The sequence below is a fragment of the Schistocerca serialis genome, chromosome 10 (assembly GCF_023864345.2).
Source record: "Schistocerca serialis cubense isolate TAMUIC-IGC-003099 chromosome 10, iqSchSeri2.2, whole genome shotgun sequence".
In the NCBI taxonomy this organism is placed as follows: Eukaryota; Metazoa; Arthropoda; class Insecta; order Orthoptera; family Acrididae; genus Schistocerca; species Schistocerca serialis.
In genome coordinates this window covers 113,457,178-113,529,266 of record NC_064647.1, presented here as the reverse complement: position 1 = coordinate 113,529,266, position 72,089 = coordinate 113,457,178, and the positions used below count along the sequence as shown (strand labels likewise).

Here is a 72,089-nt window from a genome sequence, read left to right as displayed (position 1 = left end):
ACAAACACCTTATATACAAACATGTGAAATTTACAGCCCGTGCTGCCAAACACAGACTGGGTGCTTCAAATACAAGGCCATCGTGAACAAATAAAAAAAAAAGAATTATTCATATCGATATTTTCCACTGTAAATAACGATAATCATGAAAATCCCATAAAAAAAGCTTTTTCAGCCAGAATTTTCCAATTTTGTACGGAGCTTTTCAAATCTCTTACTTCATACAAACATTGTCAAAAAAAAAAAAAAAAAAAAAAAAAAAAAAAAAAAAAAAAAAAAAAAAAAAAAACGGAATGAGTTAAGCCATTTCCGAGTTTCAACGAGACTAACGCACAGCAGCTCATTTTTATACACTGTGATGTTACGTATAAAATATAATGAATGCTAACATCATTAGACAATGACCAGTTGCACACATTCAAACATTTCTGAGGCACAAAATGTCATTAGAAATTAAAGGTGATGTTTAATTAGGTACTGTAGAAACATTAATATTTCCCTATCAAATTCTTAAACAAAAGTTATACATCATCATTTATTTCTACTGTATAATAACAACTGCATCCTGTATCAAAAGCATCCAGAAACATTGGCTTTTTGAATTAAAGTTTCCCCAAGGGTAATTTATTGGTTTAATGAGCTCAAAATATAGAGATTAGTTTCAAAAGTGTGTTTTGGCATCCAGATACTTCCCTTGAAAGTTGTCTGTGGGTGAATTATTGTGCTAGAGCAGATGACAGTCAATGTTTGATCATTATGGATTGTCCAGCATTTACATTGTACATTACGTACAAAAGCTGATAGTTTTTTAAGTATCAGTGTGTCAAACAAAACTCAGATGCATGCAGAGACCTTATGATTCACAAGAACTAATTGCATATGCAAGAAAACAGAATAAGCAATATCAGTGTACATTATGTCTGTCAAGCTATTCATCTCCCGATCCAAAGCTATGGAATAAGTATCCAGATATTTGTAATGTCAATGATCACACTCAGACTGAAAGACAGTCACAACCTCTCTGGCTCCAGAAATACTCAGCACAGGGTGAGGTCGGCCGAGCGAAGAGCTCACGCACACACGTAGTCGGTGGAGATTGCTATTAGTGCAGGTAAATGGATTAGGTAATCTCAAGGGCGTGCTCAACATGGCCAGCCATACATGCAGCTATAGCAGCCAAAGGGCTAACCATCATACAGCTCCATAAAAAATATTTCTACATACCATTGTAAAGGGACATCCTCCTTTAAATTACCTTTATTCAACAAAAGTTATCCACACCAAAAATACTTTCTACCATTTAAACAGGTTAATATTATCTCAGCCGTTTAACTAAAGGAATTTCATATGATTTTGCATATGATGTGTTCTATTTCAGGCTGAAATGTATAAAAAGAATTTATGTTATTACATTATTACAATCGACATATATTAATTCTGTATGTACAGTTGAAATTACTCTTCTGTTAGAAATATTTGAAATTATGAAATATCTGGCACACATAAAATTAATATTATTAATTGCACAATCTAACACTATTTATTTAATTTATTTCTGGACTGATTTATAAAATAATGACATAAATTGGTGAATATTCATTTGTCAAGAAAACTTTTAAACTCTTTTGGTTTTTTAAAGTCTTTGGAAGATTGTTAGTATCGTACAACGAGTTAGTAGTGGGCATGCCTCTGTTATGATCTGACAAGTTATTATGTTTGGCAATAACAATGTAATTTCTGATAATGAAGAGAATTTGTTAAGATGAAAATCAAAGAATAGAGAATCCAGAATAGAATGTAACAATATTATGAAAATGAGTCAGGATCTCCACTATATGATGAGTAGCAACTTTCCTTTTCATAAAAAAACAACCCCCAGTGCTATACTGAAAAAATAAAATTCAAAAGCAAAACCGGGAAATCTTTAAACACTATTATGTCATTTGGAAATTACAAAGTCAAAAAAATTCAGTCTCAAGAATGAACACCTAGACATGATGAAATGGAGCCAACAACAAGAAATAAATATAAGTAAAAAAGTTTATTTGTAAATCTTAGTCCTCTTGAAGCTTATTAAAAGATTTTATTTTGAAACAGACTACTAACAGGTGACATGACGGAGGGCAAGATTGCTGAGGGCATCATCCACAATCAGTTGACTGATAATGAGTTTTGTCTGCTGCAAAAGAAGAAGGGACAGCAATCTGTGTCAATTGCAGTTTATATAAAAATCCGATCACTTGAAGAAAGGAGACCGAGAGCTGCTCAACAAAGTCGTATCAACAGTGACGAGATACTACCAACAATGACGGACCAGATCAACTGAAAGAGGACTTTAGAACGATCACAAGGGGCATCAAAAAGGAAAGATAAGTACAAACTACTTGTGAAATTAATTTGTTTGTGGACTAGTGCGATTGTTAAAAAAATGAATACAGATGACGGTATTAGTGACACAGAAGTGAAAGGTGTAGGACCCAGTCAGGACATGTTTGAACCAAATGAAAGTGTGGTCAGCAAACAAACAATAAAAACTGACAGTTTATAGTTACTTTTGTCAAAACTAGAGGAAATGAAGACAGATAACAATAGTAAATTTAGTGCAGTTAATGATCAGTTAACTGAAAAATTTACTTCACTACAAGGATAATTAAATGACCTGAAAAATGAAAACAATAGTAAAATGGATAGGATACAATACCAAGTAGACCAACATGGTAATCAGGTTTCAACCTAAAAATGGGTAGTCACAAAAAAGTTGATGTCTTAGAAAATAAATTTATTGTTTTGGAAAATGAGTTAGATGGCGAATCTGTAAGACTGGTGAAGAATGTTAATGATGTCAGAGTTGAACAGAAGCCATAGTGGAAAAAAATGGAACAGAACTTTAGTAGTTTAGATCAAAAAACTTTAAATGTTGAAAACAATATGCAAACTAATGTGAATCTTCTTAGATCAAAAAATTTCAGCAGTTCAGGAAAATTGCATTCACAGCAATCTGTATTCAAACAATGGTATTGCATGGTCCAACATTCCAGTCAAAAGTTTTCCATCAGATGATTTACATCCAGTGGATTTTCTGCACCACTGTAAAGATAGTTTTGTGTCAGCAGGAGTGACAATCAAAAACTCAAATTTGTTAAAAGATGTCTTGAAGGCGAAACTCTGTCTTGGGTAAATCTAAATTTAAGTCAGTGGCAAAAACATCAAAGTTTCGAGAAAAGTTTTTTAAAGGAATTTTGGTCAGATGCTGTACGGGGGATAATTAAAAGTGAATTTTTGAATGGGCCTAATTATAGGAATAGGGACAGTACACTGAAAGAGTTTTGTAAGAATCAATTTAAGAAATTAACACACCTTGACAAACCATTTGACAAAATGACATCGACTCGAGCACTCAAAAGGAAATTACCAGAAAGGTTGCAGTGGGATTAGTACACGGTCCTGACAACTGTCTAGCACAATTTTTTTCAAAATGTTGACAGGCTGGATAGGACAGCAGAAAGAAGCTTGCACCATAATAATCGAAATGATAAGAGATCACAATGGCAATAACTACAGAAACAGAGACAATGGTAATTTCTATCAAGGTCAAAATGTTAATAGAGACAGAAATTTTGAAAATCAGCAGAATAGGAATAATGGTGATAACCATGGGCAATAGAAGAAATAATCATAAAGGTAACTACTCTCGAAACGGCAGTCCGCCTCATGAAGGTCCATAGTTTTGGGACGAGGAAACAAAACAAGCACAGGACCCCCAATCTACACTTGCAATTAGACAATAATAACAGTGTTAATAATGTGGCACAGATATCTGAAGTTGAACAGAAAAAGAGATGTAGGTGCTAATCACAAGCCTGAAAGCGAGAGTAATGAGAATTTTTATGTGTGTACCAATGATTTCTTCTCTTGGTCAGAAAACAGTTTTATTGATGTATGATGTGATGACTGTATTGGATCTGAGCTAGGTGGTATTTTTGATGTAGATATGAATGAGAGCTCTGAAATAACTGAGGTTAGTCAGCCTGAGACTGGTATCTTATTGCAAAAGAGTGGAGGTGTTAATGGAGCTGAGACTTGTGTTGTTAATGATATTGTTGATGAAGCAATTTTGGAAGAATGTGAAGATGAGTATAAGGTATTTGTGGAGTTTAAGAATAATGAAGTTTCAGAGTATTTTGTGAATACAGATAAGTGATGTAAATGAGAGACATGCAACACCAGTCCAGTCATAGTAGTTTTTCATTAATGTCATGCAGAATAATGATCCAAACAGTAAAGGTGAGTATCGGTAAGACTAGAGAGTAAAAACTTTTTGCAGTTTGTTTGGGACCAGGTTGATAATAACATAGATGAGTGTCCATTCTGGAATAAGTCAGCTGTGGTTACTCAAAATTTGTATTCAAATTGGTGGAATGAAGTGAAAGAAGATCTAAGTACGAAGTGTAATTTTGACAGTAATATACTTTGCATTCCTTCTGTAATAAGTGATGTTAGTTGTGTTCAATCTTTACCTGACGACATAAGTAACCAAAGGAATGCTATGATACCAGTAAAACTGATAAAACCCTGCAAAAACAGTGTGGATGTAGCATTTGATGAAATTAAAAGTGATGTTTTGTGAGAAGTGTCTAAGATGGGATTCAGATTTTGGGTGTCCATACATCAAGATTAAGATTGATCTGTGGGAAGGGAACTGTCTAATTGATTCAGGTAGCTCAGTTTGTGGGATATCTGTAGAATTTAGAGACAAGAGTAAGTATAGTAAGAATTTTGTGGAAATAACCATTCCACATGTAAAGATAAGAGGAGCTACTGGTTAGCAAAGCAAGTACGTAAAATGTCAAGTAACCTTTGAATATGGATGCATACTGACACCTAGTCTAGAGGAAAATAAACACTATGTTTGTAGATTTATAAGACTCTATAACTGTGTTTTGTTTGTTATGAATTTAGTCTGTAAAATGATGTTATTTTTTCAAGTTCTGTCTTATCTTTTGACTGAGTTAAAATCTGTGATACACTATATAATTAAGTTTTGTAATAGATTTGCGCTTTAGAATTTGATACATATATGCCGTGAGGCTAAATGAGTACAATGATCTAATTTGTACTGCAAAAATTAGGGAGTAGTGTCTTAGTATATCTGTGTACATCACCTTTTTAGTTCATTTTTTCACTGCATTTAACTCTGTTTATCAAAGTTTCATATGTGGACATTTTTTAATCTCACCTGACATAAATCCCGCATAATTGCTTTTGGAAAATGAATAGGAAGAGCATATGCCAAGAAGGTACTGAACAGCATGTTTAGTACACAAAACAATGTTTCAGGATTTGATGCGAATGCTAGACAGGAAATAACCTATCTGTTGGATAGTGTGATGATAACTCTAGGAACGAAACTGAAAGATGTGGGCCGATCTACTCCCCAAACTGCCGTATGGCTGTACCCAGCTGGACCAGTCGACTTACAAGAGATTATAGCTGCTGGGTATGTACTCAAGCATTTGTTAACTATATCAGTGTTGTGACTGAGATTTGTAAATTGTTAGCCAAGACTACCAAAGACAGTTTTAATGTATGCTTTTTCAAGTAGGGGGATTAACTTCCCAGTACATTATGTAACTGGAAACCAGTTTTATTATTATTTTTTTTATTGACTGTAAATGATTCTTCTAGGTCTTTATGCATTTAGGTTACTGTGTATGGACATTAGTAAACAGTGTGTAAGATTTTTACTAGTACAGACAATATAACAAGGTTTGCTTTCATACACTGATTGTGGTTCTCCAGCTACTGGATTATGTCATAATTCAAAGCTAATAATGACTGTTTGCCTTTATTTATCCTGAGTACTGCAATATTGTATTTGCTTGGAACTTGAGTTGTGGGTAAACTCATGCTTAACTCTTGTTTTGGGTACCCCTGGTCATCGCCTGAGTGTACTCCAAAGGAGAGTGTACAACTATTGATCGAGGGTAGATGCTTCTCACAATTACTCTTTGCATGTGATTGAACTTACTAATATGATTTTGAACTTTATTCATTATGTTGTGTCGAAACATTTTTTGCTTGTTTGTGCTCAGTGTGGAGTGGATTTATGGGTTGGCCCCCACATTTAAGCTTACGCCCTACCATTTTTTCATTATTTTGTCCTTTCATGATTCAACATATCCTTAAGTACTCTGGTTTATGTGGCCGATTGATTTTGTGCTATATTCCTACTCATGGTTGAGTATATTCTACTGGTCTCTACCCGTCATTTTGAGTTTTTTGAGCCCGCTCACTCATCATGCACTTACACTTTGAATTTTTTCTCTTGTCTTTTGAAGATTTTGAAGGTGTGGTTTTATGTATGTAAACTTACAATTTGTAATTCTAGTACTTTAACTTGTCTCTGTATTTATTTCTATAGTTTAGTGTTGCAATGTTGTAGTTTTGACTTCGTATTGATTGTCTCGTGACAGAATGTTCCACGCATCCGAAAATCTGAATGCCATATCCCAATGTATAGATTATGACTTCTACAGTAGATATTTTTCTTACGTTTTCTGTAATATGTTACGTATCAGTTACTTCTATACATTTGGATTCCATCTTATGGCATCATTTTGTACATTGATTGGCAAACTTTATAGTCTGTTACAATATATCGTCACACTGTTTCCAAATTTTGTGATGGGGATATTGTAAAGGGACACCCTCCTCTACTATTAACTTTATTCAATAGAAGTTATCGATACCAAAATTACCTTCTAGCTTTTAAACAGGTTACTATTATCTCAGCTGTTTAACTAAAACAATTTCATATGATTTTGTATACGATGTATTATATTTCATGCTAAAATGTATACATAGAAATTATTTTATTACTTTATTACAACTGATATATATTAACTCTGTAGGTACAGCTGAAATTAATCTTCTTTTGGAAATATTTGAAATTATGAAATATCTGGCACACTTAAAAGTAATATTATTAATTCCACAATGTAACACTATTTATAAAATTAATTTCTGGATTGATTTATAAAATGTCGTTGTTGTTGTACTGGTCTTCAGTCCTGAGACTGGTTTGCTGCAACTCTCCATGCTACCCTATCCTGTGCAAGCTTCTTCATTTCCCAGTACCTACTGCAACCTACATCCTTCTGAATCTGCTTAGTGTATTCATCTCTTGGTCTCCATCTACGATTTTTACCCTCCATGCTGCCCTCCAATGCTAAATTTGTGATCCCTTGATGCCTCAGAACATGTCCTACAAACCGGTCCTTTCTTTTTGTCTAAGATGTGCCACAAATTTCTCTTCTCCACAATTCTATTCAATAATTCATCATTAGTTATGTGATCTACCCATCTAATCTTCAGCATTCTTCTGTAGCACCACATTTCTAAAGCTTCTATTCTCTTCTTGTCCTAACTATTTATCGTCCATGTTTCACTTCCATACATGGCTACACTCCATACAAATACTTTCAGAAACAACTTCCTGACACTTTAGTCTATACTCAATGTTAACAAATTTTTCTTCTTCAGAAACGCTTTCCTTGCCATTGCCAGTCTACATTTTATATCCTCTCTACTTCGACCATCATCAGTTATCTTGCTCCCCAAATAGCAAAACACCTTTACTACTTTAAGTGTCTCATTTCCTAATCTAATTCCATCAGCATCACCCGACTTAATTCAACTACATTCCATTATACTCGTTTTGCTTTTGTTGATGTTCATCTTATATCCTCTTTTCAACACACTGTGCATTCCATTCAACTGCTCTTCCAAGTCCTTTGCTGTCTCTGACAGAATTACAATGTCATCGGCGAACCTCAAAGTTATTATTTCTTCTCCATGGATTTAATACCTACTCCCAATTTTTCTTTTGTTTACTTTACTGCTTGCTCAATATACAGATTGAATAACATTGGGGAGAGGCTACAACCCTGTCTTACTCCCTTCCCAACCACTGCTTCTCTTTCATGCCCCTCGACTCTTATAACTGCCATCTGGTTTCCATACAAATTGTAAATAGCCTTTTGCTCTCTTTATTTTAGCCTTGCCACCTTTAGAATTTGATAGAGAGTATTCCAGCCAACATTGTCAAAAGCTTTCTCTAAGTCTACAAGTGCTAGAAACATAGGTTTGCCTTTCCTTAATCTTTCTTCTAAGATAAGTCGTAAGATCAGTATTGCCTCACGTGTTACAATATTTCTACGGAATCCAAACTGATCTTCCCCAAGGTCGACTTCTACCAGTTTTTCCATTCATCTGTAAAGAATTCGTGTTAGTATTTTGCAGCTGTAACTTATTAAACTGATAGTTCGGTAATTTTCACATCTGTCAACACCTGCTTTCTTTGGGATTGGAATTATTATATTCTTCTTGAAGTCTGAGGGTATTTCGCCTGTCTCATACATCTTGCTCACCAGATGGTAGAGTTCTGTCAGGACTGGCTCTCCCAAGGCCGTCAGTAGTTCTAATGGAATGTTGTCTACTCCCGGGGCCTTGTTTCGACTCAGGTCTTTCAGTGCTCTGTCAAACTCTTCACGCAGTATCGTATCTCCCATTTCATCTTCCTCTACATCCTCTTCCATTTCCATAATATTGTCCTCAAGTACATCGCCCTTGTATAGACCCTCTATATACTCCTTCCACCTTTCTGCTTTCCCTTCTTTGCTTAGAACTGGGTTTCCATCTGAGCTCTTGATATTCATACAAGGGGTTCTCTTTTCTCCAAAGGTCTGTTTAATTTTCCTGTAGGCAGTTTCTATCTTACCCCTAGTCAGATAAGCCTCTAAATCCTTACATTTGTTTTCTAGCCATCCCTGCTTAGCCGTTTTACACTTCCTGTCGATCTCATTTTTGAGATGTTTGTATTCTTTTTTGCCTGCCTCATTTACTGCATTTAATTTTCTCCTTTCACCAATTAAGTTCAATATTTCTTCTGTTACCCAAGGATTTCTACTAGCCCTCGTCTTTTTACCTACTTGATCGTCTGCTGTCTTCACTACTTCATCCCTCAGGGCTACCCATTCTTCTTCTACTGTTCTTCTTTCCCCCATTCCTGTCAATTGTTCCCTTATGCTGTCCCTGAAACTCTGTACAACCTCTGGTTTAGTCAGTTTATCCATGTCCCATCTCCTTAAATTCCCACCTTTTTGCAGTTTCTTCAGTTTTACTCTACAGTTCATAACCAATAGATTATGGTCACGGTCCACATCTGCCCCTGGAAATGTCTTACAATTTAAAACCTGGTTGCTAAATCTCTGTCTTACCATTATATAATATAGCTGATACCTTCTAGTATCTCCAGGATTCTTCCGTGTATATAACCTTCTTTCATGATTTTTTAACCAAGTGTTAGCTATGATTAAGTTATGCTCTGTGCAAAACTCTAACAGGGGGCTTCCTCTTTCATTTATTAGCCCCAATCCATATTCACCTACTATGTTTCCTTCTCTCCCTTTTCCTACACTCAAATTCCAGTCACCCATGACTATTAAATTTTCGTCTCCCTTCACTACCTGAATAATTTCTTTTACCTCATCGTACATTTCATCAATTTCTTCATCATCTGCAAGCTAGTTGACATATAAACTTGTACTACTGTAGTAGGCATGGGCTTCGTGTCTATTTTGGCCAAAATAAGGCATGCACTATGCTGTTTGTAGTAGCTTACCTGCACTCCTATTTTTTTTACCAAACTTCACTAATTCCCACTATATCTAACTTTTCCCATTTTAAATTTTCTAACCTACCTGCCTGATTAAGGGATCTGACATTCCACACTCCCATCCGTAGAATGCCAGTTTTCTTTTTCCTTATAATGATGTCCTCTTGAGTAGTCCCTGCCCAGAGATCCAAATGGGGGACTACTTTACCTCTGGAATATTTTACCCAAGAAGACGCCATCATCATTTAACCATACAGTAAGGCTGCATGCCCTCGGGAAAAATTACGGCTGTAGTTTCCTCTTGCTTTCAGCCGTTCGCAGTACCAGCACAGCAAGACCGTTTTGGTTAGTGTTACAAGGCCAATCAGTCAATCATCCAGACTGTTGCCCCTGCAACTACTGAAAAGGCTGCTGCCCCTCTTCAGGAACCACACGTTTGTCTGGCCTCTCAACAGATACCCCTCCGTTGTGGTTGCACCTACGGTACGGCCATGTGTATCGCTGAGGCACGCAAGCCTCCCCACCAATGGCAAGGTCCATGGTTCATGGGGAGGGGGATTTGTAAAATAATGACATGAATTGGTGTATCTTCATTTGTCAAGGAAGTTTGTAAACTCTTTTTGTTTTTTGAACTCTTTTGGAATATTGTTAGTGCCGCAGAATGAGTTAGTAGTGGAATGCCTCTGTTGTGATTGGCTATGTTATTATGAAAGTGTGATATTGAAAAAATTCAAGAGAAAGACAGGCAAATCTTTAAACATTATCATGTCGTTTGGAGACTACAAAGTCAAAAATTTCAGCGTCAAGAATCAAACCGTAGATGTGACAACTGGAGCCAACACTGAGAAAACAAGACAAGTAAAAAATAATTATTTGTAAATCTTACTCCTCTCAAAGCTTATGAAATGAGTCAATTATTTGGAAGAGTGAAAATCAACTGGTTTTGTGAGGGAGGTAAGATTATACCATGTAGGTAAAAGAAATTTACAACATCTGAATCTAAATAATGCTTTAATTATGTTGGACAAGAATTATGAACTAGATAAGGGGACTGGGCAGTACATTTTAACAAGAGGCTAAGAGGCACCTATGAACAGTTTCAGTTTCTAACTACAGGTACCTCTGTTTAATTTACCAACAGGTAAATGATTAGATTCCATGACAGGAAAATAGCTGACTATGTCTTCCTCTCCATTATTATCATAGCATGACATCCAGTTAATGAGTATTTTCTGCACCTAACATAATGTAAACCACTTGAAACACCTTTCCTAAATTAAGTAACAGTGGCTGCACTTGAAGCAGATGTCAACATATCTTTGATTGAATAATTGATTTTGGCAACAACACACTAATTTATGGAACAACAGGTGCAAAGCACAATGTTTTCTTGTAGGCTTTGGTAATGTGGGGTAACCTTGAAAAATTATTTTATTAAACTAAACACATCAGGGAAATATTGAAAATGTCATGAAGGCAGTGAGAGATAGGTTGTACTATTTCAAATTTACTGTTTTGCTTTATTTGTCAGGTTAAAAAATAATGATGTGGGGATATTAAGCTCAATGACGGTAATCACGAAATTATCCCTAAAAGCATACAACTCAACAAGTTTTCATTGTAGATGAACAATTTAAGCTTTACAATTATACTATGAGACTCAACAACATGAATTATGGACTGACTTCCAAACAACTCTGTCATCTTGCGTAACAGCATCCAAAATAACTGGGCTCAAGAAAATAACGCAATTGAGATGTAATAAAAACAGCTGGAATACACAAGGACATGGGTTTTTCAGCCTTTATCAACAGCACACTAGCTTACATGCAGCAACAGGTTTTAATAATGAAAATGTCTCAGAACTTTTTTCACTATTATGGATGAGCTATTCATTCACATAATTTTACAAAAGACTGAATACACAACATGGATGTCATAGTCGGATTCTTTGCCTGTTGGAGTGTGAACAAAGCACAAACACTGAATGAAGCACTGAATGTCCAGCTGTAATCTTATACCAACAACAGAAAAAGCGGAAGGGCTGTAAGCAAACAGAAGTGAAGGGCACTTAAAGTTGTCCGGGCACTTAAAGTTGTCCAACATACAACAATAGCTAATAATGTTAAACATAACAAAAGTTATGGTTGATATGGAAAAAATCACAACCTGAAATTTGTTGAAATGTGCCCCCTCTCCCCTAGATGAATCATTTCTGAACCCTAGACAAAAAGGGGAAGTCTACTTCAGAATTACATCTCTGTCTTGTTTTGTGACTGTGTGAATCACAGTTTGACTGAAACAAGTTTTTCCTGTCAGAAACAAAAACCATTAAGAGTAAACATATTTGGGGATGAGTGTAAGAATTCCAAGATCTTTAAAAAGATTTCTTTATGGGGCATACTTATCTAATTTTCACAATGTCCTTACTACTCCCTCCTGCTGTATACACTCTCGATGTGCCCTAAATGTATAACACACTGAAAAAAACTGAGTTTTGTGTTTAGTTTATCTTTGTGGTGACCCATTTGAAGTTGTTATTCATCTGGACTCCAGGTACTTTTATACGCTATGTTTCAGTTAGTGGTGAACATTGACATCTATATATGGTACGAACAGGTCATTATTGATGGTCTGAAATGGCATAACACAAGTTTTTGTAAGATTAGGACTTAAACTGTTAACTGTGAACCATTTGTACACTTGATCAGCTACCATCTGAGCCATGTCTGCTAGGGTTGAGTTTGGACCCTTGTTTGTACGCTTGTGTCGTCAGCAGACGTTACAATTCTGTCCAATCCTCATTATTTAACATGAGTACATGTCTTCATATACAACTCAAGTTTACCTGTATCATTGTAATATGGCCTTTGGACAAATATATTACTCACGCTAAACAATAACAATGCTTACAATTATATTTCACAGTCACAGAGTTCTCTGTAAGAGCACACTATATAAAAGTTACTTTCCATTTTCTACTGAAATGCTTATGATAGAGAAACTTCTTCCACGGTGACTTTTCACACTGCAGTTGAGTGTGTGCCGGTCTGAAACTTTCTGACAGATTAAAACCAGTATTCCGACAACAAGTTTGGAAGGTAGGAGACGAGGCACTGACAGAAGTAACACTGTGAGGGCAGATCAAGAGTCATGTTAAATAGCACAATTGACAGAGCACTTATCCATAAAAGGCAAAGACACCATGTTTGAGTCTAGTCTGGCATAGTTTTAATGTGCCAGAAAGTTTTAGAGAAAATTTTCATACTAACATGCTAAATGATATAAGAGGAGTTGAACAAAGGCTTGTACAATAGGAGCACTTACCTCTCATTTTATTGTGCCACCAGCTCACTGATACACTGTACAGCTTCCGGATGTGAGGCTATTATGTCACGCCAACCTTGAGTGGACATGACTTTACAAAGATTCTGTTTAATGTAAAGGACTGCATGGCCCCACAGGATGTCACAAGATAAAACTTGAGCATTAGCAGCAGTTTCTGCAGCATTGTCCACATTCAAACAGCTGGCAATGTGATTTTCACACTGTCCCTTGAGCTGGTGGAGCTGGTACTTATCAGCAGCAATTAAAAGCTCCCACGGCATGTCCTCAAGATCCGGTGCCACGCCCTTGTACATGTATAGCAGAACCTGCTTCAGCACTTCCGGACTCACGTCCTTGACCTCCACGTGGCCCTCCTTTGCTTCCTTCGTGTGTGGTTGCAGCATGGCCGCAAAGTAAGGGCTCTGTACAGACAGTAGAGCTCTGTGTGCCTTTAGAACTGTGCCTCTTGCATGCACTTCAAAGTCTGTGAGTTCTTCTCTGTCAAACATCCTCTCCAAGCCTTTTACTATATGTATGTATGGCTCAACTTTCCCTGCCACAGGCAACTTGTCCTGCGTAATGCAATGGATGTGGATTTCACACTGCAATATTACTTCATCTTCATTTTTTGATGTACCCAACCTCCTCACAAGATTCTGTTGTGTTTTTCCTCCTTGTGACAAAGAGTACCATTTGCTTGGGAAGACTTCTCGTTTTCCACCACAAGGAATAATCTCATCAGCTTTCAGCATTGCTCTTAAACACTCTCCATTTTTGCACTTTTTCAGCAAAAAGCTCAGGTAAAGTCCATCTGACTGGTTTGCAAGCACCATGCACCATTCACTGGAATTCTGGTGGGCGAACGGGATTGACTCGATGGCGGTACTATCTGACGGCAAGATTGACAGCCCCTTCACAGTCCAAGTGCTCAAAGATGAGAAATTCTCAAACCTTGTACTAAATGACTGCTTCAAAATTTTTGGAGTCCCTGCTGCTACTTTTGCAATACTACTTGGTGTCTTGTATCCATTACGTGAAGCAGTTGCTGCAACAATTAAAGATTGTAAAATATCACTAAACAAGATACTGCAACTATCCACCACACTATCTAGTGCAATACCTGTATTTGATATTCAGTTGATGCTATTTTACCACAAACATTTTTGGAAAGAAAAACTGATGAATTACTAACCCAGAACATAAAATCACGTGAAATTCATCCGCACAGTTAAATCAAATGATGAAAAGTAGTTTAACTGCAGCATGTTCACTTTTATTAAAGAGAACAAAACCAGCCAAGTCACAAAATTACAAATATGGGTTCAAATTATCAATTTAAAGTAGAAGTACATCACTATCAGTTGTAAGACTTCAAAACTGGCTATGTGTCCTTGTTACAGAGCACTGATTTCGTAACCAACCACGTTAAGGAACAAGCAACATGTCACAGCACTTTTTGTCTGGAAACTTGTGTTGTTAGATTATGCAACAATGTGACTGTATCAGTAGGAAAAATCACAGGCTGCTGATGTATTGATGCCTCCTTTTCAATAGCATTTTCTCTTAGCTAAAACCAAAAGAATTATTATGGATAAAAAAGAAGGCAAAAAATTCTGTCCATATAAAAGGTGTGGTATCTTAACAATTACGATGTTCAGAAGCACCAAAGTGTGTGTAAACGAGGAAAATTGCTGGCTCAAATAAAGCACTGATTGAAGACATTACTCTTTCTTATATGTAAACTGAAGGTGGAGGGGGGAGAAAGAAAGGGAAATGGAAGGGATTACTGATGTCAGCTGCATCGGGACATTACAGTGGCAGTGAGTGAAAATGTGTACCGCACCACGATTTAAACCCCGGTTCTGCTGATAACTGGGCAACTGCGTTAACCACTGCGCCATCCAGGACGCAGTATTATTGCATCTGTGCAGACATCTTGGCACGCCTCATGGCCAAACCCCATTCACGTCGAGCATCACCGATCTGCAGTCTGTGTCTGTGTCCTCCATGCTCACTACTCTGAGATTCCCGCAGGAGGTCGGACATATTTCTGCATCTACACTGCAGAAATGGATCCGTGCCCATCTAGAACCAATGATATCAATGTATGGTGTCTGTTATTTCAGATGTGTCCAAAAGAACAGACACCATTCATTCATATAATTACTCTACCTGTCTCTAAAACAAGACATCTAAAATGTGATGCAGAAAAAACAATTTTATAAAACAATAATATGAGCTAGTGAAACAGCTAGCAGTTATCTGATATTCTTCTTGATACGTTATCATCCAGTTCATGTTTAAATGATTTATTTTATTGCAATAAAGAAAACTAATTACACATAAATTTATTTTAACTGCTTCCTGCTGGTAATTTAAAAACGTACAATTTTATATAAAAAAAAGTAAAATTATAAATTTATTGCAATAAAGAAAAGTAATTATACAGCATTTTATTTTCATTTATCTGCTTCCTGCAGAATATCTAATAATGTAAAAGGGGTACACTTTTATATAAAAAAGTGATATTAAAAAAAATCACTATTTTTTTCCTGAATAAAGGTTAATTATGAATCAGATTTTACAAAGCAATAGAACTTATTTATTAAACAATTAAGGATGTAATTATGAAAAGAAAGACAAACGTTTGTGTCGATCATTACTTTGTCTCATCATATCCGTATTGAAAAAAATGCCTTCAGTGACCTTGGCTGGTTTTAATAATTGGTCACTCAAATTTTACTTGTTGTATACATAAAGTGTGGCAGGAAAAATACATTATTGTATTTATTAGATAAAAACTCTACCTACCAAGTGGCGCAGAACACACACATGAAAGAAGGTTACAATTAGGCAAGCTCTCGGAGCTAGTGGCTCCTCCTTCAGGCAGAAGGGTTGCAGGGGAAGGAAGAGAGGTGAAGCAAAAGGACTGGAGAGGTAAAAGGAAAAGGGGTAGATTTTGAGAAAGTCACTCACAACCATGGGTAAGGGAGACTTACTGCATAGGATGAAAAGGAAAGACTGATTGTTGGGGACCGCATTGGATGAGATTTGAAAACCTGAGAGCTTAAATGGGGAAGAGAGGGTAATATGCAAGAAAGAGATTACTGTTTAAACATCGTGCACGAGTTAATAAGTGTGAAAAGTTAAATGCATTGTATATAATAGAGGTGCGAGGGGGATGGTGAAAAACTGACAGATAAGACAATGAAAAATATAGAAAACTAAAATGGAGTGAAGAAAAGAGTAGTTAGTGTAAATAAATGCCGAGACACAAGAAATTAATGTAAATTAAGGCAAGGTGGGTGGCAAGAGCCTAGGACATGATGTAGTTCCCACCTGCAGACTTCTGAGAAACTGGTGGTTCGGGGAAGAATCCAGATGGCACTTGTGGTGAAACAAGACACTGAGGTCACAATTGTCACCTTGCAAAGCATGCTCTGCAACAGGATACTGCATATTGCCTGTATGCCTATGCCCATTCATCCTAATTGATAATTTGGTGATAGTCATGTTGATGTAAAAGAGCGAACAGTGCTTACATAACAGTTGGTATATGATGTGTCATTTCACGGGTGGTTCTCTCTTTGATAGTATAAGTTTTGCCTGTTACAGGGCTGGTACAGGTGGTGGTAGGAGAATGCATATACCAGCTGTTATGTAAACACTGCTCAGCTTTTTACATTGGCATGACTATCACCAAATTATCAATTACAGTGAATGAGCTTAGGCAGAGGGTGAAACCTGGCAACACACAATATCCTGTTGCAGAGCATGCTCTACAGCATGGCAATTGTGACCACAATGCCTGTTTCGTCATATGCACCATTTGGATTCTTCCCCAGACACGAGTTTCTCAGAACTCCGCACCTGGGAACTAGCGCTAAAACACGTCCTTGTTTCTCGCCACCCACCTGGTCTTAATTTACTTTAATTTCTTCCACATCAGAATTTCTTTACAGTAACTACTCTTTTTTTCACTCTGTTTTATTTCTTTCTTTTTTTCTACACCTTTTATTGTCTTACCCATCTATTTTTCACTGCCCACCTCTGTTACATACAATGCTCTTAGATTTTCACTCTTAGTAACTAATGCATGTTGTTTAAACAGTAGTCTCTGTCTTGCATATTACCCTGTCTTCCACCTTTAAGCTCTCAGGTTTTCAAATCTTGTCGGATGCAGTCTCTAACAACCAGTCTTTCCTTCTCATCCCGTGCGGTAATTTTACCCTGTCCCGCAGTTCTGGGTGACTTTACCAAAGTCTGCCCCTTTTCCTAGACCTCTCCAGTCCTTTTGCTTTACCCCTCTTCCTTCCCCTTCACCACTTCAGCCTGAAGAAGGAGCCACTGGCTCCGAAAGCTTGCCTAATTATAACCTTCTTTTGTGTGTGTGTATTCTGCTGGCACCTGGTGAGTTGTTTTGTCATATATGATTGTTTTGTTATTTTATTATATTTATGGGTTGTTTAGGGGTGCACATGATGCAAAATTCAGCACATAAAAGATCCCACACCAGGGGGCAACAACAGCTCTAACCCAGCTGAGCTTGGGCGACAGATACAGGCACACCATTTCGTGCTGCTTCTTCACTCATAGTAGTTGGTGAGTGGTGGCTTGCCAATCTCTTGGATATGGCTGAGAGCCTGGAGAATGTGCTGGACAGGGCAATAGTCAAGACAGCAAGCAGAGCATGCAGTCTCATGTTACATTCTGTAATGTGTTGAACGGTATCATCATGGAAACTCTGAGATGGGGTACAGCCACCGGCATTAGCACATAATAAATGTGACAGCTGCTGTCCTGTGCAAACCAGACGTGATTGTGCTGTGTACATGGCACTCCACACCATCACCAAAGCTACTGGGCCCATATTATGATGACTAGTGCCATTTGGTAATGTCTGTTCTCCTCAGTGCCTCTACAGATAGATCTGTCCATCATGATGCTGTATGCAGAACCGAAATTTGTTGGAATAGATGTCTTGTCTGCTACTTGTTTGGTGTTGCTGCAGGGCACCCCAATGTCAGTGTGCCCGGATACCTAATGCAAACGAGCCCAATTCTTGACACAAGGTACATGAAATTGCTGTAGGATCCTGCGTGGCCAAGTGAACAGTGTGTCTGTCCTCTTGGGCAGTATTCATGTGAAATCCTGTATGGTTATTGTGTGATCCTTATGAACCCATCAATTACATATACACAAGACAATTGTGGTATCCCAGCCACCACTAACAGCAATATTTCAGAAACATAAATACAGTCTTACGTGGCACAACAGTGTCCACAACCATGTGGGTTTGCTCAGTTTTAAGCACACTGGACTTGCATTTGGGAGGATGATGGTTCAAACCTGTGTTCAGTCATCCTGATTTAGGTTTCCTGAGATTTTCCTAAATTGCTTGAGGCAAATGCCGTGATGGTTCCTTTGAAAGGGCACGGCTACTTTCCTTCTCCATCCTTCCCTAATCAGAGTTTGTGCTTCCTCTCTAATGACCTCACTGTTGACAGGATGTTGAACACTGATCTCCTCTTCCTCCTCCTCCACCACAATTGTCAAATTCTGACACGTGCTGACAGACATTCTGTTTCTCACACGAGGCATAACATGATCTTACAAAAAAAATTCAAAGACTGTTTCTAAATTAAGTATGAGGAGCATTCAAAACACATTTTTTCTGGTGTTATTCAGGATTCAAATACACATTATTACTCCCCATTCTTTTCGTTACAAAACCTTGTTTCTCAACATAATCTCCGTTCAATGCGAAGGCCATATGCCATCTTACTGCTACATCATATCACTCCAGCTGGTTGATGTTGAAGCCAACTTCTTGCTGCATCAATAACCTCCCAATTGTCCTTGTACTGCTTCCCGTGGAGTGCAACCTTCATTGGGCCAACAGATGGAAATTGGAATTTGTGAGATCCGGGCTATAGGCTGGATCAGGAAGAACAGTCCAATCAAGTTATATAAGCTCCTCTCATGTACACAGACTTGTGTGACACCTTGCACTGTCATGGAGAAGAATTTCATTTGCATTTTTGTGGTAGTGAATTTCTCCATTTCACTGAGCCTGGCACGTTTCACTTCAGAGTTAATTGTTCGAGGGAGGACGTGTCACAGAATATGTGGTGTCACCGCCAGACACCACACTTGCTAGGTGGTAGCTTAAATCGGCCGCGGTCCATTTAGTACATGTTGGACCCGCGTGTCGCCACTGTGTGATCGCAGATCGAGCGCCACCACAAGGCAGGTCTCGAGATACGGAATAGCACTCGCCCCAGTTGTACGACGACTTTGCTAGCGACTACACTTACGAAGCCTTTCTCTCATTTGCCGAGAGACAGTTAGAATAGCCTTCAGCTAAGTCCATGGCTACGACCTAGCAAGGCGCCATTAACCGTATCTGAAGATAGTCTTATTTGTATTATCAAGAGCGATGTACCAAAGGACTATATAAAAGTTAAGTATTCGAGGAGCTGCATACATTTCTTATTACCATTCACTACTTATCCTGTTCCAGAATTCACGCCCGTCTGCAGTAAATAGCGTGCATTTAGGCCTCCTCTATCTACAAGGTGTTGGCACATTTACCAACACATCAGAATAACCCCTCCAAACCCCACGAGACCATCGCCATGACTTTACTGGCTGAGTGTGCGGCTGTGAACTTTTACTTCGGAGGAGAGTTGGTGTGGTACCACTCCATATTTTTTTTTTCTTGTTTGAAGTGATGGAGCCATGTTTCCTCATCTGTGATGGCATTAAAAAAAATTGGCACAATCAGTTTCATAAGTAGCTACCAGTTCCATACAGATGATTCTTCATTGCTCTTTATGGTCTACTGTTAGGCAGCGAGGAATCCAACGGGTACCCCACTGTTAGATGAATGTTTCAGCACTTAAAACGGACTACCGGCTGAGCAGCGAAGTGTTTGATTGTGATCCCTTCGATCACCTCAAATGAAAGTGTCCGCACGTTCCAACACTGCAGCTGTGTGCGGCCGACCAGCACTTGGGAAATAGAACAGGTTTGTGTGACCTCATTGCGATGATGGCAGACACATCACCCAATGACTCATCTTGCTTTTGTTCACTGCAAGGTCTCCATAGACTTTCTGCACATGCCTATGAATATCTGCAATGCTCTGATTTTCCACCAAAAAAAACACAATGACAGCTCTCTATCTGGAACACATCTCCATTATAGACACCATTTTGAAGGCTATGTATAGTGCCACCACCTAATGAAGCTTCTTGAAACTATAGGGGCTCAAGTGGGAATATTCCATGATGTCCCATAACAAAATCTGCATTTTTTTAAACTGAACTGGCCCACAAAAAAGTGTTGTATTACTTATTGCACATCCCACATATATAATAAAAATGGTACTTCCACTTACTTTGTGAAGTTATGCTGTAATGCTAATGCTTTTTATACCCAAGCATGTATGCTTGATTAATTGTGGTATTTGCTGCCTGCCATCTCCACAATGTTGCAGTTTTAATGCTCGTCACTGTATTTAAAACATAACAGTCAATGGAAGGTGTCCTATTCTCCTCTAGAGTAGCGAGATGCACTGAAGTGACACACTTTACAATAACATCTCTTTATTAGAGCCTCATTAATTATGCCTATGAAACTTGAGAACAGCAATGTATTGAGTAGAAGAAAAGATTAACAATGACACAGTCCTCCAAGGCTGTAGGCAGTCTCCCAAACAGCAGCAGGTGCTGTGACAGCATGATCCTTTGAGGGTGAGAGCTCTTAAGACTGCTTAAAGGTAATAACACGGTCCCAAGAGGCAATGAGCATGTTGGCACTCATAACAAATACTGTGAAATGGTGCCCTCGGAGCAATTGTTGGAAGCACAGCATCAAGTGTTGCTCAGGGCAAAAGCAGCACGGCACCTTGGTGGGTAATGAAGTAGCAGCAATTGGTGGTATCCATAACGGAGAGTCAAGGTGGCTACCAGTTGCTCGGAGTTCGGGACATAACTGGCTATCGGTGGGCAAAGTGCTGACGTAAGTACGTGCCTGCGGAAGAATATGTGCACAGTATCACATCAGCATGTGACTATATAGATGTAAATTAGTGCCTGTGATGCAGCACTGCGTGCTGTGATTTGCGGGCCACGTAGTGGCGAGACTGGTGGCCCCCGTATGCTGTGGCAAGCACCTTATCTCTTCTACATCTACATCCATACTCCGCAAGCCACCTGACGGTGTGTGGCGGAGGGTACCTTGAATACCTCTATCGGTTCTCCCTTCTATTCCAGTCTCGTATTGTTCGTGGAAAGAAGGATTGTCGGTATGCCTCTGTGTGGGCTCTAATCTCTTTGATTTTATCCTCATGGTCTCTTCGCGAGATATACATAGGAGGGAGCAATATACTGCTTGACTCTTCGGAGAAGGTATGTTCTCGAAACTTTGACAAAAGCCCGTACCGAGCTACTGAGCGTCCCTCCTGCAGAGTCTTACACTGGAGTTTATCTATCATCTCCGTGGCGCTTTCGCGATTACTAAATGATCCTGTAACGAAGCGCGCTGCTCTCCGTTGGATCTTCTCTATATCTTCTATCAACCCTATCTGGTACGGATCCCACATTGCTGAGCAGTATTCAAGCAGTGGGCGAACAAGTGTACTATAACCTACTTCCTTTGTTTTCGGATTGCATTTCCTTAGGATTCTTCCAATGAATCTCAGTCTGGCATCTGCTTTACCGACGATCAACATTATATGATCATTCCATTTTAAATCACTCCTAATGCGTACTCCCAGATAATTTATGGTATTAACTGCTTCCAGTTGCTGACCTGCTATTTTGTAGCTAAATGATAAAGGATCTATCTTTCTGTGTATTCGCAGCACATTACACTTGTCTACATTGAGATTCAATTGCCATTCCCTGCACCATGCGTCAATTCGCTGCAGATCCTCCTGCATTTCAGTACAATTTTCCATTGTTACAACCTCTCGATACACCACAGCATCATCTGCAAAAAGCCTCAGTGAACTTCCGATGTCATCCACAAGGTCATTTATGTATATTGTGAATAGCAATGGTCCTATGACACTCCCCTGTTTACAAATAACCTCCTGAGGGGCCATAACTGTGAACCCTACACATAAAAGTGGTGGCTAAAATATGCAGGGGGCAGGCCTATGTACTCAACAAAATGGAAACCGAGTTAGCATCTTACCACAGTACACACAGAAAAGCACACTGCAACACATAAACTTCTTTTTGTGAACAATTTTTACATGGACATGGTATCAATAAAAAGATTAATAACTGTTGTTAAACTTTTTAGCAACTATAAATCACACATGAAGAATGTATGTTTGGCATATGAGAACCATAATTACTTACATTTACAGCAGTTTGGACAGTAGCTCATGATGTCTGCTAGGAAGGCAGTACTTATTTGTAGAAAGTGATCCTCTCTCCTGCAAACAAAATTCATACTCTCTTTTCAGCAATTCAGAGGTAAAAAATGAAATGAACATATGGCATCGTTGGCCGGGAGGGCCCTATTCGGGAAAGTTCAGCTTCCAAGTTCAAGTCTTATTTCATTCGATGCCACATTGGGCGACATGTGCACCGGTGATGAGGGTGAACTAATGATGAGAACAACACAACACCCAGTCCATGAGTGGAAAAAAAATCTCCAATCCAGCTGTGAATTGAACTTGCGTGGGAGGCGAGCACGTTACCCCCAGCCAAGCAGGCGGACTTCAGAGAGGTATTTCTATTACATAAGCAGGCTTCTTGTACATCTTCCCATACATTTACAAATCGTTATCAGTGTGAGAGGTAGCCCAGTTTTCAATGCCGAATAGAAGCTCTAAATTACTTAACACTTTGCAACTGGTGAATTATCCACATCAGACAGTGGCAATGCCTAGATAAATGCTGGCAGTGCCTAAACAAATGCAGCATGGAAGTTCAATGCCGATAATTCTACAATTTGTTTTTTAAAAAAGGTCTGAGATGGTAACTAATAATGTTCCATTTGATGTCTATACAAACTTCTCTGTATATTACAGGGTTCCCCTACCTGCATTCATGCTGCTCTTCTAATTTTTCGATTTTTCCCTTAAGTCACTGTGTCAAGTGTTTCTTGTCATTTGGAATTTAGAATAGAACTTCCTTGGCCTACCAATCATCCTGTGCACGACTACATGTTCAGGCCACCTTCATTTAATTTTCATTACATGTAGGGCCTACTTCAACCTCTTCAATTCGTTTTCTGATCCATTAACCTATCTCTCCCAGTACGCCCCAACAAATATCTATCAAATAATCGATGAACAATCCTTTCCTTTTGAATAGTGTTTGCTTTAAAATCCCTTGTCACGCTGCTAGAAACAATAGCTGGTAATACACACTGACTATAAAATTTCTTTTTCAGACACATCATAAACTTAAGTTACCAAAACTTTATCAAGCACTCAAGTCTTCAAAACTTTATTGAGCTCTCGAAATCCTATTGCTTATTCTGCTTGCATCTTCTGGTGTCCAATTCAGCTACAGATTTTGACAGCCTTAAATGGAATAACCTAACAACTATTTCAGTGAGTGCATGGTACATTTATACAGTTTTCTTTCCAATGTGTTGTCAGCTGGGAGACCTTGAGGGGTATTTCAGTTGCCTAAGCAGAAAGAATTATGCAAGAGAGCTATCTTAAGTGTATCATCTGAATGTAGCTGACACCAAAGCATATATAGTAAGTAGTGCATGGTGTTATATTTGCGTTGAATGATGATGAGTCAAGCAAAAGGTTGAAACCTGGTCTGGCACATAGTGTATTCCTTTTGAACGGCACCAAAAGGACTGTCAGGCTTAATGAATCCATCCAACAGAGAGCTCATCCTTGACAGGTCCTTTCATAAGATTCTGCAGAGGCGTTGGAATTTTATCTATGATAATGATGCGAATTCTGGTGGTTAACAACCTTATGCCATCTATTGTTGCCTCCTACATCCTGCAATGAAGATTTTTTCTACCCCCAGATTATGAACCACATGAGTGTGCATTGCGGATAACAACAATATAGGTAGGTTCTTGATTACACATTACTGTAGCATTACTACATCTGACTTTCATGACTAATTTGACACTCAATCAGACCTAATTTCAAATTTGCTCAACGAAGTTTCTTCATTAATTTCTGAAGATTTTCTGTAATTGAAACATCAGCAAAAAGATGGTGGTTCTGATAATTCCATTCATGTACAGGATGTTTGTTTTAAGTTGAGATAACCAAATATCTTAAAAATGAGGCATTGCATGAAAATAATGTTCTACATGAAAAGTACACACCTGCCTGTGCTTCAACAGGCCAGCTCCTAATCAGCCCTCCTGTGTGTATGGCGTCAGCTGTGTATTTTCTTCATTAATTTCTGAAGATTTTCTGTAATTGAAACATCAGCAAAAAGGTGGTGGTTCTGATAATTCCATTCATGTACAGGATGTTTGTTTTAAGTTGAGATAACCAAATATCTTAAAAATGAGGCATTGCATGAAAATAATGTTCTACATGAAAAGTACACACCTGCCTGTGCTTCAACAGGCCAGCCCCTAATCAGCCCTCCTGTGTGTATGGCGTCAGCTGTGTATTTTCTTCATTAATTTCTGAAGATTTTCTGTAATTGAAACATCAGCAAAAAGGTGGTGGTTCTGATAGTTCCATTCATGTACAGGATGTTTGTTTTAAGTTGAGATAACCAAATATCTTAAAAATGAGGCATTGCATGAAAATAATGTTCTACATGAAAAGTACACACCTGCCTGTGTTTCAACAGGCCAGCTCCTAATCAGCCCTCCTGTGTGTATGGCGTCAGCTGTGTATTTTCAATCCATCCAATTTTTACTGCATATTTGGATGCTACATTAAAAAATTGTTGTCCATTTGTGGTAGATGATACTGTACTTGACAAATATGAGGTGTACCTGTTTTTGTCGTTAAGAACTGATGCATTTGATTCTAATTTTCATTTACAGTGTAAATGTAGACCTTTGTGTTCTAACATATGGTATTTATGTTCAAAATGTGCTTCAGTGTTGCAAGTTTGATTGTACAGTACAATGTGGTTAGCCATTTCAGTGTCTTCTCAGGAACTACACTTAGCGTGACTCAGGTACAACAAGTGGCTGTAATAGTTGTGGGATGATTCATTTCAGTGAGTCCCCTTGCCACTTACAATTGCAGTGCTCGATTTTGGTGAGTGTTTACAGTTACGTGTGCATCCATGGCAGGTGCGCCTGTCATTAAAACTTCACAGATGTTTTATCTTATTACAGTGGTTGTGGTTTATATTCTGCTGGTAGCTACATAGAGGCCAGTGTGAGAATTATGGTGGTTTGATGGAAACACACACCAAAATCAGTCACCAGGGTGGAGGGCTTCAAGGATGGCCATTGCAATCAAGCATTTTGATGGTTTACAAACTCACCACAACCAACCCTGAAGGGAACAGAAAACTAAGTCATCATACAAGTAGCTTCTTTGCCAAAAATTTCGAAATCTAAACATATTGTTTGTACTGCACAATCACATTTGCAATACTAAAGTAAATTAGAAACAGGCAAAAACAGGCTCATTTTGAGTCAGTTATAATGTATGGTATTACTTTTTGTAGTAACACAAGCAAAATGATTAGAGTATTAAAATTAAAAAATCAATTATTAGAAATATTTGCAATGCAGAACCAAAAGAATCCTGCCACCCACTGTTCAGAAATTTAAAAATATTAAGTGAACCCTGTTTGTACATTTATGAACTGATTATTTTTGTACACAATAACCCTAATTTAATTATAGACAATAATTTTCAACATCAATACTGCACTAGGAACAAGAAGAATTTCATGCTTCCCCACTCATAGTTGAAAGAGATACGCACAAATCCCAGAACACATGGGCATGAAAATTTACAATATTCTAGAAAAGAAACGAATCCACTGCAAGGAGCTAGAGTGCTGAAACAAGAGCTATGAAAGTTGTTAGTAGGAAAATGCTATTATTCCTTACAAGGCTTTTGAACCATCAAGGGAAAATCTGAGCAACTAAGCAAATGGCTACTAATTAAGCTTAGTTTTATGTGAAATAAAAGACTGTAATAGCTACATTTTTTACATTAATGCTATTGGTATGTATTGTTTCTGTAATACATTTGAATTGTAATTGTGTGTTGACAGATCCGTTGTACATGAAATCTATGATTTAACTTTGTACATTATGGGATAATAAAAATTATGATTCTAATCAAGACTAATTGAGTGACTTCAATACTTTAAAGCCGGCCGGAATGGCCGAGCTGTTCTAGGCGCTACAGTCTGGAACCGCGTGACTGCTACGGTCGCAGGTTCGAATCCTGCCTCGGGCATGGATGTGTGTGATGTCCTTAGGTTAGTTAGGTTTAAGTAGTTCTAAGTTCTAGGGGACCGATGACCTCAGATGTTAAGTCCCATAGTGCTCAGAGCCAGGATTCGAACCTGCGACTATAGCAGTTGCACGGTTCCGGACTGTAGCGCGTAGAACCGCTCGGCCACCACGGCTGGCCTTCGTATTTTCATTCACTATCATTTTCTGGGCAAAACATCATTCAAGAAGAAAACAGTTCCTGCACAAAAGTGTAAAATGAGGATAATATGTCATGTCCAGTTGAGAACCTCTTACAGACATCTCTTTAAAAACTTGCACATATTGTAAACAGCTGAGCCTTGGTGTGGCACAGAAAGAAGTGAGGTAGGCTATTCAGCCATAAAAATCTTTGACCATCTACCCAGTGAAGTAAATACTTCTATTAAAATTAACGACAAATAAAAGCTGGTATCATATCTGCTAGCACGTGTGTGTGTGTGTGTGTGTGTGTGTGTGTGTGTGTGTGTGTGTGTGTGTGCATGAGAGGGGACAAACTGATAAAAATTGTTATAAATTAGATTTTAAAAACTTGAAAAATCATGTAAAAGGTCAGCATGTTGCCATAAAACACTGCCAGAGGTGAATTTAAGGTGAACTACTACAACCAACTGCAGAGCCGTCTCAAAGTATTTTAAGTTTTAATCAGACATAATACTACTTCCCAGCCATATTTTGCAGCCATTCGGTAGAGACAGAGTAATGTATCAACAGTGAAAGTGGTGAATGGAAGGGCACAGAAGATAATATTGGTTGATTAACTTACAAATTAATAATTTCATCTAATTCTCTTTAAGTTGCAACAGTCATGCATGTAAACAAGGGGAATAGTACTGTAGAACGAAAACAGTATCCATGTAGTTTTATAATTTTGTGGCTGGTGATCTTTTGTATAAATTAAAATCATTAGTCCTTTAAGTTCACCAAAACCAGTAAATTCCACATAACCAAATTTCAAAGCATTTTGTAGCTTTGAAAATAACAGTTTGATCTTACGCCCTTTTATAAGTAGCTGAATGTCACACAGAACAGACAACCCGTGATCTGAAAGTAACCAAGTAACATATTTATTAGACAAATGATCATTTGTGGAAAAATGTAAATTAATGCAGATGAATAGGAAAAACAAATCTATAATATTTTAATACAGAATTAGTGATATGCTGCTTCACAAAGTCATGTTGATTAAGTTTCTAGACATAACAATGCAAATGTATATATGAAATGAAACAAGCACACGTCACTTGTAGGGAAGGTGTTTTAAAGATACAAATTTAAGTAAGTGCAACTCATCTACAAAGGAGACAATGTACAGAACACTTATGAGATTCATTCTTGAGTGTTGCTCCAGTGTTTGTGACCCCCACTAGATCAGATTGAAAAACATACTGAAGCAATTTAGAGGGATATCTCTGGGTCTGCTATCAATCGGTTCAATTGGTGTGTATTACAGGAATGTTATGCAAACCCTAATGGGAACCCCGTGAGGGCGGAAGACAGTTTTTTTCCATGAAAGACTATTCAGAAAGTTTAGAGATCTCACATTTTCAAAGATTCCAGAACAGTCCTACAGCCAGTAACATACATCCTGCATAAGGACAGCAAGCACAAGATAAGAGAAATCAGGGCTCATACCAAAGCTTATAGCTAGCTGTTTTCCCCTCAGTCCGTCAGCAAGTGGAAAAGGAAAGGGAGAGAATAATATAGTGCCTCGTAGACTGTCTCTGTCGAGGTAGATACCACAGCTGACACGATAACAAAAACAATCAAAATTGCTCATGGATCATTCGATGGGTCCCATGTTCGAGTGTCAATCTGGCACACAGTTTGAATTTGCCAGTTAGTTTCACACCAGTAGTCACTCCCTGCAGAATGAAAATCTCATTCTGGAAACATCCCCCTGGCTGCAGCTAAACCTGTCTTTTCAACATCTTTTGTTCAAGGAGTGCTAATCTTGCACTTTTTGCAGGAGGTGTCCTGTGAAGTTTCGAAGGTAGGAGATGAGGTACTGACAGAAGTCAAGCTGAGTCATACTTGTGAGGCACAGTCAGTAGAGCAGTTGCCAATGGAAGGCAAAGGTCCAGCACCAGTCTTAATCTGCCAGGAAGTTTCATATTGGCATACACTCTGCTGCAGAGTGAAAATTTCATTCTGGCTTATAGATCTGAATTCAATGTATTGCACAACTTTTTGAACATAACAGAGGAGAGGCTGCTATCTGCTTGGGTTACAAAAATGCTCAAACTCATTCTACAAGCCAACTAAATAAGAGGTAGCAGCAGAAACATTTCAGCTGCTTCAGATCCATCTAGATGACTTCGTAAGCCTCCTAATAACCACGGATGAGTGCCAGGTGTATCACTACTATCCTGAGCCACAGGAGAAAAGCAAGCAGTAGAAAGCTGCAATCACCACTGAAGGAAATGGTGAAGACTCAACCATCACCAGGCAACGTAATGCTGAGCATTTTTAGGAACCGTCACAGTGAGGTGCCAACAGATTATGCTCATACGGGGCAAACCATCACAGGACCACACTACTAAACTCTCCTGGTGAGGCTATGCTAGACCATCAGGACAAAGTGTCTGAGGGCACACTCTTCCTCAACATTAACATCCTAACTCATTCTGCAGAGGACAGATGTCCACGGTCCTTCTTTGGGCTATTGAAATTCATGGCCTCCCACCACTTACACTTGCTGACAGTGACTTCTTCCTTTTTCCCCAGTTGAAAAACTATTGCACGGCAGAATTTTCAGAATGATAATGAGGTGATTTTCAAAATGATGCAGATCCTGAACAGCCAGAATGCAGACTTATACAACCAAGGCCTCCATCAAGTCATACATAATTGAAAAAGCTGTGTTGCCTTGAATGGGGAATGTGTGGAGAAGGAATAGTAGGTATGTTCTTCAGCTATCATGAAGAATAAGTTATTGGAATATTAAGATTAATAAGAGCTCCATGTAGCAAAATTGTGTTTCTGCGTCTTCTACTAGAGCTTGTTGAGAGGTCTGTTAGATTATAATGCTTACTGAACATGAGTTTAGTTGATCAACAGTCCACAGATATACTGCCAGTTCAACATGCACAATATTTCAGCAGTCAGGTACATTGCCATCATCAGCTGTATTGGCGAACTGAGCTATTGGGGGTGCATGGCTGACTTACATTACATTCCCCCATGAGCCATTCCCTCCACAGTCTGTGTCCTAGGGAGTGCATCAGTGGCCATGGAGGCAACTGCATTAGCATCTGTGGCAGTGCAGTTGAAGTAGCTCTGTCAGCCCTGGCTGTCAGATTGTTGCATTTGCTGAGTGTCTCCGTGATTATACCCAGTGCCGGTTCCCGAGCCTTGTTCATAATTTAGCCACACTCCTGGTTAATAAAATTATTCCTGGCACAAATTTCAGTGGCTTCTCTGACAACACTGTCACAGTATTTTGAAGTCTGCGCTAAAATCCTGGGACTTTCGTATTCCCTCACATGATTCTCTGACAGCCAGTTAATGGAGAATACTAGGAACAAACAGACAAAGTTGGAATGGGCAGCCCATTCTTGCAAGTGTGTGCGAATTTTTAAATGAAGCACGTTGAGGAAGAAGCCCTCAGATCATCCAAATGGAAATCCACCTGCTTTCCCTATTATGGAGATGACATACTCATCATCTGGACCCATAGGAGGGGCAAACTGCTTAACTTCCTTGCACACCTGAACTCCATACACCCCAACAACAAACTCACTATGGTGATCAAAAGGAGGAAACTACCATTGCTGGACGTCAGGGTCACAGAGGAGCTGATGGAACCATGGGCCACTTAGTGCACAGAAAGAAAATGCATACTGCCTCCTATTTGCATGTGCACAGCTGCCCTCACCTGGCAAACCACTGTGAAATACATGGTACATGGTACTTCTCACTATACCATCATCCATGTCCGGAGTGCAGTAAAAATCATTATTTACATGCTTCAGTGTGCAATGTAATTAGTTTGATCATGATTTCATGTTATTTGTGGAAGTGGTATGTATGGGGCTGTAGTATACTCCCGGATTCCTCTCTTAACACTGGTTCTTGAAACTTTGTAAGTAGGTTTTGAGTGCTGAGATAGTCAGCATGTAACTTAAACTGTCAGTCACTCTAGGTTGCGAAGCAACTGCGTGACACTCTCATGTAACGCCGACAGATATGTAACCACTCATGCCCCCACTCTTTGTATACACTCTATATCTGGTGTGACTTCCACAAACATGAACAATATCCTATGAAGCGTCACACAAGTGTTTTGTGAGCAATCTCCTTTGCAGATTATCTGCACCTTTCTAGTAGCGTACCAACAAACAAAAATCTGCCACCTGTTTTACCTATGGTTGGGATTATGTAGCAGCCCATTTCATATCCCCACAAAATGTTAAAGTCTTGAGTCACTTAATTCCAGTTGTGTCTCATTCTACAGTTTGTGAAGTGCAGAATATCACATTTCTCAGCATTTAAATACAATCTTTATACTAGTTCGAAATCTTACAAAAATCTTAAAAGAATATTTCAACAGCTTTCTCCAAGTGGTACTTCATTACAGACAACAGGTTCACCTGCCAATAGTTGAGGTCACTGTTAATATTGTTTAGCATGTCATTAATCTGAACAACATGAACATCAAATGTCTTACATCTACACAGGTACTTCACGTCACTGCACCGTGTGTGGCAGAGAGTACTGCTGCATATTTCCTTTCTTGTTCCACTCGCTAATAGAGTGGACCAAAAAGACTATCTATATGCTTCCACACAAGCCCTAATTTATCTTATTTCATCTTTAAGCTCCTTATACAAAATGTATGTTGGCAGCAACAGAATCGTTCTGCAATCGGCTCGAATGCCAGTTCTCTAAATTTTCTCAACAGCATTCCTTGAAAAGAACATCACCTTCCCTCTAGGGATTTACATTTGAGTTCCTGGAAGCATCTCTGTAATAGTTATGTGTTTTTTTTAATCTAATGGTAACAAAATTTAGCTGCATCACTCTAAATTGCACCAATGCCTTCCCTCAATCCTACCTGGAGCAGATCCCAAACACTTGAGCAGCCCTCAAGAATGTATTGCACTATCATCCTACATGCAGTCTCCTTTAGAGATGAGCAACACTTTCTTAAGATTTCCCCAATGAAATAAACTTGACCACTTGCCTTCCCTACTACAATCCTCATGCACGCATTCCATTTCATATTGCTTTGAGGTGTTACACCTAGATATTTAATCAATGTGTCTTTGTCAAGCAGCACATCACTAATGCTATATATATTTGAACATTATGGGTTTGTTTTTCCTACTTGTGCACATCAACTTACATTTTTCCAAATTTAGAGCTAGCTGCCATTCACCACACCAATCAGAAATTTTGTCTACAGCCTGTTTAAAATTACTTGGTAGTTGAAATTTTTCACTTGCCATTACAGTGGTGTCACACAGCTGCTGGCTACAACTCGGTCACAGGCAACACACAAACATAGTAATCACTTCCACAAATGTTGCTAATGTCAAACGTGGAACAATGTTGCAAGCAGCTGCTGCGAGGAGTCATGGAAATGGGAAATGTTCAGTCGACAGCAGATTTTAGGTAATCAACGACTTAACTGTGAGACAACGGATTTTTTAGCCTTGAATTTAAACTCATGTCCTAACCTAACCACAACCTCATGATGTGCAATGTATTTGAGAAAATGGAGATCAGTAATTTGCATCCAAATTAAAATCATGATCATTTTGTTCACAGCATTTAAAGCTAACTTTTAAGAACAAACTCAAGACAGAAGAATTTCTTAATATGTTTGCTTCCATAGTCATCTCCTGTAGCAAAATTTCAGTTTTAGCGATAAAAGCAAACTAATTTCTTGCTATCATTGATTACTTGAAACTACCCTCACACTGGCTGCATGGGATGCCACATTACCAATCGAAGAGTAGCTCTGGTTGGCACTTGGTTGCAAAATATAGTTGACACAAACACATTCCAACAAAAAATGAATTATAGGAAGAAAAATAAGAGCAATTAAAAAAAGTCAATATGATTACAAAAATATGATTACATTTAAACCGATTAATCAAATAAAAATAATAATGAAATTCCTTTGATTAGGTTTAGAAAAATAAAAAATTTCCTTGTATTTGAATCTTCAGCCTTCTACATGTCAACGTCATATGCTAACAACACTGCTATGACATTACTTGGCAACTGGCTGTCGTACTTATGACTCTGGTTGCCTGCTTACGATAATCAACTGACAGCCTTCAAAAATGCAGTTTCATGCAATGTTGTGTGAAGCTTATCTAATGTAAGCTGATCTGTGTGATTATAATAACTGTATAAATGACACTGAATGAAATATGAAATAAAAGGTTCAGACTCAGCATTTGGGATCCAAACACGTCAAGCAAAAAAGCTTGGCAAGGAATTGGAAGTGAACCAAATGTTATGGCAATTTGGCAATGGCAAATGATTCAGGAATTATGATGAGTGCTCTGATTGAAAGAATGATTTCTTTCAATGAAGTGTCATCCATCCAGTAATTTTAAACAGACTATACGTCATCAAATATCCTCTTAAAATCACTTGATGACTGCACCTTCCCATACACCACAGCATTATCAGCAAACACACTGTCCATGAAATCATTTATGTATATAGGAAATAGCAGCAGTCCTATCAGAATTTTCTGGGGCATATTTGAAGTTACTTTTACTTCTGTCAAAAACTCACTATCCAAGGTATTAAAGTGGGTTCTCCTTAAAGAAATCCCCAAATCCACTCACAAATTTCATTTGTTGATAGATTATTCTCCTAAGACGCAAACTGTTGCATTAACATACTACCAAAATCTCCAAATAACGTTTTGGGAGGCTGTCAAGAACAAGAGTCACAAGAAATCAGAGGCGGTGTTTTTACTACATGTCAGCACTCCAGTTCAAACTGCACACTTCACATATTCTCCCAGCACTGGACTGCTTCCTCTTTCCTCGGATGAAGGAACCACTTGGTACTTCCTTGTTTACACAATAGAAATTCTCAGTTTATCTATTTCAGTATAATATAAGGTTACCAGAAGGAAAGAAAAACTGCACACAATCGACTGCAATAACAAGCTAATAAATACATACTGAGAAGTGTCGGATCACCTTAAAAGTGAAAAATTTGTTATGTCAAACATAAAGGAGGCCAATAATAGAAAACCACCTTTTTCTGTAAGAAAGTACAGAATTTCTCAAAAGATTATAATGCTAGTTTTTGGCAGAAATATTAAATAAATGGTCACATCGTTTCTTTGTAAAGTTGATTCTGTTCAAAATACTCAAATGCAACTATATTACAATGAATAGTTGTAATGTATTTATTAATGAAAATCTATGAAACATTTTACAGCAGTGGCCATGCAGTACTGCCTATTTGGATTTTTGACATTATATATTGTTGGTTATGGTTGACCTGATGCCATAAAATATGGCGTGGGGACAAAAGGTAGAAGTATTTGATTTATCAGTTGAAAAACTTATGGTTCATGACATAATGTTTCAGATAAGTAAATTATCTTTTATTTCTGATATAATGAGATGTATTTCCAAATACACATGTAGCAAAAGACACATTTTATAAATGCAACAAAAGAAAAAAAATCCTAGAAAAAATTAACAAATAAATTGATAATGTTTAGTGCATGGGAAGTCTATCAGATTATCTTCCAAAGTAAAATTAGTTTCAGTAAACACATCCTTCTTATTTTAATAAACACTTAAACCATGAAACTCTGGAAAATTCTACTGGGGCGAAGAATATCTTTGTCTCCCAGAAAAAGCTATAAGATTCATATTTGGTGCCCATTACAGGATTCCTTATTAAAAAAACGCATTTGCTGGAAAAAAAGAAAGAAAAAGAAGGAACGTAGCAAACAATGGCAAAGTAATTCTGGAAATAGTACCATGAAATGGTAATAATACCTTAGATAGAAAGTTCTCCTACAATCTCAAGATGTAATAGTGTAAATGGTCTAATAATTTAAATATGCGTGAACCAAATCTTGTTTAATTTAGACAGAGTAATATTCAAGTCTAACTGTCATTTCTTATGCATAAGTAATGTATCTAGATATGGTATTTTGTGATAATTTCTTCGACAAAGCATCAATCTACATAGATATGGACACTTTCCTGTGTAAAGCACCAAACTTTTTCCTTCCTTTTTGTAATGCAGACATTTTTTAGTTCCTATGTACAATCTTATGTAGATTTCGACCATTTTTCTTTAAAAATATATTATGGGTTTGACTGGTTTACTATGGATTAGGTAAAATCTGCTGATACCAAATGTTGGCTTTAATTTGTGACAATGTTGTGGAATGTGATGCTACAAGAAACAGAGACAGAACAGAACAATGACTTTTTTGGGTTGTAGGCTATGGTGACACAAGGATCTGTATTGTAAAATAAGGTTTACATAATGTTGGAAGGTGACAATGTAAATACTGTATCTTAGTTGTGGCTACATAATGATTTGCAGTGTAGCCCAATGTCTACATTAGATGGGATAATGATTTGTAGTGTAGCCCAATGTCTACATTAGATGGGATGGTGACTGATTTCTTGTGACTTAGTGAAACAAATGAAAGTGATATCAAGAGAGTAATCATAATTATTACGATGGAGCATATTTTTCACATTGTGGATTTTGATAGGTGGCTCATGTTTGCTGTTTTGATGACTTCATGGGTCAAAGTAGAGGAATGGTATTTATAGATTCAGTATTTCTCTCTTATGTTCTTATTTTAGGCCTAAAATGATAATGTGTGTGTCTACTTTTGATATGGCAAACTGTAAGTGCATTAGTTAAGATGGCAGTATGATGCTGTACATTTATGACCTCAAAACTTTCATTTTGCGTACTTTCTCTACTGAGGACTAAGAAGTATGCTTAATGAGTTGTTTATTTTTGTTGAAGAATTAGAGTTGATCAAACCAGTTAATATAATATGACTCTCCGAACATCATGTGAGCATTGGTATAGATATGCTGAATGTTAAAGAATTCAAGTTAGCTTCTTACTTCTGTGAGGAAATATGGAGTAGTTGCTACATTTGTCAGAAACTGTTTTGATTTCAAGAATATTGATATTAATAAATTTAGCTCAGAGCAGCACTTAGAAGCTTGTGCAACAGAAGTAGTACTTCATAATAAGTCCTTTTCTCTGTTGCCCCATAGTAAAAAACAAGGAATTAGTGATTGCTGGTAATTTTACTGAGGATTTATTGAAAAGCTCCGTCAGTGAACAATTACTGCAATCAGTAACACTATCATTCAGATTATTTCCTGCAGTGAACTTTGCAACTAGGATATGTAAATGCTCTCAGATCGCTATTGATAATATCTTCGTAGACAAACCTAGGGAAAGAAGTCACATAACAACACCAATAGTAAATGGGCTATCTGATTATGACGTGCAGCATCTTGTGTTAGATGTTGAAACTTGTCAGGATAAAAATCTATTAAATCTGAGTACGGGGAGGGGGGGGGGGGCTTAATATATCAGTCAAAAATTGAGAAATTCTGGAAATTGCTCAAAGACATGAACTGGATACATGTTTTCAATACTTCTGACTCAAATGGAAAATACAAAGCATTCATTAATAAAGTTACTTCCACTTTTGAAAATTGCTTTCCCTAAAGGTATCTCAAATCACACAGAAATCAAATCATAAATCATGGATTACACAAGGAATAAAGATATCAAGTGGGACAAAAAGTAGAGTATATCTACTACCTAAGAACAGCTCTGATGTTAGCACTGTAATACATCACAACGAAAACTGCAAAATACTGAAGCGAGTAATTTAGAAATCAAAGCAGCTTTAATATGAGAAAAAGGCAATTACATTGGGCAACAAAATAAAAGCTGTATGGGATATAGTAAAGACAGAGATTGATGGGGACAAAAAGGTAGAGGAACAGAGAGCTCTAAAAATAAATGAGACTTTGGTAACATGTGCATGTTGTGTTACAAATCTCTTAAACAAGTACTTCATTTCTGTTACAGACAGCTTGAGATTATCAGGTCCGGTGAACAGTGCAATGGAGTATCTGAGACCAGTCTTTAAAAATAACTTCAGTAAAATGGAAATCAAACTCATGTCTCCCAAAGAAGTAGCATCCATCATAAAATCTAAACATTCTAGTGGGTATGATAACATACCAATGAAGTTAATCAAAGAGTGTTCAAGTGAGTTGAGCTCTGTCTTGACTGGTTTGTGTTATCAATCTCTTATCAGCAGAACATTTCCAGACTGGCTAAAATATGCTGAAGTTAAGCCTCATTACAAGAAGGGGGATAAAGAGATACCACCAAAACTATTGAGCAATTTCACTTTTGTTGGCTTTCTCAAAAATATTTCAAAAGGTTGTGTTCGAGTGTTTTCTTAAGTCTCTGACTGCAGATAATATATTGTCCAAGTGACAGTTTGGATTTCTTAAGGGTTCTGATAGAGAAAGCTATTTACACTTACAGTGGCATAATCCGTATCACTTCAGGCAGGTTGGTTACCTTCATAGTCTCAGATGTTATTCAATTTAGCATATAGGAATATGTAATTTTTTTTGTTTTCTCCAAAAAAATTCCTGCCCCAAGATACAGGCCTCCAAAGATGACACTGCAAACACGATTTTGATGATGTGAATTTTTGAAAAATTGATATTTTGTTAGAGTTTTTTTATTTGAAAGCTAATTTCCTTGTGATTACAATGGTATCCTCCGTTTGGACAAATCTGTCAAAGTTCTTTTACTGTCACTCTTTGAATTTTTTTTAATAATTTACAGAATTTTTTTTTTAAATGCCAATCCAGAAAAGTTAGATTTTTTTCTGTTGATTACCATGTAGTACTATAGTTTCTTTAACTTCCACTTTAACTTTCAATGGCAATGAATGTCTTCACTGAAGATGTTTCCTACTAATTTCTTTGTTACAATGTTTATTTCTATTGTCTTTGTTGCAGTTATTTCGTTTCACTTTCTTTGTTGCGGTTATTTCTTTCACTTTCATTGTTACAGATATAACTTACACTTTTTTGTAGTTTCTTTCTCACAGTTGCTCATTGCAGATTTCTGTATTGAAGTTGTTCAGTGCTAATTTTTTTACTGAAGAAGATTCTAAAACCTCTGAGTCCATCCAGAGAGTTCTGTGTTTTCATGAGGAATTTGCCAGTTGACACAGTTGTAGTTTGTTTTGAAAAAAGGACTGTTTGAAATGTCTTCTGACTGGGACCACAGGGCAGTGAAATGTGCTGCCTTTTTGCATATCCATAAGACAAACAAAAAAACAGACTTTGTTTAGATTGGGAATAACTGTTCTCATTTGAAGACTCTGTTTCAAAGTGAAGATGTTTCTAGTGATGACTTTTTGAGTTATAAATGTTTTGACAGAATAATAAATAATAATGATAGTATCTGAACAAGACGGCACCTCCCATGGTGCAGATAACATCGCAAGTTCACTGAGGCTTTTTGCGGACGATGTTGTAGTATATCAAGAGCTTGTAACAATGGAAAACTGTACTGTAATCCAGGAAGATCTGCAATGAATTGATGCATGGTGCAGGGAATGGCAATTGAATCTCAATGTAGACAAGTGTAATGTGCTGCAAATACATAGAAAGAAAGATCCTTTATCATTTAGCTACGATATAGCAGGTCAGCAACTGGAAGCAGTTAATTCTATAAATTATGTGGGAGTAGGCATCAGGAGTGATATAAAATGGAATGACCATATCAAGTTGATCGTCGGTAAAGCAGATGTCAGACAGATTCATTGCAAGAATCCTAAGGAAGTGCAATCTGAAAACAAAGGAAATAGGGTGTTCGCCCACTGCTTGAATATTGCTCACCAGTGTGGGATCCGTACCAGATAAGGTTGACAGAAGAGATAGAAAAGATCCAACGGAGAGCAGCGCGCTTTGTTACAGGATCATTTAGTAATCACGAAAGCATTACAGAGATGATCGATAAACTCCAGTGGAAGCCTCTGTAGGAGAGAAGCTCAGTAGCTCGGTACGGGCTTTTGTTGAAGTTTCGAGAACATACTTTCACCGAGGAGTCAAGCAGTATATTGCTCCCTCCTACGTATATCTCGCGAAGAGACCATGAGGATAAAATCAGAGAGATTAGAGCCCACACAGAGGCATACCAACAATCTTTCTTTCCACAAACAATACGAGACTGGAATAGAAGGGAGAACCGATAGAAGTACTTGAGGTACCCTCTGCCACACACCGCCAGGTAGCTTGCGGAGTATGCATGTAGATGTAGATGCAGATTTTGCATCGATTGAGGAAGCATTAAATACCCTGAATCAGTCAACTTCAGATGTAGGTGTTAGTCCTGTTAAGGAACCGTGGTCTGTGAAGTCGAGTCTTAAGCTCTATGCATCAAGAAAGTGCAGAGAAATTACTAAAGCTATGGATGAATACACAACAGCAAAGCTGACCACACTCTTTAAAGTAGAAATTCCATCTTCAGAAGAAAATAAACCAAAGCACTCCTGCACCTCCCGCCAGGAATTTTTCACAAATATCAATTCAGCTGTTGAATATTGTGCATCGTACAGTGAAAAGCTGCAAGTTAACTATTATTCCTTTCAAAGAAAACAATTCTGAACCAAGTTCCATCAGTATCAAAGTACATGGTAGACAAATCAAATATGTGAGGCCTGTAAAAGGTGTCTTTAGAAGCCCAGATCCCTATTATGGTCATCCTGTAGAAGCAGCTCAAGTTCAAATAGTGCAGTCATTTTATCTGGTTTATAAATGGGACTGTTCTCGCCAGAGAGCAAACAAAAAAGACACTATAACTGTAACAGCTGAAGTTCAAAAAGTTGTGAAAGTGAAGAGGTAAATGATTAGCAGTATTGAAGAAACTTTTGCAATTTGTAAGAGCAACTATGTAACTTCACATATTGAAAGATCAAAATTTTACGCACTACAACCTAAGTGGGTAGTACCACAACCACCTAGAGATTTCTGTTTATGTGTGTACTGTAAGAATTTCAAACTTCGTGTGGTAACTTTGAAGAACTTATTGGAGCATGTGACATATGACACCTTGGTTGGGCATGTCAACTTATTAGCAGTCTGTGACATAAAGCGAGAGACTTGTTTGTTTCAAGAATGTGGTGCCCTGGAAAAGGGTGGACTGACTTTACATACACTTGGCCTGGAAGATGCAGCAGATAACTCTGCAGAAATTACATATGCGACATGGGAGGAAAATAAACTAATTAAGAAAATTGTTGCCTTTGACAGTTTCACTGATGAACTGGGTAAATGGTCAGTGAAAGCAGTAACACACCAGAATCTGAAGAAACTGCAACAACAACACATTGCAGAAGTGAAAGGGTGTGTACATGCTGAAGAACTATGTTTAGTGCTTCACTATCATTTTGCTGAGAACTGGTCCGTAATTCTCCCACAAGAAGTACAAGGGTATTATTGGAGTAATGACCAGGTTTCAATTTTTACTGGAGTGACATATTTTCAAAATAAGACCACAAGAGTTGCTGTTATAAGTGATTACACAGGACATGAATCAGCACAAGCTTTGCTAGCAATGCGCAAAATTCTTCAACTGCAAACAGGGGCAGAGAAGATCATCATTATTTCTGATGGTGCTCCTAGTCATTTTAAAAACTGTTACCAGCCATTTGAACTGAGTGCCAACTGATTGGGTATACAGTGCTACTGGTCATGGGAAGGGGCCTTGTGATGGTGCAGGAGGCCTGCTGAAGCACCATGCTACAAAACATAATATTTCCAGACCAAATACAGCTGCAATTCAGAATGCTGAGGATTTCACAAGTGTCATGAAATCTTACACACCCACAGCCCTAATTCTTTTGTCCAAAGAGGAAATCGAAGAATTCCATGAATAGGAAAAAGAAGAATGGTCCAAACAAACTACTCCTGTGAAAGGAAACATTTTTGGCCTCAAAGTGATGGGCAAACTCATATTGCATGTACTTTAAGAGCAAGAAAGAAGAAATTTCGTTCGTTCGGCCAACACCTCAGTAACAGCAGGATAATATTGACATGGGGGATGTTTGTGGCACATGTGTATGACTGTGACTGGTGGATTGCAGAGATTATAGGCACCAGTTATGAATTAAACTAAATTTTTGTGAACTTTATGCTACCACAGAGACCAGCTGCTGGATACAGGTTTCCTGCTGAAGGACAGTAACAACACCATCAGTGCTCGCTTCCTGTTCTCAATGAATATTGTAAGTGCTACAGTTACTACTGGTTCCAAAACAAGGCATCACTCTACATCAAAGAAAGATACTGAAGCAGTGGGACACATTTTTTATTCATTGACTGACTAATTTCAGTACAAAACAGAGTGCACAGAAGTTGTATAAATTGAAACCATTAAGTCTTCGGACCTTTCACATACATTTTGGAACCATTTAAAATGCTTGAAAAATGACACTCTTACTCATGTAACATAATTTTAGTTTTGAAGGATAAGGCTAGGTTTTGATCTTTATGAGCCTGTTATGTGATAATAAAAAAAGTTTTATGTATGGCAAAAATTTCAGTTGCTTATAAAACCTGTTCAACCTAAAAGTGGAAGCTCTCCTTTTCACAGAATGTAGAACTATATGGTACTAATCAACAGAAAAAAATCAGAATTTTATGGATTGACAATTTTTTCCATAAATTATAAAAAACATTCAGAATGCTATAGTAAAAGAGGACTTTTTTATAATCATAAAGCAATTATCTTTCAAATAAAAGAACAATAAAACATCTAGAACTGTTCCAGAGATACAGCATTATAATTATTTTTTTTCAAAATTCACATCTTCAAAATGGTATGCACAGTGGGAGAGCTGTATACATGTTTCTTACTTAGTGCTTCATTCTGACATATGCTAAATTCAATAACACCCACGACTACGAAGGTAAGATTTTTTCCTATGCTGCCTGAATTGATGTGGGCTATGGCACTTAATTCATTAGATAATAAATTAGAGACTACTGCTATTCTCTGTGACCTGTCAAAAGCCTTTGACTCTATGAACCACACCATTCTCTTATGTAAATTAGAATATTACAGTGTCACCAGCAGTGCTGCAAAATGAAGTGAGTCTTATTTAATTAACAGGAAACAAAGTGTGTTGTTACGAAATACCTGTGCAGTAAGCAGTCAGTCTTCATCTGATTAGGAATTAATAGTAGTAGTGGTAGTAGTAGTAGAGGGGTTTATGGGCGCACGACAGCAAGGTCTTCAGCGCCCGTTCAGTATCATAGTGAGACGGGTGTCAAGAAAAAAACTCAGAACATTTACATAAAACGGAACCAAAAACACGGGGAACAATCAGTGGTGTTCCTCAAGGTACCGTCTTGGGTCTATTGCTTTTTCGTGTGTACATTAATAACCTCTCGTCTGTTACATTGGCAGATGCTAAGTTTGTTTTGTTTGCACATGATACAAAACATTGCAATAATTAGCAAGTCAAGTACAGATTCAAAAATAGCTGCTAATCAAATTTTCACTGACATTAATATGCAGTTTAAAGCTAATTCACTCTCATTAAACTTTGAAAAGACCCAATGTATGCAGTTCAGAACCTGTAAGAGATTTCCTTCGAGCATGTGTATAACATATGAAGGCATGCAGATCGAAGAGCTTGACAGTGTTAAATTTCTGGGATTACAACTCGATAATAAATTCAATTGGAAAGGGCATACCACATAATTACTTAAGTGTCTAAACAAGTCTGTATTTGCACAGGGGGGAATATGCGGAGAAGGGAAAAAAATTCCTGGATTTTTCCCAGATTTCCCAGTTAAAAATACACTTTGTCTCGGGTGAAGACACACTTTTTCTGTGTTAAGCGACAATATATTTTCCCTAGGAACTGCAAAACTTACCAATCCTTTGAATGGTTATGGTTTTATACACAGGTGTAGAATTTCCTGGAAATGTAGAAAATGAAACTCAGGGGAAATGACATGTTCTGGAAATATCTTTGATGAGCAGCATATTTTCATATTGCGAAAGTATACATTGGAATTCCACCAAACACCGCATGTTACTTTCGAAATCATTGAAATCGAGATTGCGGTGCACTTTTGTAAGCATCTGTCTGCAACTCAATGTGTCATCTTAACGCTGGGTAGCAACCTATCCTTTTCATAATGCTGTTAATTATGACAGTAGTTACTTGCACAATGTCAAGACCATAGGCCTAAACAATAGTAGTACAAACCCAATTTTTTTATAGGACTTGTATGGGAAAACCACTGTCCATGTAATGTTGAATTAGATGTGTAGGCAGTCAGAGAAAGCTATGGTTTGTAAAATTGTAGTTAAGAATAGAGGAAATCTTTCAAATAGCCCACGAACACCTGTAACACAGGATAAAAGGTGATTAACGAATGTAACAAAACTGTATTCATGATCCTTAATGAACTACACACTTTCAAAAACAAAACAGAACTACACCATTTCACAAACAAAACAATGATCAAACATCATGTGTTAAAAAAAAAATAAAAGTATCTCTGTCCTCCTACACCTATGTAGGTAAGCCCTACCTTTACTGTAGTTTTCAGGCTCAGCTTACAAAAAGAGTCGTTAACTGTTTCCACTTAGTAGGATGATATCATATGATATTTGAATATGTTACCATATAAAGCAGAATACTTTCATGCAAACAGTTTAATTATAAACCTGAAAAAAAAACTGTTGCAATGTACATATTCACACTCAGAACACCAGCTAACCCTCATACTGAAATAAATGGACAAACAATCAGAAAAACAGAGAATACAAAATTTCTCAGTGTGCGGATACGACAGAATGCAAAGTGGGATACACACGTAGATGATATAAATAGAAAACTGAGATAAACATAATACATAAAATGAGTACCAAGAAAGCATATAGCATGCAATAATCTCAGGACCATATATTTTTCTTCGGTTCACTCAATGTTGAAATATGCTGTAACAAAAAATGGTTCAAATGGCTCTGAGCACTATGGGGTCACTAACTTCTGAGGTCATCAGTCCCCTAGAACTTCTTAAACCTAACTAATCTACGGGCATCACACACATCCATGCCCAAGGCAGGATTCGAACCTGCGACCGCAGCGGTCGCATGGTACCAGACTGTAGCACCTAGAACCGCTCGGGCACCCCCGCCTGCTATGGTGTAACATTCTGGGGAAATTGTGGAGTAAGTTTGACAAAGGGACTGCACCTTCTCATCATCACCGATTTTGTGCCAAGTTGCGGTATGAGCTGTGACTGGCCAGAAATGAGTGTCAAAACTGGTAGCTCCAGATGGGAAAGCATTTGGGAAAAAATAGCATTTTTGGCGCAAGTCGGTGTTGGCATAGTTTCCAGCCAGCAGCTAGTACAGCAGAAAGAGTAGGCTACACAACAGTAATCGAAGGGTCATCAAGTAGAGGAAGTGCATGGAAGGCTTTGTTTCATTTTATTTTTTCAATACGTGAATGCGATGGGAAGAAATCCTAACAACTGGTGCAACGGCATGTACCCTCTGCCATGCACTTCATAGTGGTTTGCAGAGTGAGATGTAGATGTAGCAGAGGTGGACCAAGGATCACCATGCAAGCCAGTATTTAAGAAAAATAAAATACTACCACTTCCATGTCTTTATGTACCATACTAAAAAATTTGACTACTATAAAAGACAAATTAAACTGTAGCAGTTCATGTGTCACCTATGATGAATCTGTTGGCAGCTATCATACAAGACAGATAAATGATGTACACCTACGGCAGAAAATAGAGTGCTATTACAGAAACGTATACTCATCCTGCCATCAAACTGTATTGTGTATTACCAAAATCCATAAAACTAATAATGTACAGATACAATTGCAAACCCAAAGTGGAAGATTTCTTGGTCAAGCAGTACTTCTACAGAGTAAGGGAGTATCTTGAAAAACAAAAAAATTAAGCACCCATTAAGATTATCATTTGAAGCATACAGAATAATAAAAATTACCTTCTGCTAAACTCATGTCCATAAAAAATTTCAATAAATGTGTATAGCATAAAGGTATGGACCAATATCTTTTGCACACTGTGCAGTCCTGGATTCACAGAAATGAATAAACTATACAACAGAACAGGGTAGAAAGAGGTGGCCACTTCAGTTGACAAATTACTGAGTAACCTAACATATTCAAATAACGTGATTGTGCCTACATAATGAACTTAATCTGTTAATGAAACAAATATTTTGATAACAAGAGTAAATCACACTATATATTTACATACTGAATTTTGATATTATGATCAAAATCAGTATATTTAAATTTATTTCATGGAAAAATGAGTTACTTTCTCTAGCAAGATAAAAGAATCAGAAACGTTTTAAAAGCAGGAAGCAGCAGAAATTTAGGACTAAACACTTCGTTATTGTATAACATTCAGCTCCCATGGGAATGGAAATAAGCGTTTGGCGTCATTGGCCGGTAGGCCCCTTAGGGGCAGGTCTTATTACATTCGACGCCACATTGGGCGACCTGCGCGCCCGATGATGAAAACAACACAACACCCAGTTCTGAGCGTAGAAAATACCCGACACACCCGGGAATCGAACTCGGGCCCCTTCGAACCCGGGCCCTTCGTACGGCAGTCCGTGACGAATCTCATTTTGTTCGCTGTATCAGCTCGGGGCGACCGTTGTAAAAAAATGGTTCAAATGGCTCTGAGCACTATGGGACTTAACATCTGTGGTCATCAGTCCCCTAGAACTTAGAACTACTTAAACCTAACTAACCTAAGGACATCACACACATCCATGCCCGAGGCAGGATTCTAACCTGCGACCTTAGCAGTCCGGCGGTTCCGGACTGAGCGCCTGAACCGCTAGACCACCGCGGCCGGCGGCGACCGTTGTAAAACGTCCGATTAAGTTCGTTGATGATCGATTAACTCAGTTTTTTTTTTTTTAATTAAAGAGGGTACGTAACCCTCTGACCGAATACGCTGAGCTACCGTGCCGGCCTATCGGGTCGGACAGCTCTGATAATGGTTCATTATGTATTAAGTGACATACCCACAATGGTTCGAAATATTTTTTTAAAATGTTTGGTACATAGTTAGTGTGCGGTACGATCAAGCAGAGCAACCGACTGCAGGCAATATTTCTGACGAGACTGTCAGCGATTTATCACCTGTACGTGTGTGTTTGTTTGGGGGGGGGGGTTATAAGATTATTTTACTGCCGGGAAAATCCTTTTCTAGATATTACGTGTCATGTAGCTACCGTCACACGACATAACAAGTCATAACCATGAGAAGCTTAAGTTGCATTATGGCACTTTTTAATTTAAAATAGTGCTACGGATGTATAGCCTGGTATTCCAATGCAACAGAGTGTTAAAGATTTCTCCAAAACGTAATATTTTATTTGTGGTATGAGAACGTCAAAACGTAAAGTCGGCCTAAGAATGCTTTATAGGTACTAATTTCGGTTCCTGAGCAAAAAAACCGACATTTCGGGTTGCCTTACAGTATGCTGTCAGCTCGCAAGATGCACAATTGTATTCCATCGCCGTAATTATACCACCCCCTTAACGGTGGACAATTACCTACATTAAATACACAAACACGTATTGTAGCTTTTGAAATTATAGAAAATCGTAAATAATAGTTGCCTGCCATAATAAAACATCAAGATACCGTTAGCAAAAAGAAATAAAAATTTATTGCCAACGTTATGTTTCGCATATGTTCATGAAAACATTTATTTCGCAAACTTGGCAAATAACGATAAACAGAGCTTTGAAATACAATATAAGCACATGAATAACGTAATTACGTATAATTGGTTTCATATTTCAAGACATCGCTTGAGCATTGACAATGTCCTATGCAACAATGGTCTTTAACCAAACAAACGCGTAAAAACGTCCCAGAAAAGAACACGTGATCGGCACATACAATACAAGATGCATTTTTCTGTGTTCAAATGACATGTACAGAATTATTTAATCACACGTAACCCTTTCATAAAAAACCGACTCTGACCACTACATATGAAACGAAGACAATACAAAAGGAAGAGAAGATACTACTTACTTGGAGCACAATCACGACCGATGGAGACCACCAGATTTCACTAGTACCACCAATGCAGTACCGGTAATTAAAGGTACAATAATTGAGCGTCAGCTACGAAAATCACCACTGCACAACAAGTTCTCGGCAAGCCCACAGCAACCCACAGCTAAATAGCTGCTACCGATTATTCCAGGTTTGCTACTTCGGTGAATCACTGCAATGCTGCCAACTAAGAAATACGAAATTTCAGAGTTCAGCGTTTCCAATTTCGATGGTAGGCAACGTAAACCTCGTAATTCCATCCCTCTGTGGAAACCTCGTAACTGCAGTAATCAATAAAACCATTATCAAAGAAATATTTGAAAGTTCATAGATATGTCTAATTTGTCAATTTCAAGGCTTCTACTATACATTACCAATAGCAGTAGTTACGAAGTTTTCATTGCCTACCACCTTTATCTAATCTTATACCGGCATTTAAATGAGAAAGGTCATCAGCTTAAGGATACAGGGTACTTTTACACCTCAATATTATGTCGGAATCAACACCTATTTCTTTGAGGCACTGTTTATAATGTATATGGTTTACAGATTTTTTGTTGATATCAGGTAATGCATCACACTTTCTAAACAAATGAGAAATATTCTGAATATTGTTGAACCTGCTTAGAAAGAAATTGATGCAATTCTTTTTTCCAAAATGTTTCCTCATATTGAGGTATCATTTAATTCAATGTTATACATTTGAAGGAGACCAATTTTTTACCAGACTACATCACATGATGGCTGAGGTACTAGACCCATTTAATTCCACCTTTTATGTATATTACAACATACAGACACACATTAATTCTTGTTCCACAGATCATGAATAAGACATTTCTTAATTATGTGGAATGTGTCACTTTAACATAAGTTTCCTTGCCCAAAATAATAATAATTATTTTTACAGTTACTACTTCATATCTAATAGTTCATCTAGTGAGTAGAAGCAGCTGTCATTCAGAAATTCTTTTAACTAGCTTTTAAATGTTGGTTGGCTATATGTCAGAATTTTCATACTATTTGGCAGACGACCAAAAATTTTTGTGGCAGCATAATTCACCCCTTTCTGTGCCAAAGTGAGATTTAACCCAGAATAGTGAAGATCATCCTTTCTTCTAGTGTTGTAGCCATGCACTTCGCTGTTATTTATGAATTTGGATGGGTTACTTATGACAAATTTCATAAGTGAATATATGTATTGTGAAGATACTGTGAATATCCTGAGTTCATTAAATAAATGTCTACAAGCTGATCTCAGGTGGGCTTCAGCTATTATTCTGATTACACACTTTTGTGCAATGAATACTTTCTCTCTTAATGACAAATTGCCCCAAAATATGCCATATGAAAACAGTGAATGAAAATAGGCATAGTAGACTAATTTACTGATATGTTTATCACCAGAATTTGCAATAACCCTAATAGCAGAAGTAGCTGAACCTAACCGTTGCAGCAGATCATCGATGTGTTTCTTCCAATTCAATTTCTTAACAATGCACACAACCAGAAAGTTTGAGAAATAGTGCATAGTTTATATTTATCAATGGTGTTATGCCATTTACAGTATAGAACTGTATAAACTGTGTTTTCTCAAAATTTAGTGAGAGTCCATTTCTAGAGAACCCCTTAATAATTTTCTGAAAGACATTATTTGCAATTTCCTCAGCTGAATCTTGCTTGCTGGGTATGATTACTATACTTGTATCATCACCAAAAAGAACTAGCTTTGCATCTTCATGAATTAAGAACAATAAGGAACCCAAGACAGAACCCTGTGGGACACCATTCTTGATACCTACCCAGTTAGAGGACTCCTCTGGTTTTTGCAGACTAGCTTACATTTTAATTTTTATAATTTTTTAAATAAAAATGTCATTTTTCCTATAATTTAGTATATATTGCAATAAAGCTTAGATCTACTACATAAGTAGTTACATAGAAAAAATTAAGGCAAGCTTTATAAACTTTAGGAAACATTTGTACTAGAATTCTGAAAAATACAACTTGCAGAAAAGTGCGAATAAAGATAAGAGTCCTGTGGTGTCACTGCCAGACACCACACTTGCTAGATGGTAGCCTTTAAATTGGCCGCGGTCCGTTAGTATACGTCGGACCCGCGTGTCGCCACTATCAGTGATTGCAGACCGAGCGCCGCAACACGGAAGGTCTAGAGAGACTTCCTAGCACTCGCCCCAGTGGTACAACCGACTTTGCTAGCGATGGTTCACTCACAAAATACGCTTTCATTTGCCGAGACGATAGTTAGCATAGCCTCCAGCTACGTCATTTGCTACGACTTAGCAAGGCACCATGTTCAGTTACTATTAATATTGTGAATAATGTACAGTCAAGAGCGACATTCATCATTAATAGATTAAAGTTAAGTATTCCACCAGCTACGTCCGTTTTTCTAAATTCTAATTTTCTTGTCCTGTTACAGACCTCACGCCAGCCTGCGTGAGCTAAAACGAGTGCCTTTCGGCTTCCTCTAATAATCACGGTGTTGGCTCTCCTGCCAACCCACAACATTGGCGACGAGACAACACTGCGTTCATAACCATACTGCCCTGATTTACTTGTGTAATGGCTTCGCCACCATCTCCAGATGTACTGCCCGAATTTTATCGCTTACAGAATCAGCAGACGCAGGCCTTACTGGATGCCCTTGGACAGCTTGTCCAGGGTCAACGTGCAATGCAAAACGATGCAGCAGCCGCCTCTCCACCGCTAACGCAGCCACAACATCCAGTTGCACCAACTTTTCGTCCTTTTGATGCTGCACTGGAAAGATGGATGGAGTGGTCACGCCAATTTGGATTCCATCTCGCCGACTATAGAATTCAAGGTAACGAGCGGCAGCCTTTTTTATTGTCCTCCGTAGGGGTGCACACGTACCGTGTGATAGTCAAATTATTTCCCCAACGCGATATAGCAACTCTGTCCTACGACGAAATTTTGTCTGCATTAGATGCATATTTCAAAGAATCAGTCAATGTAGTTGCCAAACGGTATACCTTCTTTCGTACAAAATGTACGGCAGGTCAGACTAATAGGGAGTGGGTTGCAACCTTGCAAGGCCTTACTAGGGATTGTGCTTTTGAGTGTCAATGTGGACTCCCTTATTCAGATAATATGGTGCGTGATGCAATTGCACAGAACGTTTCTGATGTTCGTATACGGGAACAGATTTTGAAACTAGTCAATCCCTCCCTTCAACAAGTGATAGACATATTGGATCGGCAGGACACACTTGACTTTGCTCAGGAATCATTTGAAACTTCGCCACCCGTGTGTCAGGTTAACCGGCCTGCCGGGCGAGCTGCACGGAACAGTAAACAGCCCTCGTGCCCGGCCGCGCCAAAGCCGCCTGGCTCTCAGCCACGTGTCTCGCGTCAGCAAGCAAATGCAGTGAAATCATGCCCGCGGTGTGCTACTAGACATTCGCGTGAGAATTGCCCGTCACGCCAAGCTATTTGCTTTTTCTGTAATAAAAAAGGACATGTTCAAAGTGTTTGCCGGAAAAAGCTCCGATCGGAAGCTCAAAACCGTTCCAGGCCCTTTGCTTCACGCTGGAATCGAAATCGAACCAAGGATACTCAGGCTCACAACACTTCGCCCATGGAAATTCACATAGTTCATGCCACTCCGCCCAGTGCCACTCTCTCTAACAGTGACTGTGTTCGTCCCACAAATCGTGTGCGTCAACATCGCAGGAACTCCTGTCAAGTCGCAAGTGATTTTGTACAAGTGTCTGTTCACACTGCACGAGACAGTCGCTCTTGTCGTCAGCAGGGCAATAAACTTTTTGTGGACTTGGACATTAACGGCAAAGTGATACCATTCCAGCTCGATACTGGGGCTGCAGTTTCACTGATCAATCAAGACACTTACAAACTGCTGGGCACACTTTTGTTGTGTGCCGCAACTGTTAAGTTAACTAGCTATTCGGCTCACAAGATCCCTGTGTTAGGACAGTGCAGCCTTCTTGCAACATACAAGGGACAAACAAAACTTGTGTCATTTTATGTCCTTCGTTCTTCTTCTGCAGTGAACTTGTTTGGTTTCGATTTATTTCAGTTGTTTAACTTGTCTATAGTAAATCAGGTCCTATCAGTGAACCAGACTGTGCCTTCAGACAGTGTTTCTCGTCTATGTGACGAATTTGCAGACAGTTTTGCACCGGGCCCGGTTGCGTTAAGAACTATAAAGCACATTTGGAACTGAAAGTCAACGCGCAACCGACATGTTTCAGAGCGCGCAATGTTCCCCACGCATTGTGTGATGAGGTCGCAAAAACATTACATGATTTGGAATCACAAGGTGTACCTGAACGTGTGCAGGCTTCTCTCTGGGCATCACCCTTAGTAATTTTGCCAAAACCTTCCGGAAAATTGAGACTTTGTATGGACTTCAAGGCAACAGTGAATCCACAACTAGTGACTGAAACTTTTCCTTTACCCCACCCGGAAGATCTTTTTGACAAACTGTGCCTGGGTAAATATTTTTCGAAGTTGGACCTAGCAGATGTGTACTTGCAAATACCGGTGGACGAAGAATCCCAACGCGTTTTGGTGGTTAACACGCATCTTGGTTTGTATCGATTCAAACGACTGCCATTCGGGTGTGCATCCGCCCCTTCATTGTTTCAGCAATATCTACAAACTGCTTGTGCGTCGGTCCCTACTGCAGCAAACTATCTGGACGATATTGTGATCTCCGGAAAGACGGAAGAAGAACATTTAACCAATCTCAGAACATTATTTCAGGTCCTGCGACAAAATGGTCTTCGCTTGCGGAAGGACAAATGTGTGTTTTTTGCTCGTGACTTACCCTACCAGGGACATATACTCAATGCCCAAGGCATACATCCCAGTCCCGAGCACCTCCGTGCCGTACAAGACTTGCCTTCGCCGCAGAATTTGAAGCAGCTACAGAGTGTGCTGGGAAAAATGAACTATTGTCATCGCTATGTTCCACAGGCCTCTTTCATTTCAGCATCGCTTACGCCGTAAAGGTGTTCCGTTCGTCTGGACGACGGAATGCGAACGCGCCTTTCGCCAGTTGAAATCGGCGTTGCTTTCCAATACTTGCCTTACGCCATTCGGTCCCTAGAAGCCCCTTTTGTTGATGGTGGATGCATCGGATTTCGGGATCGGTGCTGTGCTTGCGCACAAAGATGGATCGCACGATCGCCCTATTGCCTTTGCGTCCAAATTGCTCTCGTCTGCGCAAAGAAATTATTCACAGATCGAGAAAGAGCATTGGCTCTCGTATTTGGTGTTACAAAGTTTCATGATTTCTTGTATGGTCGTCACTTTACCATCCTCACAGACCACAAACCTTTGACATCGCTTTTTCATCCGACCAAGCCTGTACCTCCACGTACAGCGCAGAAATTCATTCACTGGTCTATTTTCCTCTCGCAGTACCGCTACGATATCTTGTTTCGGTCCTCTGCTAAGCACGGAAACACCGATGCGTTGTCCCGTTTGCCTGTTGCTGAGGATAGAGCATTCGAGTCCTCCGAACTTGCTTGCATGTTTATTGATTCGGAAACCGATAACGTGGTCGAATCGTTTCCGATTGATTTTCGTCGTGTAGCTACAGCCACGGCTGCCGACCCTGTCCTTGCTACCGTTCTGCGTTTTGTTGCTACGCAATGGCCCTTGCCAAAGTCACGGATGGGGGATCCGTCGGTTCGCCGATTTTTTGCTCACCAGTAGAGACTTTTTGTACGACGTGGTGTTTTGCTGTTGCGTTCTGATAATGATGAGTCCAGGGTCGTGGTCCCACGTTCGTTACAGTCCTCTGTCTTACAGCTTCTCCACCAAGGACATTTGGGTATAGTGAGAACGAAACAACTTGCTCGTCTGCACTGTACTTGGTTCGGAATCGATGCCGCGATTACGAATATGTGCTCTTCTTGCATGGTGTGTGCCGAACAACAATCCGCACCACCGCGGAAATTCTTTGCATGGCCGAAAGCCACTACCCCTTGGCAACGCTTACACATCGATTTTGCTGGTCCATTCTGGAATGCTCGATGGTTGGTTGTGGTAGATTCATTCAGTAATTTTCCTTTTGTTGTCCGGATGTCTTCCACGACGTCATCTGCCACCATCCAAGCGTTATCTGCTATCTTTTGCATTGAAGGTCTTCCGCAGACTAATGTTTCCGACAATGGCCCACAATTCATGTCTGCAGAATTTCAGTCATTCTGCAAGGCCAATGGTATTCAACATCTGACGTCCGCGCCGTTTTCGCCACAGTCAAACGGTGCCGCTGAACGATTGGTCAGGACTTTCAAGTCACAGATGTTGAAGTTGAAAGAGTCTCATTCTCGGGAAGACGCGTTATTGCTCTTTTTGTCCTCGTACCGCTCTCAGCCCCGAGATGGTCGCTCGCCGGCTGAGTTGCTCCATGGTCGCCCTCATCGAACTTTGATGTCTTTGCTACATCCGCCGCATCAGGTTCCTGTGCAGCGGCAGACACCTGCTTTTGCTCCAGGCGACGTTGTCTACCATCGTCACTACCGAGGTTCACGGGGTTGGCTCGCAGGGCGCATTCTTCGCTGCCTCGGCCGCGCGATGTATCTGGTTTTGGGGGCCTCTGGTGAGGTGCATCGTCATCTCAATCAGCTGCGCCTCTGTCGTCGGACGGGCTCTGCCGCTCGCCGTCTGCTTTCAGCGACGGTGCCGTCCGGTCAGCGCCCTGGGGACCCATCTACTGGCTCGCCTCATCCCCAGGTGTTACCGACGCTGCCTTCCATTTTGCCTCATGGCGACGCGCCGCCGCCTGTTCTCCCGCCGGCAACGCCCGCAGTGGACGCGTCGCTGCAACCGCCGGGCGCCATCCTGGGTCACACGTCGCCGATCGCTTCCCGTGGCCAGCTGTCCTACGACATGGAACTCTTGCCCGCTCCGGACCATATGTCGTCTTCGCCCGTCGGGTGCCCCGGCCCGATGGAGATCGACCCTTCGGCCCCTCCTGTCTCTCTACGGGCGCATACACAGCATGTTGGCGTGCACCCTGGACTAGGTTTTCAGGCGTTTACTAGCTCCCCGCGGTTCGAATGGCAGGGTGCGGGTGGCACAGCCTCGCCTGTTGTTAGGCTCCCCACCTCGTCACATACGTCAACATGGGGTCCTCCCCACGGCGGGCGGAAGCCTTATGCCACAACCGTGCGCCGATTTGCGGGGGAGGAATGTGGTGTCACCGCCAGACACCACACTTGCTAGGTGGTAGCCTTTAAATCGACCGCGGTCCGTTAGTATACGTCGGACCCGCGTGTCGCCACAATCAGTGATTGCAGACCGAGCGCCGCCACACGGAAGGTCTAGAGAGACTTCCTAGCTCCCGCCCCAGTGGTACAACCGACTTTGCTAGCGATGGTTCACTCACAAAATACGCTCTCATTTGCCGAGACGATAGTTAGCATAGCCTTCAGCTACGTCATTTGCTACGACCTAGCAAGGCACCATGTTCAGTTACTATTGATATTGTGAATAATGTACAGTCAAGAGCGACGCTCATTATTAATGGATTAAAGTTAAGTATTCCGCCAGCTCGTCCGTTTTTCTAAATTCTAATTTCCTTGTCCTGTTACAGACCTCACGCCAGCCTGCGTGAGCTAAAACGCGTGCCTTTCGGCTTCCTCTAAAAATCACGGTGTTGGCTCTCCTGCCAACCCACAACAAGTCCAATTAAGCTGTGCCTCTGAACATTCCTGAAGCATAGTCTTCATCCTGTAGCGTTTCTTCATCTTCAAGCTTCCTCTTGGCATTCCTTTTAGCACTTCTTCCTTCTTTGGTAACTTGAAGAGCGAATCTTTCAGCTTCATGCAGCGATTGTCTGTCATATGCAAGCAATTGATCTTCCGTATTACTGCCACATTTTATGCTTAAATTTCTTAAGACTTCAAACCTTCCTATCACTCCATCATTGAAACATATCACTGCATGTAGTACACCAACTTTTAATGTATTTAACCCTAGAAAAACATTCTTGGGTAATCTTTCCCATATGCAATGGTTGAAACTTTCAATTGTATTCTGAGTGCCCCCATGAAGACAGGGTCACTCAGGTCTCTAAAAATTCGATTTCATTCATAAGGGCTCAGGAAGAGAGTGCTTATGATGGTATATTTGACCACTTTCTTTTGCTTTTTGGTAACCACACCAAGAATCTGCTCCTTTAGGTCGAAGTCTGTAAACAGGGTGCTCATCTGTGGACAACGTGTGGAAGTAGGTGGCCCATACAGCTTTTCTCATCGCTTTAACATCATTCAGAGGTCCAGTTCGTCTAGTGGTCAGTCTATAATAACCCTGAAGAATGTCTATTTCAGTTTCTGGTTGGTTGGTTGGTTTGGGGAAAGAGACCAGACAGCGTGGTCATCGGTCTCATGGGATTAGGGAAGGATGGGGAAGGAAGTCGGCCGTGCCCTTTCAGAGGAACCATCCCGGCATTTGCCTGGAGCGATGTAGGGAAATCATGGAAAACCTAAATCAGGATGGCCGGACGCGGGATTGAACCGTCGTCCTTCCGAATGCGAGTCCAGTGTGCTAACCACTGCGCCACCTCGCTCGGTTTCAGTTTCTGTTAATCTGCCTTGGCCAGACAGATTTTCCATCACATTGCAACTTTCCTTTCATTTCTCTTCGTAGTTTCCTCAATCTAGCAGCCATCTCCCTTTGCACATGTCCACAACACTCAAGTTTTTTTTTTACTGAGGTATCATCATATACATTGAACTCATTAATTTTGTTGACAGCTTTAGAGTCCCATCGGTTAGGCACTTCGTATATCCAATGTTATAAATGTGCACCGACCTCTGAAATATTTTTAGAGGTCTATCACACTCCATACCTCCTCTGTAGCCATTATAATTCTTAGAACACTGATGATATGACATTCAGTGTTACCATTGCAGGTGCGGCAGTACTTCGATAAGCACTCAACTTCAGCAACTTGTCCATTCTTCAGAGAAGTAGCACTTACAACACCATTCAAGGAACAATGTCCTCGACATTGCCTTGTCCCATCAAGTGCAACAGAATTGTCCCTGGTTCCACTAATATTTACAGTTTCCTCTATTGCACTTTTCATAGATGGATTAGACACAACCGTCAAGGCACCTAAAAGTATGTACATGCTGAACCTACTGGGAGAAGGAAGGTCCATCAAATCAAAAAACGTTTGAGCGGCCTTTTTTCCTTTTCCTATTGCATGCATTGCATTCACTAACTTCAAATTCGTGTCATATGAATTATGCACAACGTTCGAAGCCATTTTCTAGGTGGATTTATTGCAGGATCTACACAGAACGACTAAGTTTGACACTAAACCTTTCCTACTACTTTGTTGTTCAGTTATTTCCAGACAGCTTACAGCGTCACATTGTTTACATTTCGCCACTTCCTTTATCAAAGAAGATAAGAACAACAAATACACTACAAACAGTGTCATTGTTAACATAAAAATTTGAATCACCAGGAGGTGTGCCATGTGGGAGTTTTGTCCCTGAAGAACTGATACATAGGTTACTTTCAACAGTATGGCTTGCTTTCTTTGTGAACTGGTTAGCACGGAATTTCCTTTTAATGACTTTATTGATGTGTGGCATAGTTCGTATCTATTACACACTGAAGGATATGTACTTCCACAAATATATGTAGCACTTGGGCAACAAACATTCAGTAACACGCGAACAAACTGCTTCAGTGAAACAAAAGTAAATACTAGGAAAGATAATCATTTACAGACACTAGAATTCTGCACTTACCAACATATACAATGTATCATATGTATAATTGCTGGAAACAGAAAGTTCACAGTTCTTTAGGAAATAATAGTGGTTTCTGTAACAGAAATACAGGAGGCGTGGCAGCATACACGACCGTAACTTTAAAATTTCGTATATATAGGTCATTTTTCATTTGAAACCCTATACTGTATATATCAATGTAACCAGGAAAGATTATAGAATTTAGTAAACACAGACAAAAATCGACTTTTCCACCATTTATAAGTACCCTGTATCCTTAAATATTGATTCACGCTCTACATGCTTCAGAAAGCAGAGTCATATTTCTGCATCCCACCTGGAAGGCGGCGCGTGGGTAGAAGGAGCAGGACAAATACGTCGGTACTGCAGTGAGTTTAAAAATGATTTACTGGTGCGAGAAAGAATACCTAACTTTGTACAGATGCGAAGTCTTCTACTCGTTATATGGAGAGCAAACTGAAGTGAAGTTTCCTGGCTGGCTGCACCTGATGAAAATGGGCCAAAGTAGTCGCGGAGCTCGTAGACCTCGACAGCACAGGCTAGAGGGCGCTGTTCTCTGTGTCTCGTGGTAGTGCCAACCTTTGAAACTATGTGTTGCTATCGATACCACACATATAGTAATTAGTATGCCGTTGCCTTCCTCTAGATGTGAAAATTGGGATAGAGATGAACACAAACATCATTTCCGCCCTTTTTACTGCTCATGAAAAACCATACGCTACATGTTGTACCACCATAAAGCGAGACCTTCAGAGGTGGTGGTCCACACCGCTACCTCTAATACCCAGTAGCATCTCCTCTTGCATGCCTGTATTCGTCGTGGCATACTATCTACAAGTTCATCAGGGCACTGTTGGTCCAGATTGTCCCCCTCCTCAACGGTGATTCGGTGTACATCATTCACAGTGCTTGGTGGATATCGTCCCCCATAAACAGCCCTTTTCAATCTATCCTTGACATGTTCGAAAGGGTTCATGCCTGGAGAACATGCTGGCCACTCTAGTCGAGCAATGCCGTTATCCTGAAGGAAATCATTCAGAAGATGTGCACGATGAAGGCGCGAATTGTCGTCCATGAAGACGAATGCCTAGCCAGTATGCTGCCGATATGGTTTCCCTGTCGGTCGGAAAATGGCATTCACGTATCGTACAACCATTACGGTGCTTTCCATGACCACCAGCGGCGTGCGTCGGCCTCTATAACGCCACCCTGAAACAGCAAGGAACCTCCACCCTGCTGCTCTCGCTGGACAGTGTTTCTAAGGCATTCAGCCTGACCGGGTTGCCTCCAAGCACGTCTCCAACAATTGTCTGGTTGAAGGCATATGCGACACTCGCCAGTGAAGAGAACCTGATGCCAGTCGTGAGCGGTCCATTCATCATGTTGTTGGCCCCATCTGTAGCGCGCTGCATGGAATCGTGGTCGCCATGGAAGTCGGGAGTGAAGTGGAGCATCATGCAGTCTATTGCGCACAGTTTGGGTTGTCACACGACGTCCTCTGGCTGCACGAAAAGCATTATTCAACATGGTGGCGTTGCTGTCAGGTTTCCTATGAGCCAGAATCCGTAGGTAGCGGTCTTCCACTGCAATAGCAGCCTTTGGGCAGCCTGAACAAGGCATGTCATCGACAGTTCCTGTCTCTCTATATCTCCTCCATGTCGGAACAACGTCGCTTTGGTTCACTCCGAGACGCCTGGACACTTCCCTTGTTGAAAGCCCTTCCCGGCACAATGTGGACGCGATCTAACCGCGGTATTGACCGTCTAGGCATGGTTGAACTACAGACATCACAAGCCGTGTACCTCCTTTCTGAAGGAATGACCTCCTCCGTACCGAGCGAGGTGGCGCAGTGGTTAGACACTGGACTCGCATTCGGGAGGACGACGGTTCAATCCCGCGTCCGGCCATCCTGATTTAGGTTTTCCGTGATTTCCCTAAATCGCTCCAGGTAAATGCCGGGATGGTTCCTTTCAAAGGGCACGGTCGACTTCCTTCCCCATCGTTCCCTAATCCGATGAGACCAATGACCTCGCTGTCTGGTCTCCTTCCCCACAACAACCAACCAACCTCCTCCGTCTAATAGACGCTGCTCATGCATGGTTGTTTACGTCTTCGGGCGGCTTTAGTGACATCTCTGAACAGTGAAAGGGACTGTGTTTGTGTTACAGTATCTACAGTCAACGTCTATCTTCAGGAGTTCTGGAAACTGGAGTGATACAAAACTTTTTGATGTGTGTATGTAGTAGTACTACTTCACTGTCAGAGTTGTATCGACAGTTTTTTTCTTAACCTCAAGCATTAGGATGTGCTTAATGATAATGATTATAAGAGGACAATAAACTTTTGGAAAACATCATAACTGTGTGTATGGTGAATTAAGCATCTTTTTTTTACGCTCTGATTTTAATTTCGTATTATTTAGAAGCATTACAACTGTCAGAAAACACTATTCTTTCCAGAGTGAAATTTTCACTCTGCATCGGAGTGTGCGCTGTATGAAACTTCCTGGCAGATTAAAACTGTGTGCGGGACCGAGACTCGCCCGTGAAATTCAAAGGTCCCGAGTTCGACTTTTCTAGCGACTGAGATACCCAAGCACGACTCACGCCCCGTCGTCACAGCTGTAGTTTCCCCAGAACCTCGTCTCCTACCTTCAAAACTTCACAGAAGCTCTCCTGCAGAACTAGCACTCCCGGAACTATTGTTACCTACCTATATATGGAATTATTATGAATTAACTTTAATAATAAATATAATCTTAAATATTAATTAATATTTCACAACATGAAGTGGGTAAATTATTTTTTATAGGCATTATAGGACGCTGAGACTTGCTTAAGAAACAATCCACACCTCTGAGACTGTTGGTTTGTCTATAAATTTGATTTCCACAAACATCTGTTTTTCTCAGAACTTTGTTTCTGGGCTTTGGGCCCTTACGGTTCTCAGTGCGTCAACCGTAGCACGGTAACTGCAGTGCTACGTGATCGTGGTATTGAGTTTCGTCTCACGTCTCCCGATACCTCCCAAACAAAATGGTGTTGCTGAAAAAGCAGATTGACACACTGTGAAATTAGCTCGCTCCATGTTATCACATTGCAAGTTACATTAATGTTTTTGGGTTCACAGATGCGACACATATGTTTTACTACTCAGTCGTACTCGGAGATCAGTGCTCAAGGTGAAACATCTCCCGAGTTGTGGACTGACAAAGTGTTCGACAGTTTTAGATATTTACGCATTTTTGGGTCAAAGTAATATGTTTATTTCCCAAAAAATTTCGTTCCAAGTTCGATGAAAGTCCATTTTAATGGTCATGTGAATGCCAAAGATGGTAAAAAAGTGTGGGGTGTATCAAAATGTCGTGTAAGAAATCATGCAACAACTGGAAATTCTGTTGGTATGGTATTTAATTCCATACCTGAAGAAATAGAAGAGGAGAGGGACTTGATGAGTAGTTCTCGATCACATCAGAAAGTTAAATTTATTATTGATGAAATGGAAACTAGTAACCAAGAATGTTCGGATGAATTGCCAGCTCGTCGTCTAGTTCGTAAAGTACACCGACCAGTGAGCTTTAGTGATGACGTATGAAGTTAGCAGGCTCGTCCCTCTCAAGAAACTACAATAGCGATATATGAAGAGCTCGCAGCAACAAACTCCGACGAAGCTGTAGAAAATGATTCCGGCAAGTGATTTTATCCAATAAAAGAAGAAACGAAGGCCTTTGACAAAAATGGTACTCGGAAGTTAGTAGGGCTGCCTAACGGTAAACATACTGTCGATAATCCATGGGTACTTCATGTCAAATATGGACCTGGTACATCTGTTGATCGATACCATGGTTGCTTGGTAGTCTGCTGGGTCGAGGCCCACGAGAAAGACAGGCCGCGGCGCGCACGTCACGTAGGTAGGATTACAAGGGAACTTCCTGTGGTGTCACCGCCAGACACCACACTTGCTAGGTGGTAGCTTTAAGTCGGCCGCGGTCCATTAGTACATGTCGGACCCGCGTGTCGCCACTGTCGCCACTGTCAGTGATAGCAGACCGAGCGCCACCACACAGCAGGTCTCGAGAGACTTACTAGCACTCGCCCCAGTTGTACGGACGACTTGGCTAGCGATGCAACACTGACGAAGCCTCGTTTATTTGCAGAGAAGATAGTTAGAATAGCCTTCAGCTAAGTCAATGGCTACGACCTAGCAAGGCGCCGTAGCAATTGATAGTTTTCGTATGAAGCATGTCTCATCAAGAACGATACCTCACGCCATCCTGGCGTGAGCTTATAGCGTGCATTTCGGCCTTCTCTAGCAATATAACACTTCCCCATCGCACCCGCCTCAGATTTAGTTATAAGTTAGCACAGTGGATAAGCCTTGAAAAACTGAACACAGATCAATCGAGAAAACAGGAAGAAGTTATGCGGAACTAAGAAAAAAAAGCAAAATATACAAAGCGAGTAGTTCATGCGCAACATAGCTAACATCAAGGAGACGGTGAACTCAGGAGCGCCGTTGTTCCGTGGCTAGCGTGAGCAGCTCCGGTACGAGAAGTCCTCTATCTGTTCGGTCAGAGGGCTAGCTGCCCTCTGTAATAAAAAAAAAAAAAAAACTGAGATAATGGATCAACAACGAACTGAAACGAGTGTCTTCCGACGTCCGCCCACAGCAGATACAACGAACAAAAACGAACAAAATGAGATTAAAAAAAAGAAAGAAGTCCTTGGTTCAAATCCTCCCTCCAGTGAAAATTTTATTTTCGCAAATTTATGATCTGTCCGTTCGTTCACTGACGTCTCTGTTCACTGTAATAAGTTTAGTGTCTGTGTTTTGCGACCGCACCGCAAAACCGTGCGATTAGTAGACGAAAGGACGTGCCTCTCCAATGGGAACCGAAAACATTTGATCGCAAGGTCGTAGGTCAACCGATTCCTCCACAGGAAAACACGTCTGATATATTCTATACGACACTGGTGACGGCATGTGCGTCACATGACAGGAATATGTTGTCGACCCACCTAACTTGTACACTTGGCGAATGCGTAAAAAGAATCTTCTACCTTGCTCGATTTAGGTTTTCTTGTGGATGTTTCGATGTTTGTTTAGGTGTAGCGTCCCCATACTACGGCGCAGTTACCTCGCATCGGACGGACAGACGGACAGATAATAATTGTCTGAAAATAAAAAATCACACTTTGTACTCGAGGGACGATTTGAACCAAGAACCTCTCTTTCCACAGTTGCGGGACCACGGCGCTCCTGAGCTCGTAATGTCATTGATGTTGCCCATCTTGTGCATGGACTACTCAGTTTGTATATTTGGCTTATTTTTTTCATAGTTCCACCAACTTCTTCCTGTTTTCTCGATTGATTTGTGTTCAGTTTTTCAAGGCCTATCCACTGTGCCAACTTATAACAAAATCTGAGGGGGGTGCGATGCGGAGGTTCCCTTGTGAGTACAAATGACGTCTCAGCCAATATACTGCCTCTTTATACCCTCTGTAAGCGATACTACCGCCATGTGTATAAGCGCAAATCGCTATCCCGTGAGCGTGGTCACCTCAGTGCATAGTAATATGCTACGGCCCCGAACGCATCACTCCCACAGTAACCACACAGAGACTAATCATAACACTCACAAACTCATTAAGCAGTTATTTTTCTCCGGCAGCATTACTTGAACGGAATGATCAGGAATGCTGGTGTCCTATTCACCCGTCAGCTTCAAGTGCAATCAGACACTAGAATTTATCAAAGGCAGAAACGCTAATATGCAGGGCAATATTAGTAAGTATTCTCTGTCATGCACTTCACGTTGGTTTTCAGAGTATGGGTGGAGATTTTGATTTAAATTTGTAGCTATCAACCCACTTGTGTCACTTCTTTTATACACGCACACTTGCTGGCGCGCACACACACACACACACACACACACACACACACAAGCACACACACACACACACACACAAGCACACACACACACATACATACATTTGTAAACGTCGATTTAAAAAGTAAAATTCAAGTGTTTTACATTGGAAGATGATCCGTACTCCAACTAAAAATTAATGTAAATAAGGCTGTGTACTCGAAAGAAATTACGGCCCTCTGGGAAACAACCGAAGATCGAGAGAAGCATATTGTTTATACAAGTCGTGGATGTTTCCGTGGTAACCGGGGGTAAGAAACAAATGCTGCCATAGCTTTCTGATGTACTCGCCTCACCGATCTGTCTGCTTGAGTTCTATATACTGTGAGTTCATCTCTTCTTCTGAAACTGAAAGTGACACTTAAAAGGAAGAATACTGATTATTTGTTCGGAATTCGTTTCGCAGCCGCTACGAAGGAGAGATGTCGTCGTCGTGTGTGGTGCTTATCTTGATGACTTTCGCGGAGGGACTGAATGTGTACGGCGTGGAGCCACCTTATCCTTTAAGGTAAGTGCTCCCTCTGGTCAGCTCCAGAGATAAATGACGATTCTCTGTTTACTGATTCCACTGCGCTGACATAACGCACGTGTCTGTATGGACGTATAGTGTGTCTAATCGTCAAAGCAGCGAATAATTCAAGCGTATCCCCAATTTAAAGCTATGCAAAGGCGGTTTCTTGCTAATAATAGTACGCAGACGGCCATGTAATTTTGTTATATAATTAATAATGTGACCTGTTGTATGAACAGAGAGTAAGCATTTTTAATGGGGTTGTATACGTTTTTTAACGTTATTTAAAATTTTATAAAGTGAAGCGTCTAGTAATTCAAAAAGAGTGTTCTATATTTAAACCGGTACTTTGCAAATTACTGTGAAGCGCATGGCAGAGAGTACATCCAATTCAATTGTGTAACAGAGTTCCATCCAGCTCCATTCACTTATGGAACTCGGGAAGAACGATTACTTAAATGCTTCTGTGGGTTTTGTAATTAGTCAGTCTTGTCTACACGGTTCCTACGGTTCCAATACTTTGGAGACGGCAGTACATTTGGGGATTTGTCACTTCATACTGGTTCTCGAAACTTAGTACGTAGGGTTTCGTGGGATATCCCTTCAAGCAGTTCTGCCAGTTCAGGTTTTAGAGCATATCGGAGATGATCTCCATCGAGTGATAGAACCTATAACCATTCGTGCTGCTCGCCGCTGTGGAAGTTCAGTATTTCCTGATAGTGCTATCTGATATTGGTCACACACACTTCTGCAATTTTGTAACAAGGTGACGCCACGACGTTGAGATCTCAATTTGCATCAAACTTTGTACACCTTTAGTAGGCCGTTAAAACCAAATAACGTGCAAGTAGGTGCACTATGTGCCAATTCCGAGAAAATCGCAAGAGAAGTTATACGAGTCTATTATGAAACTGATGTATCCGTGCGTAGACGTCTGTCGTAAGAAGTCTTTGTGGTCAAGCGACTACAGTTAACGTTTTGCTAGAAGATCGTGGACGAGTCGATGGTTCGAATCCCGCCAATACTTATTATTTATTTTATATTTTTTTTCATTCCTGGTCACATTATTTAATTTATACGATATTTGAGAGGCAATACAATGAAAAGAAACACCGCGAACATTTCCATGAAGTGTTATGTAACTCATTACTATTTGTAATTAAATTTTGAAGGACGAGGGACAGGCTTGGGAAGCCCAAGTCAAACCTCGATAAATAATAATGCGAACGACGTTATTCACAGTAAGAAATATAGCAAGTCACAAAGTGCCTTACCACAAGGGTGATGTACAATTACTCGTTGAATGTATTCTCGACATAAAACGTCGCAGGACGGTATTTGTCACAGAGACACGGGTGACATAAATTGAAACTTCATGCAAATACACATGGTATTTTTTTTTCATTATATTGCCTTTCATATGTGATATAATTCAAATAATACGACCAGTGATGAAAAATAAATTGCTACGTTTCATCGGGAGTCAAACCGTCTCTTGATACTCCTAAGCGATCCGAATGTCGTGGCCTTCACTTCCAAGATAGATCGCATGGGTCTTTTTTATGCAACTCCATTCGAGACAGTGAATTTCCCCAGTGCTCTGCCACCAACTTTACCAACGAAGGGTCTTGTATAATCATTGCATACAATACCCTCACAAACTTTTACATCCAGGCGTGTGTGTATGAGTCGACTGATTCCAATTGTGACTCATTGATACTGTAGTCATAGGAAATTAATTTATACGTTTTGAGCAAGACACAGTTTTAAATTTCTGAACTTTTGGAAGAAATTTTGGAAGAACTTACTATCAAGACCCGACTGGATATTTCTACCAATTTTGTTACAGTGTTTGATCTTGGATAACTGCATCATCTACAAAAAGACTGATGTTCTACAAATATTGTCCAGTAGGTTATTGATATACAATACAAAAAGTAAGGGCCCAGTGCACTTCCCTGTGGTACGCTGCTCCTGCATCTGTCTACGTCTTTCAGCCCAAGATAAAACGCTACGTCCTCAGACCAGTTCGAATTTCGTTTGATACCCAGTACGGTGTCAGTCTCGTGAACGAGCGTCGATGTCATGCTTAGTCAAATTCTTTTCGGATGTCAAGATATACACAGGGTGAGAAGTATTTAAACCGACGAACTCAGGGACGTTGTAGAGGACATCAAAACAAATATTTTTCCCTGATGTTATTTTTTCCAATGAGGAGTATTTAAACCGGTAGAGGAAGATTTCTCTGGTGGCAAATTAATTAAACCAACAACACTTTTCCATTTTTTTATGACCAAGAGACAACACACTAACACAACCCAATTTCAATTAAAGTAGATTTTCAAAAATGTCTCCATCGAGACGTAAACAAAGGTTACATCGTCGGATCATGTTCTGTCTGACACGGGCAAAAACCCCAGAGCATCGTGACCTGTTCCCGCTGCTGCTACTATCCGGGCAACCAGATCTCCTTCTGATGCAACAGGAGTTGTGTAAACAAGGTTGCACATCTCCCCCCCCCCCCCCCCCTACACACACAAAAAAGTCCAGAGGGGACATATCTGGGGATCGAGCAGGCCATGGTACAGGACCACCTCTGCCAATCCACGTTTCTGGGAACCGTCGGTCCAGGAATCGACGCACACGACGACTGAAAAGTGCCGGCGCCCCGTCATGTTGGAACCACATGTGTTGTCTTGTAGGGAGCGAGACGTCTTCCAGCAATTCTGACAATGCTCTGGAGAGAAAATTGTAATAGTGCCTGCCATTTAATGGCCTAGGTAGCAGATACGGCCCAATCAAGCAGTCCCCAACAACATCGACCCGCACATTGACGAAGAACCGCACTTGATGAGCGCTAGTGACTGTGGCATTTGGGTTACCCTCACTCCAAACATGCGAACTGTGCATGATAAAGAGTCCATCACGCCCGAAAGTTGCTTCATCGGTAAACAACACAGAGGATGGAAATGTAGGATGCATTTCACACTGTTCCAGGTACCACTGCGAAAATTGTGCTCTGGGTGGATAACCAACTGATTCCAGGTTACGAACACGCTGTAAGCGAAATGGACGTAACAATTGCTCTCTAAGGACTGTTCTTACATTCGTCTTATTCGTCCCCATGTTACGTGCAATTGCACGAGTGCTGATTGAAGGATCGCGCTCCACATGCTGCAAGACAGCTTCCTCTAATTGCAGCGTTATTACCGTGCGACGGCGTCCCTGTCCAGGTAATCTGCTAAATGACCCGGTCTCACGCAGACGTTGGTACACAGCAGCAAAGCTCGTACGACGGCGATTAGGATATTGTTGTTGATAAACCCGCTGTGCAGCTCGTCCGTTGTGGTGCGCTACGTAGTACGCACCAACCACATCAGTGTACTCACTCCAGGTGTATCGCTCCATTAGTAAACAGAGACAATGCACTACTACACTGGTGGACAGCAGTTGCCTACAACTGAAGAGCGTAATACGACCTCCACCGGTTTAAATAATCCTCATAGGAAAAAATGATATTAGGGAAAAATCTTTGTTTTGACCTCCCCTACAACCTCCCAGAGTTTGTCGGTTTAAATACTAGTCACCCTGTATACTATGTAAACTGAAAGTGGAGGAGTGAGAAGGAAAGGGATGGGAAGGAACTGAAGATATCAGCTGCATCGGGGCTTTATGCGGAATCAACGGTAACGAGTGAAAATGTGTGCTGCGGCGGGACTCGAACCCGGGATTTCGCAAATGCACGGCACGGACCATCTCGACAGACTCCCTCGTCAACTCACATTCCCACCCAGTGCCACCCGTCCCCAGTATCCATCCATGTCCTCCACGCTCTTTAATTTTAGATTCCCGCTGGACTTAGGACGGTATTATGCTTCGCACTGAAGGTTGTCGATTCGTGGCCCATCGAAGGTAATCAATTGTATGAGTGCATTCACATAACATGACATACATCATCTACATGATCACGTTGGCCCATGGATTTCAGAGCAATACTGTTCGAAGAAGAATCCTAAAAGTGTGCTGAAATTGAGGGGAATCAGCAGTAGCGGGGTTATCATGGCAGTCTGCGTCGTCATTTCAGACCTTTCGGCTGTTTACTTGTTTACACTGCCGTCTAACAGGAAATGTGTTGTGCGTCGTTTGACTTCTGTCATGCGAAAACTCACTTCCGCACGTTTCTTGCGTTTCGTCATTCTCCCTATGCCATCTGCTCTGATTCTTTGAGCGCCATTCAGAATCTCCGTGACCCATATTCGGACCACCCTCTCGTGCAACGGATTCAACGGTCCCTTTAGTCGCTAGCTGATACCGGCGCTCGTGTCCTTGTTTTGCGGATTCCTGGCCACGTTGGTGTGCCTGGGAACGAAGCTGCTGATGCTGCGGCCATGGCTGCTGTCCTCCTGCCTCGGACAGCTTCCTTTTGTGTCCCATCAACTGATGTTAGTGGGGTTCTTTGTCGGCGCGTTTCATCGTTGTGCCATGAGGCTTGGTCCTCTCTCCGTGAGAATAAGCTTAGGGCCACCAAACCGATCCCGACAGCTCGGACGACCTCCGCACGCCCTTCTCGGCGAAAGGAGGTCGTTTTGGCCAGGTTGCGGATTGGGCATTGCCGATTTAGCCACCGCTACCTGTTGTCCGGTGACCCCCCTTCGCAGTGCCCCTGTCGTCTTCCATTGACGCTGCGCCGTGTTTTATTGTCCTGTCCTCGTTTTATTCACTCTCGTGTTGTCCTGTGTCTGCCGTCTACCTTACAGGAACTTTTAGCTGATGACGCTCGAGCAGCTGCTCGTGTCCTTCGTTTTAATACACTGACGGACTTGTCCAGAAAGATCTAACTCGTTTATTTTGTTTCTCTGAGTCTTTGTAAGTACTTTCTGATGTTGCCCCCTTGCGTTTTTCTGCGCTATTAGTGCACTAACGTTAGTGACTGGGCGCTAATGACCTTAGGAGTTGAGCGCCCTAAAAAAAAAACGTACGTAGTCATTAATGTTACTCATTATTAGGACACGAGTCCGGAAATGCTTGATTCAAAATTATTCTGCTCAAAACAGTGATATTCACCGAAACTTTTTTCTCACTACAGACCACAACTGCGAAACCAAGCATTTCTGAACACATTTTGTAATGAATGTTTTACTGTCTACATATGGGGAATAAGCACCTGAAATTGTGCCATCTGTCTTGGAAAAGCCTTCATGTCTTCCGAAAAGACCATGAAGAAGGGTAAAAAATCCTAAGTTAGAGGTCATACAGATATTTGCAAACAGTTGCTCGTCCCACGTAACATTCGCAATTACAACGGGAAAAGGGGGTGGTGAGTGTCTGCGGTACAGAAGTTACCTCCACGATACACCATAAGCTGGCTTGTGGAGTATAGGTGCAGATGTATACACTACTGGCCATTAAAATTGCTATATCAAGAAGAAATGCAGATGATAAACGGGTATTCATTGGACACGTATATTATACTAGAAATGACATGTGATTACATTTTCACGCAATTTGGGTGCATAGGTCCTGAGAAATCAGTACCCAGAACAACCTGCTCTGGCCGTAATAACGGCCTTGATACGCCTGGGCATTGTCAAGAAGAGCTCGGATGGCGTGTACAGGTACAGCTGCCCATGCAGCTTCAAGAGTAGCGACTGGCGTATTGTGACGAGCCAGTTGCTCGGCCACCATTGGCCAGACGTTTTCAATTGGTGCGAAATCTGGAGAATGTGCTGGCCAGGGCAGCAGTCGAACATTTTCTGTATCCAGAAAGGCCCGGACAGGACCTGCAACATGCGGGCGTGCATTATCCTGCTGAAATGTAGGGTTTCGCAGGGATCGAATGAAGGGTAGAGCCACGCGTCGTAACACATCTGAAATGTAACGTCCACTGTTCAAAGTGCCATCAATGCGAACAAGAGGTGACCGAGACGTGTAACCAATGACACCCCATACCATCACGCCGGATGATACATCAGTATGGCGATGACGAATACACGCTTCCAATGTGCGTTCACCGCGATGTCGCCAAACACGGATGCGAACAGATGATGCTGTAAACAGAACCTGGATTCATCCGAAAAAATGACGTTTTGCCATTCGTGCACCCAGGTTCGCCTTTGAGTACACCATGTCAAGCGCTTCTGTCTGTGGATGGAGCTTCAAGGGTAACCGTAGCCAGGGTCTCCGAGCTGATAGTCCATGCTGCTGCAAACGTCGTCGAACTGTTCGTGCAGATGGTTGTTGTCTTGCAAACGTCCGCATCTGTTGACTCAGGGATCTAGACGTGGCTGCACGACCGTTACAGCCGTGCGGATAAGATGCCTGTCATCTCGGCTGCTAGTGATACGAGGCCGTTGGGATCCAGCACGGCGTTCCGTATTACCCTCCTGAACCCACGGATTCCATATTCTGCTAACAGTGATTGGATCTCGACCAAGGCGAGCAGCAATGTAGCGATACGATAAATCGCAATCGCGATAGGCTACGATCCAACCTTTATCAAAGTCGGAAACGTGATGGTACGCATTTCTCCTCGTTACACGAGGCGTCACAACAACGTTTCACCAGGCAACGCCGGTCAACTACTGTTTGTGTATGAGAAATCGGCAGGAAACCTTCCTCATATCAGCACGTTGTAGGTGTTGCCACCGGCGCCAACCTTGTGTGAATGCTCTGAAAAGCTAATCATTTGCATATCACAGCATCTTCTTCCTGTAGGTTAAATTTAATTTTAATGGCCAGTAGTGTAGTCTGAGTGCCTCTCCAGCCACCCAGTGTCATCCCTTCCGGCCCCCATCTCCGCCCTTTCACCCAAAATTCCAAATGAATTTCGTAGAATGAATCTTTCTTGATGGAAGCGATGTTGTGGTGTGGTGGAATCTGGTTTCTGAAGTGATGACATGAAAGCCATACCGAATCACTCTAGTGAGTGCTGAGGCGTTCTGGTGTGCCGACAGCGACGCCAGTCGGCTAGTGGGCGCCCAGCTGGAGAACCTGCCGTCGATGGTGGTGTTGGTGGTGCGGCGGGTCGGCGTCTGCAGTGGCTCACTGGCCTCCATGCGGTGGGTGGCGACAGCGGCCGACTGCACTGAGAGCTCGCCCCCCCCTCCCCCCCCCTCTCCGACATCCAGCTGAAGGCTGGTTACCGTGAGTCCAGGGACGACGACAGACAACAGGTGTGTGGTCGCTACGCTACCGTATTACTGCCTGCATATTTAGCACAATATGCGACGAGTGAGTTCAGGAAGACACTGTTCTACCAGGTAATGGTAGAACAGTGTCATAGCAGTGTGTCAGAAAAATAATGAGACTGCGAATACTGTGTACGAACCAGAAAAGCGGTTGAGTCCCCTCTTCGTACAAGAGATACGTTGAATCCTCCCCTTGACTCGGTAGTAGTGTGGTGCGCGTACTGTAAGACCTTCAGTACACACACCATCAGATTATTTGACTTGTCGCCCCAACGAAGTAGGCGAGTGTCAGCAATATGTCTCGTGGTCTTATCGTGGCGTGTTTATCTTCTGCCGTTAGGTCAGACGATAGAAATGCCACTTACACGCTTAGAGCAGCAGATTGACGGTGACCAACTTGATTAATTTTCAAACACATTTATTAAAATAATAACAAGCATAAAAATTACTTAACTTGGTTCTGTATGCTATTTACGATTGACAATCTGAAGTTCCTTTGGTAATGGTACGTTAGTCTTACTCTCACATATCTCTCTGATACTTGACGAAAGTGTCTAAATATTTTTCTTCATGGATATGTACAGGAATATGGTAATCTTATTAGGCGCAGACTGAAACTTGACTATAGACTGGTACAGATACAGGTAGAGCTCGTACAGACTGGTACAGACTAATGCAGAGTGGTGCAGACAAATGCAGACTGACTAATCGGAAGTCTGTACAGTCGTTATAATACTTCGCGCGTTCATGTATCACTGCGTGAGTGTGATCCGCGAGGAGAAAAGGTTCTACGTTAGCAGCAAACTCATTGGGTGCGTTACACATTCTTACTCGGATCGGCGGAAGCAGAATTTGATCCGTCTCTATGACAGCGCCATCTCATAGTGCGGAGACAGACGACCGCTGCGCCTGCACTGTTGTGCTTAGCGGGGCGTGCTCTACTGGGAAAGTGACTACGCGCTGACTACGCAGAACTATGTACATTACGAGGTGCATTCTAGTTCTAAGGCCTCCAATTTTTTTTCCAATTAACTACTCACCCGAAATCGACGAAACTGGCGTTACTTCTCGACGTAATCGCCCTGCAGACGTACACATTTTTCACAACGCTGACGCCATGATTCCATAGCAGCGGCGAAGGCTTCTTTAGGAGTCTGTTTTGACCACTGGAAAATCGCTGAGGCAATAGCAGCACAGCTGGTGAATGTGCGGCCACGGAGAGTGTCTTTCATTGTTAGAAAAAGCCAAAAGTCACTAGGAGCCAGGTCAGGTGAGTAGGGAGCATGAGGAATCACTTCAAAGTTGTTATCACGAAGAAACTGTTGCGTAACGTTAGCTCGGTGTGCGGGTGCGTTGTCTTGGTGAAACAGCACACGCGCAGCCCTTCCCGGACGTTTTTGTTGCAGTGCAGGAAGGAATTTGTTATTCAAAACATTTTCGTAGGATGCACCTGTTACCGTAGTGCCCTTTGGAACGCAATGGGTAAGGACTGCGCCCTCGCTGTCCCAGAACATGGACACCATCATTTTTTCAGCACTGGCGGTTACCCGAAATTTTTTTGGTGGCAGTGAATCTGTGTGCTTCCACTGAACTGACTGGCGCTTTGTTTCTGGATTGAAAAGTGGCATCCACGTCTCATCCATTGTCACAACCGACGAAAAGAAAGTCCCATTCATGCTGTCATTGTGCGTCAACATTGCTTGGCAACATGCCACACGGGCAGCCATGTGGTCGTCCGTCAGCATTCGTGGCACCCACCTGGATGACACTTTTCGCATTTTCAGGTCGTCATGCAGGATTGTGTGCACAGAACCCACAGAAATTCCAACTCTGGAGGCGATCTGTTCAACAGTCATTCGGCGATCCCCCAAAACAATTCTCTCCACTTTCTCGATCATGCCGTCAAACCGGCTTGTGCGAGCCCGAGGTTGTTTCGGTTTGTTGTCACATGATGTTCTGCCTTCATTAAACTGTCGCACCCACGAATGCACTTTCGAGACATCCATAACTCCATCACCATATGTCTCCTTCAACTGTCGATGAATTTCAATTGGTTTCACACCACGC

At 40.6% G+C, this 72,089-nt stretch overlaps 1 protein-coding gene across 1 annotated transcript; it reads right to left on the bottom strand.

The window, feature by feature from the left end:
* Window positions 1-13,165: 13,165 nt before the first annotated feature.
* On the bottom strand, window positions 13,166-69,890 carry LOC126424584 (speckle-type POZ protein-like). Its single transcript, XM_050087326.1, has 4 exons — window positions 69,745-69,890; window positions 22,378-22,454; window positions 13,226-14,048; window positions 13,166-13,178 (listed from the first exon to the last, which is right to left on the bottom strand). The coding sequence occupies exons 1-4, from the start codon at window positions 69,888-69,890 to the stop codon at window positions 13,166-13,168; spliced, it is 1,059 nt and encodes a 352-aa protein (XP_049943283.1).
* Between the last annotated feature and the right edge of the window lie 2,199 nt (window positions 69,891-72,089).

Bases quoted from the DNA above. Each gene is read 5' to 3' on its own strand.
- LOC126424584 (XM_050087326.1), bottom strand. From the start codon at position 69,890: ATGGAGGCCAGTGAGCCACTGCAGACGCCGACCCGCCGCACCACCAAC. The intron at 22,455-69,744 runs GTATGGCTTTCA...TTTTGTTTGCAG, and splicing joins GCACTCACTAGAGTGATTCG to GAGAGAGGATCACTTTCTAC. The intron at 14,049-22,377 runs GTAAGTAATTAT...TAATTGTTGCAG, and splicing joins CTGTCCAAACTGCTGTAAAT to CAACTGCTTCACGTAATGGA.